Source organism: Antennarius striatus, chromosome 5, assembly GCF_040054535.1.
Source record: "Antennarius striatus isolate MH-2024 chromosome 5, ASM4005453v1, whole genome shotgun sequence".
Taxonomy (NCBI): Eukaryota; Metazoa; Chordata; class Actinopteri; order Lophiiformes; family Antennariidae; genus Antennarius; species Antennarius striatus.
Window position 1 is genome coordinate 15,840,557 of NC_090780.1, and position 55,650 is coordinate 15,896,206.

Here is a 55,650-nt window from a genome sequence, read left to right on the forward strand (position 1 = left end):
GTTGAATGGAGGGGAGGAGATGGGATGTTAGCCTGTGATACAGTGTAATGGGGCCAATGTGTTGTGGTGTATACAATGACATTGGGACGATGACTTGTCTTACAGGGTAAGGATGTACCTTTCCCACCAGGTGGGCCTCCTGCTGTCTATTATTTTATTTACATTATACTCTTTGTACTTCTGTTAGACTGGTGTATGTCCGGTTAGTGTAATAAATGTCCTGTTAGTGTAGTATATGTTCTGTAGTGTTGCATATGTCTTGTGCTATATCCTGTCCTGTGCTGTCAGTATTTCTACTTTTGCCTGGTGTTTATCTATATAGTATTTATTATGTACATTTAATGTCTGAGCAGTGAATATTTGCATTTTCCTCCAGGATTAGTAAACTATATTACAACGAATAAAAGCGGTGAAGGCAGATGAATGAATGGATGAATCTACCTATCCATCATTACAATGTTATACCATGCATTAATTTGTATTTGAGTGCCATAGCAATTGCCAAAGAAAATGGAATCCAAAAGGACTTGATAAATAACTAAATTAAAACATAAGAAACCAATCCTCAGTAACTGTACGACTGAGCATAATCAGTATATACTCCAACCTCGGAACAAATGTTCTGATGCCTCCTGGTCGGAACCTACACTCCTTTTTTGCCTGACCTTACTCCCGGCTTTTAACTCAAACATTGCTGAATGCAAGATGCAAACACAAACAAGTCAGTGAGCTGGTGGCAGTCATTGAGACTTCCATAAAAATACAACGTGGGCATTGTTGTCTATTCCAGAAATTATCTGTAAATTCAGAAAGCCTTCGCAGCTTTTGGACCGTATACCAACATGTTTCCGTCATTTGATAATTTCTTGGGTGAGTCCGCATGCAGGCAGCTTCCCTGGTCCCTACAGTTTCACTGCGCTCAGTCTGTGCTGTGCCATTTAGACATCCCACACCTTGCTTGTTGTCACTCGGTTGTGTAACATGGACGTCCACGTGAACCGCCAGCAAGCCACTGACAGATCGGTGCACTTCGATACTCCTTGTTCCAAACGCAATAACCAATAACACCATCGATACTAAATTAAACTGTCCAATCATCGTGCAGTGGGCGGAGTCTTACTGCAAAGGCCTCACGTTGCACAAATGTGTCAAGCACTCCATAATAGACGAAGACTAACCCGAGTGGCTGTGACATATTTCGAAAGAAAAGTTACAATACCGACAAGTAATTTATGGAATAGGATTTAATGTTGGCATATTGACATCAAAACGCACTTGGAGTCGAGAAGGTAAAATTCATTCTTTTCAATTTAATGCAGAAGATTTGAGCTGTCGGTAGCGAGTTGGGTAAGCTAATGCTAGCTAGCTTACTTTCTCGCCCAGGACAATAACCGGAAAACAATCGTGAATGTAAACAAATGAAACTCAATTGTTGTCATCTGTCTTAGAATTAATGCTTAGTGTTCAGTTTTACTGAGAGGCTATCCTTTTCTATTTAGTTACTTGTAAGCTTGACTGTAAACAGTAACACATAGTGGTGTGTATTGCTAATAAAGTATCTAAGGCTAAAATATATGTCTGCCGTAAATTGTTAGATGGTTGTACTTAACAGTGGTGGTTAGTTAACATCACATTAAAGCCAGTGTTTCTCTGATGCCTGTTTTTTATGTCTAGAAATGTTGTCATATTAGCGAACGCTCGTCATCAGTTCACGTTACTCAGTATCCGCTCGCTACCTTATCTTCTTACAAACCTACTTGTTGTATTAGTGCTGTTAGTTCCAGAATTTACTAATGGTCACATATTGTTTTTTTTTTTAGAAAATATGCCACCAAAAAAGTTTTTCGCAGCTTCCGAAAATTTTGTTTCCACAAATACAATTTTCTAAAAACGTGTGATATAGCTTTTGTGTAGTATTGACGTTTCCTGTCCCTCCCACTAGTCTTTCACTCGTCGGTGGTGACTGGGGGTGATTGAGGTTACTGAGTTCATGTGGGGAGGGGGTTGTGTGTAGTCAGTGGTTGTGTATGGGATTGTGTTACGAGCAGTTGTTGAAACCTGGAAAATCCTTTTTTTTACATGCAAGAGGATGGACGCTTGAAAACGGGTACCAGTGACGATTTTCCCGACCTTTTTCAGATACGATTAATCAGATAATCTTGATCTTTCTGTCGCATTTGTGGTTGTATTTATGTTACTTCAGATCTATTTGTCGTGTGGTCATGAGTCACGCATTCTATTTTTTACTTAGGTCTGATAACGTTCTTTGGTGTTGATAAAAACATCTTCTACATGAATGTTATCAATTGATCTTATGATGTCTTAATCAAATGTTATTTGGATGGAGATGTAAATTTTGCCAGATCTTTACATCTGTTCTTGCTATTTGCATGTATTTGTAAGTATCAGAGATGCGCCTTCTGACAACAAAGGCGACTCATTATTTGTTGTTTGGATACAGTGGGAAAGTGTTCACATAAAAGACATTCAAAAGACTTACAGTAGTTAACTATAGTACACAGTGTATTGGTCATGGCTGTATGACTTTGACTTCACTCACAGTTGCCTAGCATAGATAATTTACCATGCATAAATGAAAAAGTGTCCTTCAAGCTTTATCCCCAATTAGAAGCTCAGTTGCTCAAACAGGTATTTTCTGCTAGGACAGATACCATCTGTCATTACGATGTTGTGTTGACTGCAAATTTTGTGTTGACCTTGACCCAAGGCTTGACTATGCAACCAGGCATTCCGGTGAAACGGCTGTAAATCCCATTTGAGCTGAAGACTTTCAGAAGAGTTACAGTGATTCTAAGACACCATTGTGTGGTTGCAGTTTTGTATTATTTTAGTAATCAATTAATCTATTGATTTATCTGAAAAATATCTTTTTAAAAATTGTTAATAAATAATAAAAAAAACCATAGTGCTTGTGTAAAAAAAATCATTTAAGTGTTAACACTTGGTTTAAAAGAAAAAATTTCTTGACATGCAAAAAAATTCAAATAAAAAAAAAAGAGGTACACACAATGCAAAAGAAAAACAGGTTGAAATGAGTAAAAGTACTGTAATTATTATATCATTATGCTCAAACCTGATGCTTTCCTTGTGTTTTGATGCGTTGTTTCCTAATGAAAGATTACCATGTCTTATGACTAGGCCTAAATAAATATAATGCTTTCAGTTCAAGATTAGCTAATGTAGTTTGATTTACCATATTGATAGGATACCCTACAGATGCTAACCCAGGGCACTGATGTCAGACTTAAATATACCTGCTGTATTGGCATTGTAGGCTCAGAATGCTGATGTCTGCTTTTTGTAAATGTGAAGGTTGTGTTTCTTGAACAGAACATGGCTGTTTTTGGAATGCATTCTACCCACCAGATAGCCACCACACTAATTTACTGTCTTAACCATCCATTAAATAATGCTAAAATTACCTCACCTGCTTTACTATCCTTATTCCCAACCAGGACCTGTATTTATGTTAAATAAAAACACTGTGTACTTAATAATTGTCATGAGTGCCAAGCCAAATTGTTTGTGCTCAATCTAAGAAAAGCCAAGCAAATAAACAAGACCAAAAAAAACAACAACACACAGTTTGAGATTGCATAAGTAGCATCTTGAAAAGAGGTTGAAAGTGCAAAAAAAACAACAGACACCAAATTTTCACAAACCAAATGGACACTGCATTGCAAATAAAACAATCAAATACAAGAACACACTACTCTGCAGGTACGCACAGCAGGACCAAATGAAGAAACCCACTCAAATTTAGACAAGGCAAGCAAATACAGATACTTCCTGCAAATAAAACAGCAGTGGAAGTGTTTCCTGAGGACACATTAATGAGATAAACAAAGTGTGAATAAACGTGTTGCCTTGTGACTCAGACTCACTATTGTCTTTTTATGCTGAGGATTTGTGTCTGCTATTCCAAACATACGCTGAAACTGACTTTTGGGCTTGTCAGGCAAGAGTGAAAGAGGGACAGTTCTGTCATCTCAATGATTATTGAGGAGATGTGGTTAGTCCAGCCAATGGGCAGGTAGCCCCCCAAATGATCAAGGTTACAATCTAAAATCTTTGGTGTCTTGGCCAGGCACCCTCTCTCTGTTGTCATCAGGCTCAGATTAATTGTTTGGGATCATGTATCACAGAATGTTTACTCATCATCATAACATTTTTGTGATTATATGAGTTCATCTATGGCGGACACTTTAAATGAAAATACATGACCCGGCCCCGGAAAAGCAGTTGAAGATGGATGGATGAGTTCATCTGTGATTTTCACTCAAAGTGTCCGCCATTGGGTTCATTGGCTGCCACCATTGTACATTTCTAACTAATCTCGTCTGTCTAGGCCCCCAACCTTCCCCAAGATGTAGGAGACCTTGTTAGTTGATTGATCAGTTAGCAGCAGTGTTTCTCTCTCTTGAACTAAGTTCAGCTCACCTTTGTTCATTCTGGTACTAAGTACATGTGAATCACATAATATTCAAACCTTGTGTTTGTTCTTTCCATTTCAAGACTACCACATACATTTAATAAAAACCACTTCTCTAGTTCAGATCAGGCAATCCATTCCTTACAATCACTCCTTTCCATGTTTTTCTACAGTTGTTCTCACAAGCTTGGAAATATTGAAAGAGCTGAAAATAATGTCAGGATGATACACGGATTATAATTTCAGCTGTTTTCCCGTATTCAGTTACGTTTTGTTTCATTGCATGTCTTCTTATGTTGTAATGCATTGACATCTAAAAGCAGTACATAGCAAGGTGCCCCTCCCACTGTCAGCTCATGGCTGGTCGTGAGGAGGAATCAAACTGCTGATCTTGGATCATTGGTCGACCCGCTCTACCGACTGAGCCACTGCTGCCCCTAAGGATACTGGGGGATACTGTGTTAAGGATACTGTGTTAGTTTTATTTTGACGCTAATTAAAATATTTTGCTTTTTACCTTCAAGTTATAAATAGGCTGAGTGTCCTCAGGGGATTTCAGCTGCCTTTATTTTGAATGAAATATGAGGAAGAATTATGTGTTGGCGTTAGCTATGAGGAGGCAGACTCACATTTTAATTATTTTGTTGATGTGGTATATAAGTTAGTATTTGGTGGTTTGAACTTACAGTAATGAAATGTGAAATGTCATGTGAAATGTGCCCATATGTCTTAATCCGACTTGATGACAGTGAGTCAGTGCAGGATGAGTCAGCTACATGTTCACTCTGTTACATAACAGAGTAGACAGTGGTTTGTTCACATTTCAGAAATATAGAACACTCTTACTTCTCAGATCATTTCATTTGGTTTCATTTATTAATGCTTTTAAATAACGTGAGATAAATGACATGAGCTGGTTAATCTTGACCTGCACCAGATCTACGTAGTTGTTTGTTGTGATTCAGTTTCTTATTATATCCCCTTCTCCCTTTGTCTTTATCCTACAGTGTTCACTGTCAGCATTGAACACTCAATGGACTGTAAGTTTTCAACCCCATATGGAACACATTGGTGAACACATGAAGACCCCTACTGACCACTGTAATTGGAAAAAGTACTATTGATGTGTGACCTAAGTATGGACATGCCTGGAGACAATAGGGGCCCAGATGTGGAAGAGCCTGAATTACTACGATCAGCCATAAGAGAAGATGGAAAGAACGCAATGTCATCAGGGCAGCAGGACAGAGGGGCGCAGTCGGAACACCTCAGGGGGAATGAGAGCGGAGCTTCAGGTTTAGAAGTGGGGCAGGATGATGAGGAGATGACTAGTGGATCACATGACCTCTCGTCCTCAGCCAATCACAGCCCTGGTAGCGCCATAGGATCCACCACAACTTCAACTAAGAGGTATTATCTTCACTGTGTGTAATCTGAATTATTATCACACGTGTATTCCAGTATGTCTGTAAATTCTTCTCAAAATGTGTTTTACAATACACCACAGCATATCACAGATGCATGAATCAGAGCTGAAGTCATTTGTCTGGTGCTGCACTGGTTTAATTTGATATCTCTTTACGTGTACAGCAATGAGAACACAGACAGTGGCAGGGGACACGCCCACAGAGAGTTGATGAGCACCGTGGCTGAGATGAAGAAGAGGCTCCCAACAGAAAAACGCACTCGCAGCAAAGCCAGCACTGTTGAGGCGTTACACTATGCTCTCAACTGTGTCAAACAAGTGCAAGGTAACCTTCCAGCAAAAAATTCTAAATGGACTGGTGTTGTTCGTTTTTTGTTTTTTGTTTTTTAAAAAAATAAGATTGATACCAGGCTCAAGTTTCAAAACAACTTCTGTGTTTGTGTGACCACAGCGAACAGTAAATACTACAAACTGCTGATGCGAAATGGCCAGGAAGAGAGAAGGGACATTAGTGCTTTCACCCTGGAGGAGTTGGAGAGAGTCACCTCAGAGCACACGCTTAAAAACACGGTATACACGTATATACAGTAATTCACTTTAATAAACATTGAGAAAACTGATGCTACTTACAGAGATGTTTGGGAATGCATTTATAAAAATCACTCTGCAGTTGTGACAATAGTTAGTTTACTATTAAGTTCATTTTTGTTTCTGATTCAAGGTCCTGAAGCAAATTAATCTGAATACATACACATACATGTACTTTTGCCTCACACCTGGGTGTGTGTATGAGTGTTTTACAGCTTTTGTGAGTGTGTGACTTGGTTTGCTTGTGTGCTTGTATCTTTCTGTGTGTTTCTCTATGTCTGCGTGTAGGATTCCTTTGTGGTGGTTTTCTCAGTGGCGAGTGGCCAAGTGCTGTATGCATCTGAGCAAGCTCCCAGCATCCTTTGCTGCAAGAGGAAGTTCCTGGAGTCAGCCAAGTTTGTGGAGCTGCTCTATCACCAGGATGTTAATGTCTTCTATTCACACACGGCTCAGCTGCATCTTCCACCCTGGAGCAACTCGCACACAGGTATGTTTTGACAAAATTTATCTTATTTTTTGTAGATTTATTTTTGTCATGTGACATTAGATGGCTTTAGCTGAAGAAACCAGAGGTTTGAGGTGCTTTTTTGAGTGTTTATTCCCAAAATATATCATATTTTAAGGTGATTAATTTTAGGTATTATTTTTTTCTTTACTTGACTTAACCATTTTATTTATAAGTAAGGTTTTCAGCACTCAACTTTTCTCTGTTCTTTGCACCAGGGGCTCTGTTTGATTGTGCCCAAGTCAAGTCTTTCTTCTGCAGAATCAGGTCAGTAATTTATTTTCATTTGCTTTGGCATTTTACCTCTATTAGGCCTCCCACAAATCTGTGGATTGTACACAAAGGAAAAATCTGAAACTGGTCCTCAGATAAAAATAATTCCACAGATTCTTTGCAACTCAACAAGGAGAGACTAATGTGTAACAAAGGGACTGCTTATGTAACTCTAATATGTAAATATGGTTGTGTGCATTCTTAAATTCATACTCAATTTAGCAGTCCTTCAGATTTTAACATTAGTTGTCGAAATGCCGTATGGGTGTTTCTTTGTAGTAGAAATTAAATATTTCAATGTATGTTTTAGGGGTGGGAAGGACCGTGACGGTGAGATGCGTTACAACCCCTTTCGGATAACACCCTACCTGCTAAGGGTGCAGGGAAAAGGACACATTGAGGAAGAGGAAGAGCCGTGTTGCCTGGCTCTGGCTGAACGCATCATCTCTGGCTATGAGGGTAAAAATATCGCTCCCACAAACTTCTCCCAATTCCTACAACCATTCCTAGTGAGTCATTAACATTTCTTTTTATTTACCAGTACGTCAATTTTTTTTCTGGTAGAAAATATCTATCCATTCTTCTGCTTATCTATTCCCTTTCCAGAAATGTCTTAAAGAAATGAAGAAATTAATATAATATCTCTGCCTCTGCTTGACTTAGATTATAATAGATCATCAGTTGTCAGAGGTTTTCTTATACTTAAACATGTCATGAAGGCCTCTCTGAAACATCCCTGACATCATAATTTCGGCTTGTGTAGCGCCTAGAATCCCACTGGACAAGCGCATCTTCACCACCACCCACTCTCCTGGCTGCATATTCCTGGAGGTGGATGACAGGTTAATAAATATGTTGTTTCACATCAGCTTTTTAAATGCTGGTGAGTTGATGAAGCTTTACTAATGGTTACTATCCACAGGGCCGTGCCGTTGCTAGGATATCTTCCTCAGGATCTGATTGGCTCATCACTGCTTACTTGCATTCACCCAGATGACCGTCCCCTTGTGCTGTCAATGCACCGGAAAGGTTGGTGTCAAGAAGGTTCTCTTTGTTTAATCATTAGAATGTGTAAGATGAGACTTCAAAATGAAATTATTGACTGAGATAACCAATGACATAAATATTTAGTCTCAGTCACGCAATAACATCTTGTCATGTTGTGTTTTTTCTTAATGCCTTATAAAGTGCTGAAGTATGCGGGCCAGTCTCCGTTTGAGCATTCTCCAGTACGTCTTCAATGTAAGAATGGAGACCACATTACCTTGGACACAAGCTGGTCTAGTTTCATCAACCCATGGAGCCGCAAGGTGGCTTTCATCATTGGACGACACAAAGTCAGAACGTAAGTAACAACAGAAACTCACACAGACAATAACCAGCAGCAATCCATCCATACTTCCCGTTTTTTTAATGAGTGCTTTAAATGGGCACTAATACATTTAATGTATTAGTGGGAGTAAGTCCCATACATGCAAGTCTCAAGTAAGTCCCAAGTCTTTGCCCTCAAGTCTCAAGTAGAAGGATCAAGTAAGTCAAGTCCAAGCAGAGCTTTAGTCAATCAAGTCATTAGTTTTTTAAAATGTCTGTATTTCACCAAACTTTTTTTTCAGAGTCAATGTCTTTTTTATGTAAGCTGATAAGTTAATGAATCAGCTCAACATGAATGAATTTAAAACAGCTTTTTATTACTTACACCCTCACATTACTGTATTTAAAAAGAAACACTAACAGAATGTGCTTAATTCAACAAAACGCTATGATGTTTGAGATCAGCTGCTGTAACGTACCTATACACACAGGGGGAGAGAAACTACTTAGAGTGGTCACCATGGGAAACAATCGTTATGAAGAACGAGGATAATTTCTAAATTTATATCCACTGTAGAACAGGTGAAGTTGAGACAGTCCTTAGTTTTCTCACAAGTTGTTGAAAATAAAAAGCAGTGATAGATTTTTTAAATTGCATTTATATGTTCTTAACCTATGAATTGTATTTTTAGTTTTGCTTTGTTTAACTGATTCTTGATGCCAATAAAGCAAATTTTAATTTTCAATTTGAGACATATAGAGTGCACAACAGGAAGAACGGACAATGAACAGTAGTTGTGTCTGCATGTTTTAACCCGTTAACTACCAATGACTTTAATAAACTATTCATATCATGTTTCAGATATTTAGATACATACACTTGACTCCATTCTGTATAATATGAAAATCCGTTATCCTGAGTCAGAAAACAACAGTTATTTTTCTGCGTGTGTGTGTGTGTCTGTGTCTGTGTGTGGGAGAGAGACAGAGAAAACAATGTGAGCCTACAGTAACAAAGCATCATGATATCTTAAGTTGTGAGCCATTACAAGTGGCCATTACACTTGCAAAATATTAAACTACTTAAAACCTTTGCACTGAGTTATGACCGATGCGGTCTCATGATCACACCACCGTGGCTAAACACACGCTAAACCGAGGCACTGGATGCAGGGATATGCAACAGTCTTGCCACAACCTTGAAGAGAGAAGGAAGGGTGTGTCTGTTCAGTGTCCTCAACGATTGTTCTTGAAGACGTTTAGTCTCGCATCTAAGAGACTTTTTCAGTTCAGAGGGTTGCTGATCATGTCCCAGTTTATAAACCCTGTGGGGTGTGGTCAGTGCTATTCACATTCCGACGACCATCGTTAAAACCTGCGCTATAGCAGCACTGTTGATAGATAAAACAACATTCTAGTAAGAAAATTACCACTTCATTGTCTTGTTTTGTTTTCAGGAGTCCTTTGAATGAGGATGTATTTGCTGCTCGGTCCATGGATGATATTCCAGTCACCCATGAAGAAATAAAAGATCTGCAAGCAAAGATCTACAAGTTATTCCTACAGGTCATTGTGCTATAATTACTAAAACAAGCCTATTCCTGTATCATCTTTTTAACATGATATTATGAAACCAAACAGGAAGTCACAAACAAAATAAAAATTATATACAGGTATTCTTCAATCTACAAACACAATTTGTAGTTCGGGAACTTGTTCATAAGCTGAATTATTTGTAAATCATAATTTATTAAATTTCAAACTATAATCGTTATTTGAGGTCCTTTCAATTCAATTGCATATGAAACTACTATTGTCTAAGACTAACCAGAAACGATAAAAGGTCATAAAAACAACACATAAAAAAATGAAATACAGTCACAGGTTGTGTCAAGTTAAGTCACTCTCAATTATATGTCGGTTTTCAAAAAACATACACAGAAATATAAAAATCAGGTTAACGTCGTTTCATTCAACCTAACGGCTGTCTGCCACAACTAGTGGACTCTTAAATTATTAGAAAATCGTTAAAAGCACATAATACCACTGTTGAAATACCTAAGAGCTACAGTAGTCAAATATGGGAGCGCGTGGTTGTTCGTCTCTCCAAATGTTAGTAAATCAAATGTTCTTTTCTTGAGGACTACCTGTATGTGCTTCATACACAAACTTACAGAGAGGTCTCTCTTAGAGATTTTGTAATCATTCTACTGTTGTGTCGGTGTGTCTTTAATATCTTCTTTGTGTCTCCACTTTACAGCCAGTCCATAACAATGGTTCCAGTGGTTATGGTAGTTTGGGAAGTAATGGCTCTCATGAGCACTATATCAGCGTAGCCTCTTCAAGTGACAGTAATGGAAACCTGTGGGAGGATTCACACCGGGAACCAGTGAGACATCCCAGTGACATCATAACCAATTCAACTATTTGTCAGTCTGCTGTCAAGACTAATGTTGCTGATGCTTTTTATGCTTGTGATTTCAGATGACCCTGCAGCAGATCTGTGCTGATGTGAATAGAGTCAAGTGTTGGGGCCAGCAGGCTTATCTTAGTTCCTGCCACAAAATTTCTTTTCTTGGCAAACCTACCGGAGGTAAAGCGACACCACTCTTATGAAATCTGTTCAAAAAAGTAATAATAAATTACAGTTACCAATAAAATGACCTTTTGTACTCTCAGTGCGTCTGCCTCCCACAGCCTCCAACCCAGATGTCATAGATCGTGATGAAAGCAGGAAGCAAACACATGTTCCTTCCTATCAGCAGATTAACTGTGTGGACAACATCATCAGGTGTGGTGGTGACGTAAATGTGCTACTGGAGATAAGTTTGGTTTATTTCATATTAAACATGCCATCCTATTTGTTCACACCCTGGTTGTTGTCCATTTTGTCCTCCAGGTATTTAGAGGGCTGTGCAGGTCCAGCTCTGAAGCGGAAGAGTGATGCTCATTCCCTGGCCACCTCATCTTCCTCATCCTCTACCTCAGAAGATGACAAACCTGCTGAAGCCACTGACACAGCTCAGACCAGCTCAGATGGTATGAACCCAGAACAGATTTAGCTGTTTAGTTAGGATTTCGGGTACAGTTTTGTCATATTCTTCGCAACAAAAAAAGTTGTTATCCTAGTTTAAAAATGTAGCGTGTCATCAGTATGTTTTTTCAGCCATTCGTTTGTTTCTTCATTCACCTGCAATCACTTCTTGTCCAAAGCACAAACTATACGTTACACTCACATTAAGTAGATAAATACAGTAGTAGCTGAGGTATGAGTTGATTTCTTTCTGTGACCGAGCTCATAAGCCAAGCTACTTGTAACTCAAACAAATTTTCCCCATTTAAAATTATTAAAACAACTTTTAATCCATTCCAGCATTGTAAAAAAGCCCCAAACCCCCTAAATTATTAAGAAAAAATTATCAGGCAATAGATATGCATAGTCTTCCTGCACTTATAAATTAAATATAAACAATGATAAAATATTAAAAGAAAGGCAGAAGGCACAAACTCACAGAAGCTATGTCTTTACTCCGCGGAAAACATGTGGGAAAAAACGAGACGCGGTTTTGGGTTTGTTCTATCTGTCTGTCAACTAGCGGTGGTGTCTTGATGCACAGCTCTTAACTCAGATTTTTGCTCGTATGTTCGAGAAAAAATGTCAAAAGTACTTCTGTAGTAGTGTTTTTTTCTGTAAATATTGTTTTCATGGAAAGATGATTTTAGGGGGATTCCTGCGGTGAGTTTTCTTTATGTCATATACTCAAAATAAAAATATGTCATACACTGATGCATTTCTTGTGTTTTCAGGGATTGTCATTTCCTCTGATGACTCTTGTTCATCTAATTTCTCCTCATTCTCCTCAGTGGTGCTAGACAGTGGTGTGTCAGTGGCCCCGACGGCAGCAGCAGTTGTTGGAGCGCCTCTGACGGACATCACAATGTCCACCAAGGCCATGAGTGTCGTCTCTGTCACCAGCCAGTGTTCGTACAGCAGCACTATTGTCCATGTGCCTCAGCCCGAATCAGGTACACAAACACACCTTAAAGCAGATCAAAGGAGGCATTCAGTGTGAGTTATATACTGTAATGATGTCAACATTATTAAACTGTTTGAATTATAGTGATAAATGGACGTTAAAAAAAATGTAATTCTCATTTCAAAAAAACTTTTTTTTAATGAAAATGTCCTCAACATTTTTCCGACAGAAGCCACAGCACTGGAGGATGCCCCGATGGGAAGTGAGCCTGCTGATACTGCTCAGACCCCTGCTCATCCTGCCCCAAGCCCCCCTACAGAAGAGCGAAGGTTCATAGGTCTCACCAAGGAGGTGCTGTCAGCTCACACCCAGAAAGAGGAACAAGAGTATGTTGATAGATTCCGACATCGCATCCTCCAGAGTCCCTACAGCTCCTGTCTACAACTGGACAACAGTTCTATGGCTCACTCCTACCACCCAGGTATGTTTTTAATTTTAAAAATTAGACTTATTGAAAAATATATTGAACACGGTCTTCAGCCTGGTTCCATCATGCCGTAGGTGGTCATGCACTTCCATTGAGAGCTGGAGGGTGGAACCGTTCTCACAGAGGAAAGCACAGACACAAGCGCCCTAAAGCCCAAGGTTCCTCAGAGAGTTATGCTTCTCCATCAGGTCCCAAGTCCTCCTGGCCCTCCTCAGAGTCCTCCCAGCCCCAGATGGGGGCACCATATAACCAAACATCCTCCCTCCAGGCACCAATCTTCCCTTTGATGGCGACCCAGCCTTTTCCAGAGCAACCGCCCAGATCACAACAGCTTCCTGGAGCGACCAATGTGGTGTTTCAGCCACCTGAACAAATCCAGTTCATGTACAACTTTGGAAATATGCAGTCTTCTCAGAGCCTGTCAGGCATGATGCCAATGCAGATGGAGTCAATGCAGAATCTGCAGAACATACAGAACCTCCACAACTTGCAGCCCATGGCTCCAGCCCAAAGCATCAATCCATACGTTACTCCGGTCATGGCAGTCATCCTGCCCAACTATCCAACTTTCAGTCCAGGTTTCCCATCATTTTATCCTCCACCTGCTCCTTCCATGCTGCCCCAAGCAACCATCAACATGGCAGGCCTTGTCCCCAACAACATCCCCTTCCCTCAGCCAATGGTCCAAGCCCACCCTGGCCTTCACAATCAGACACCGGTGGGGGATTTGCTCTGCTCACCCCGAGCCAGTTCCTCTGTCGGGGAGGAAGAGGATGCAGCTGGTCCTCCGGCTTTATTCTCCAGCTCACGTTCCAGTTCTCCACTACAGCTGAACTTGTTGCAGGAGGAGCTGCCAAAACCAAATGAATGTCCAAGTGGCACTACCCAAAATCATGCCACAACCCTCCACGAACAACATGCCAGTGAGGTGAATCATCTATTCCTGTAATCCTTCCTAAAACTTCCTTCATCATATTCTTAACATGTACAATCCTTGTTAATCCCTCAGGATATTTTTTCATAAATGTCTGATATGGATTTACAGCCCTTAGCATTCAACAGTTAACATTTAAGCTTTTGCTTTGATAAGGGTGATAACAACATTGATTCTGGGAACCACGATGTCCAGTCTACGTCCAGTGAGCTACTTGACCTGCTGCTGCAGGAGGATGCAAGGTCAGGGACTGGCTCTAATGCCTCAGGGTCTGGGTCAGGGGAGTCAGGAGGCTCCTTAGGATCTGGATCTGGATCCGGATCCAATGGAACCTCAACTTCACACACTGGTAAGAAGGGAAACACACAAGTGATTGTAAAAAGTAGTCTATTGATACAATATTTCCTCTAGAAATAAAGTATTAGTTCCATAAAATACTACACCACTCAATTGTATGACACATTGCAAAGGAGTAAATAAGTTGAATTATGCACTTATAAAAATTATTACTGGGGGCCTTGTGCAACAGAAGAGCTAGTGTTTCCCTTAGAAGTATTCTGAACGGACATGTGATACTCTTTCGCTCACAGGCAGCAGCAACAGCAGCAAATACTTTGCCAGCAATGATTCGTCGGATACATCATGCAAAGCCCGTAAGACCCAGGAGCCACCAGCCGAACACCAACACAACTTTGACACCCGAGTAGAGAACTCGCTGTGGAACATAATTCATCACACACCTGAGCATGTCATGATGACGTACCAGATCCACACCAGGTACGCACCTATCACCACATACTGATTCCATTCCACCCATGGTGATGACAAATAAAATGTGAAACCTATTACAACTTTTTGCTTTGCCATTACATTTTGGAATGTGGCCATAAAAGCTGCATGCTTCAGAATTTAACCACACGCAGAGCCGTGCATCAGTATTCCCTTTTCTTCTTGTCGAATTAAACATTGATTCATCCTTATAGTAATTTGCTTTAGAAATCTGCATTTTTGGATTAAATAAATCTGCTGCAAGTGATAATACGGTATACACTGAATTTATATTGTAATACTGTAATTATTAAATGACCTTGTCAGTATGCTTTTGACACCATGTGAAGAGAATCACCAAATCAAAAAGAACAAATATTCCCTATTAATCATCCTTAATATGTCTTCACATGGTATGTTTTTAATTCAACAAACACTTATCTTTCTTTTTCTTTAAATGTTATTACAGTCTGTTAATCATTCCTGTCGTCTTCTTTCCCCCATCCTGTGTCGATCATCATCTTTGCTGCATATTCAAGTTAAGGAATAAAATCAGGATATGTTTTTATTGAAATTAAGTTATTTTATTAACTCATTGACTGCCAGACACATTCAGAGCGGACAGCTCCCCAGTGCCAGAGATTTTGAGCATTTTCACTGAATTTTGAAGGCCCACCAAATATTCATTTTTTAGGCTACATAAACATTCCACATATCACCCGAAACTTTAGACTGTCTTCTTTCATCAGAAAAAAAAAGTTTGTTTCTAGCATCTATGTGTGTTTAGTTATTGCCCGTAGAACACAGGGTGGTTTCAGCAAAAACGGCTGATTTTGACCAGAAAACGGAGATAATGACGTTTTACTGCAGAGAAGCAAATTCAAGCAAAACTCCAACATCAAACTTCTGAAAATACTTTTACTTATTGAAACAATGCAAACAACATTAGAAAAAACATTTTTGATGAACAAATGATTTTATAACAATTTTGAAAATTAGACAACATAACAAAGTACATTCATTTCACTCTCAACTGTCAGAACCATTTACAGGTGAGTGTGTGTGGGTGAGTGCGAGTGTAATCAATGATATTTATTTTGCGTGTGATACACAGTGAAGCATTCTCCTGCATGCAGGGGAATACGACAGGCCTTGCACCACATCCTGGTCTCACTCCTCCCACCCCTTCTAACACACACCCGACATTTCCTTGAGGGATGTGCCTTCTTTGTGGTGGCCCTCAAACGTTCCAGCTTGTGCCTGGACATCAGGCCATCGAGTCTGCCTTCTGGGTCTCTGTTTCTGAGTGACCTGGTTTGCAGCACGTCTTCGACCTCCATCTCCTCGCCCTCCTCATGTGACACGTACCCCTTTTCAGTGTGGCAGAGCTTCAGGATGTGCCTGTATAAACTGCCGTGCATACAGGTTGTTCTGAGAGGCAATGTGACCCAGCAGCTCGTCAGTCAGAAACAGCTCCATGAAGTCAACCGGCTGGTCTGAATCCAGGTCTGCAGCCGCATTCTGGGGACCAGGGGTTGCCACGAATGGGAACTTAGTGGGTTTCCAGCCATCATGACCCCAAACACCTGCATCCACCTCCAGTGATTGGCGTCTCCTCGCACCTCTCCCTCTTGCAGATGCACGTCCTCTACTCGTGTTAGGGACTGTAAAATATAGAAATATACAATTTTACACTATATATATATGCATGCTTGAAATAAGTAGGATATCATTTTACACAACATATATATATATATATATTATATACACACATGCCTGAAATATGTACCATTCTACAAAACATACACACACACACACACATATTATACATATATACACACACATGCCTGAAATATGTACTATTCTACAAAACATACACACACACACACACATATTATACATGTATACACACACATGCCTGAAATATGTACTATTCTACAAAACATACACACACACATATTATACATATATACACACACTTGCCTGAAATAAGTACCATTTTACACAAAAGAGTAATACATTCATGGATGGGGAACAACTTATGGGAGACGGAGGGCCGACGCGTGTTTTTTACATCATGTAACAAAGTAGCAAAATAGTTACCTTTGCTCCTCAGATCCTCCGTGGGCTCCCACGGGTCTGGGGAGGACTCCCTGCTGCTTTCCGACGGAATCCAGTCAGATGACGAGTCCGGGTCCGGTTCAGAGTCAGAACTGTCGCCGGACAGACGCAGCGGAGAACCCTCCGCAGCGGCGCTCCCGTGTGGGACGCCGCCGAACTGCGGGGGGGCCCCGCTACAACCCGCCACGCTTTCCTCGCCTCCGATCCGGTCTTCAACCTCCTTGGGTGCATCTCCTGCACCCCGATCCTTACCGCTGTCGCTCATTTCCACAGCAGCTACACCGCCAGACAAGCTCTGTGCCAGTGTGAGCTGCTTGAATCTGCCTCCTCCACACGCTTTCGCCTTGCGCTTCGCCATTTTTCTCTCCACTACTGCCCCAACACCGACGCTTCTTTGTCGTTTTATCTGGTGATCTGGGGTGTCAAACACTGCCCCCGACCGGAATACATGGAATACAAGGCTGAAAATCACACAGAATGTGCGAAACGCTTTGATCTAACGTTCCCTATAAAAAACGCCTAAGACGAAATATGACGTCTTTGGCACTCAACGTTTGGATTCTATAAGACGAAATATGACGTCTTTGGCACTCTGTGAGTTAAGTAAAAATACCGATGGAATGGGTGGTAGTTTTGATGAAAAATGAAAACTTATTTTTTCACGTAGTACGTAACACTTTGTTTTTCTTGTCTGCAGGGACCAGAATGAGGTGTTGGCGGAGGACAGGGAGAAGCTGCAGGTACTTCAGCCCCTCCAGCCTTGGTTCAGCCAGGAGCAGAGAGAGGAGCTGTCTCAGGTCCATCCTTGGATCCAACAGCACACTATCCCACAGGAGATCGACACACAGGTGTGGATCTCCAGTCATGATACACAGGTGTTCATTTTCTTGCTCATCTGAGCACAGCTTTATATTCATCTTTATGTTTTACAGGGTTGTGTGAGCTGCACTGCAGCCACAGGGGTCACCCTGTCTCCTCACCCCTCTGCTCCTGAAAGTCTGTCCCCTCTGGATAGCCCCGAGCTGAAGTCCATCGAACCTGAGGTCGACACTTGAAGGACACTGTAGCCAAAAGAACTTCCCAACTTACAAAAAGTCAGCGCTGCCAGAAACCTTTACAAATCCTGCCATGCACTTCTTCTGACCAATCTGGAGGGATGAGCCCTTGTGTTGGCTTGAGGTTTTACACGACTGAAAACGTATCAGTGGCTGGACCATGCCCTAAGAAACGGAGGGAAAGAACAGAGGGCATTTCACAGTCAGTCAGCTTCTAAAGCAAGCTTGATGCGACTGTTTTTACTGGACCATAATTATTATACCTCAGTACTTTTTGTTTATATAGACCCCTGTAGGGGGCAGTTTCTGTTTCAGACAGATGAGATTCTCGGCTGCTTGACTTCAACATACACTATATTGCTAAAAGTATCCGCTCACCTGCCTTGACTCGCATATGAATGTATGTGACATCCCATTCCTAATCCACAGGGTTCAGTATGATGTGGGTCCCCTCTTTGCAGCTATAACAGTTTTAACCCTTCTGTGATGGCTGTCCACAAGGTTTAATTTTTTCAATTTTATTAAATTTTATTAACTGTTTAAATCCTCGAATGGAAATTAAGAATGGAAATTAAGAATCCACTCTACAAGCAGGTTAGTGGGTACATGCATATGTAGTGTGTACAGGCACGTAACACACACACGGACCTGTAGGCATGCAGGTGCACCTCCAGTGAGCAACTTGTAAAGGGGATGGCGCCTCACTCAAGGGTGCCTCAGCAGTGCTTGGGAGGTGAGCTTACACCTCCCCCTGTCAGCTGACACTCCGACGTGACTGGGCTGGAGCGGGAATCAAACTGCTGATCTTGAAACATTGGACGACCCGCTGAGCCACTGCCGCCCCTAAGAGTGTGTTTATGGGAATTTTTGACCATTCTTCCAAAAGCACATTTGTCAGGTCACACGCTAATGTTGGACAAGAAGGCCTGACTCTCTCCACTTTAATTCATCCCATGAGCGAATACGGTTGGAAATAAAGTGTAACAATCGGTCACCTGGTCGGTGCCCCTGAACATAAGCACTAAGCACAGGTCTGTAAGACATGTGTAACTACACAACAACACAATGACAGTGCTGTTCCAGTTTCAGAGTTTGCACCAGAGACAGTGCACGTTGTACAGTGTGTGCACCACATCATCTCATACAACTGCATCGTAGCGTACCATCGTTGAAACATGATAGATTGTTTTCATGGACGCTGAGACAACAACACATTTGCTGCTCACTGTTTATAATGTTCAGATTTTAATCTTGTAAATTTTTTGTTGTTGGACTATGTTCTGGACTATTCTTTAGGCTGGATTTATCTTCACCAGAACCTCAGTTTTTCATTATTTGATTCACAGACGACAGCAAACATACCGACCCTTTCAAACTGAGTATACTGTATTTGTACAACAGGAGTCCACCCTGATGCCTAAAATGTCCTTTAGCAACACCCAGCATCCTGCGAGTTTGTTATCCTACAGTACCTGTAGTTTACCTCTAATTATAAACAGACATATCCCCAAAGAACTTTGCTCCTACGTTTATTTACTCAATGAATTCACTCCCTGACTCTGTAGCTGTCTGTTCGACTGTATGTGTGGATGTTTGTTTGTGTGTGCACTGACCGAGAGCTTCTTTCTCTGGTCAACAGAGCAAGACAGACCAGGGTTTTCTATGGTTTTTAGATTAACCTATATTACAGTACTGTGTATTGTATAGAAAAAAGTATGAAACTTGTATAAAAAGCCATTTGTCTTGAATTCAGGTACTATTTGTGACACAAAGGAATGAATAAATGACCTATGAATTATTGTGTACGTTGGTGTGACTCTTAAACTCATTACACAATAAGTCACTAAGTTTCAAGTTTATTCTTATATAGCCCAGATTCACAAAGAATGTCTCAAAGGGCTTTACAATCTGCACATGAACGATATCCCTCTGACCTTTGTGTACTGCGAGCAGTATGACCCTCACATTGGATAAGGAACAACTCCCCCCAAAACCCTTTTAACGGGGAAAAAATGGATGGGAGAAACCTCAGGAAGACTGCAGAGGAGGGACCCCTCCTCCAGGAGTGGACAGACGAAGTTATTAAGCTTGTAGTTAATAGCTACGCGACAGTTCTGTAATCCAGTACACAGTGGCTGTATGTGTCTTTATGTGGTATTTTGCATCTGATGATCTGTTCCAGTGACATCAATGTGATGAGAAGTTTATATTCTTACGGTAGATTTTTTTAAGTGTTTAAAGGCTCCATATGCTTTTAAAATGTGGGCTGATGGGTTAAATAAAACCACGCCAAACAATATACTTTTTATTTACATTTATTTAAAAATGACAAATTTGTACCAGAAACCATATATGTATTGACAGAAATATCATATACAGGTACTCAATGTATGGTAGAGATTTATATCCAAATCCCATATGAGGTAAATTATTGAATATAATGTGTTTATGCTGCTTTCTGTTGAGGGGGAAGTAGCGAATAGTGACATCATATATCTGTTTTTATTTATGTCTTGTTTGAGGCCTTGGATGTTATATTTAGTGGAGATAAACCACGAGAGGCTTTGTGAGATTAAAAACACATTATGTTGACCCACTTTCACAGTGGAGATTAACGGTGTGCTTGATAAGAAATCTATAGCTATTCCTTCCATGACAAGTTGAAATTTCTTCTGCAACAAAAAAACATCTGTACATACTGTATAATAGAGTAATTTGAAAAGAAGTGATAAACCAGTCATTTTAAATCACTTTGTTTTCAGCATTCAACTTTATTACGTGTTAAAACGAAGAAATATTCAACAAAAGCTACAATCACGTTATTCATAGCCTACAAGGAGCCATATTGATTAGAGCACGGTAGACTGTTAAGCCAAAATGGTATGAGAGTAAATAATAGAAAAATAGAAAAATCTTGGAAAAGGATCAAAGCTGATAACTAATAATGTTGATAATTCTGTTTTAAATCAACTTTATTCAACTTTTGCATCCACTCCTCTGGGTGGATCTGTGATGCTGTGAAAGATGATTCAACATTTCTATGTTCAACAAAAACAGTGAATGCAAAAAGGACATCTTTTTCATAGAGAGTTTGCAAACTTAAATCCTCAGTGTGGGATGGTTTTTAATGGTTTCTCAGCCTTTCACTAGATTTTGTCTTCTGCCTGGACAGAGGGTAGCATTCAGTCTGGAGTGCAGAATCTGGACCAGCCAGAGGTTTAGTTTTTAATTTATGTCTCATGTCCTCGCTTAGAAAATATCTGCATTTCTGTAAAAAAGGAAAAATTACGTGAAACAAGGAGGAAAATGACGACCTTAACGATGACTGACTCCGTAGATGTGTATTACCTCTGTCGAGATCAACAAATTTAGGTTGAACATCAGTGTGTGTCTTCTCTTTTAGGATGTTGTTCTTGTAGTCTGTGTCAAAATGGTAGAAAGTCAAGATACACGCACGTTTGTAACACATATCTACTTACACTGCACACATTCTACCAACCCACCAAATCTCCTGTTCTCCCCGCTGCACACAGTCACCTGAGAAACGTCCATCTCATGGTCCTCTGAGCTGCTGAGACTTCTGCTGGACCTATCGCCGTAAGAAAGATGCACCAGGGTTTTGCGTGTGTGTGTGTGTGTGTGTGTAGATATATCTTGGTGTTCTTGCTCACCTCGTGTATGCCCATTGATCAAACTCTGAAAACACAAGACAGACTATTACATGAAAATCAGGAATTCCAATCTGTGCCAATAGCTTCAGTTCGCCTGATGTTTTGCGGGTTGTACCTCTGTTTCTGCGCCTGCGGGCGATGAGGATGATGAGAAGGACGATGAATGCCAGAAGCAGGAGGGCGGTGAGGATGTAGCCCAGTGGCATGAGAAAGTGATGCCTCTGCTCAGGCAGAATCACATTGATGACACGCGGGGATTCATTCTTAGCAGTTTCTGATTAGGACAGAGATCACATCAGTCAGTATTTAATGCTCCTCTGTCCACAGACAATGCTGGTCATCCTTAGACGCCGATATGCTTAGGGGATTTCATCACACAACCATGATTTTTGAACATGTATTTCTCAACCAAATTCAATATTTACACAGACAGTACGTCTACTAGTACGACCTGTAGATGTCGTCCTGTGGGATGGAGACTCATTGTTCAGTCAGAGCTGCCTGGGTTTACAATCGTCTTGTCACACCGCTTGTCTGATAGTTTGTTTCGTTGTCGTATCACTAACTTTTGTGTCATTCCAGATCATGTCTCATCAGCAACCAGTTCTTTCACGTCACCTGCCTTCTCTCCACACACCAGTGTTCGCCCTGACCATCCAGCCGTTGAATCCTGCCTGTTGTTCTGGTTTTTTGTGATTGACTCAGCCAGTTTCCTGGACCCTGCCTTTCGTCAACCCCACCTCGGATTTGTCTGACTGGTTGGGTTCCCCCTGCCAGTCGAGTTCGAGCCTTGACAGTCTATTGTCACAAAAACACCCCAGGTTTTCGGTGGGGCTTATCAGTGGTCACATGTCGTGACTCTCCTCTATGGCCTGGTGATGACTTCCTGACAGCCAGTACAAGGTTGTCATGTCTCAGATTGTTTCTTATTGTTTTACCATTTGCAAAAAACATCACAAGGCCAATCTTTATCAGTCAGTCAGTCAGTCATCTTCCAACCAGCTTAATCTGCTAACGCAGGTCGCGGGGGAGCCGGTGCTTATCCCAGCAGTCTCAGGGCGTGAGGCGGGGGACACTCCGGGCATGACGCCAGTGTACCGCGGAGCCACATAGAAACAAACAACCATTCACACACACACACACACTCCTACGGTCAATTTGGGAACGGCCAATCAACCTGAAGCGCATGCTTTTGGAGGTGGGAGGAAGCCGGAGAACCCGGAGAGAACCCACGCAGACACGGGGAGAGCATGCGAACTCCGCACAGAGCGGGACGCGAACCCGGTTCTGCCGTGTCATGAGGCGGACCGTGCCGCCATCTTTATCAGTACATACTATATACAGTATATCACTACAGACTTGTGTCCAACATTCACGATGCCTTGGTGATTACATACAGTAAATCCTCCGTGCAATCATGGAGTTGGTATTTGTGAGGTTGTATGTAGTTTTGAAATTTATGTGATGGATTGCGTAAAAGCTATAATGCATACCTAAAATCCTTTCATCCATTATGACAATTTTTTTTCAAAATATGAATAACTGTAAAACAGTCAAGCTCAGGTGAATATGATGATGAGTGTTTGGATGCTCACGCATTAAGCTGAGATTCAAAAACACCACTATGGGTTCTAAATGATTCTTCAGTAAACAAGGAAAAAATTAAGGGAAATAATGTTTTATCTTTCATTTAATTTTATTTCTCATATACAGTACCTAGATGCATCTAATTTCTACTAAATTTAATTCTGTCTTAAATCCTGGAGTATCAAGTGATTTGTGATTGAAGGTCATTCATTTATTTAGTACTTGTAAACTACTAGGTATATTGTCTGAGAAATTTTCACCCGTAGAAAATATAAAAAAAATTCTATGTGACTGCACAGATTCAATAATTTTCATTGCATCAGTGTAAGTTTTGTTGTTGTTGGGTTTTTTTTACATGGGATGACATATCCCAGCTAAAGAAACAGTTTCAATGTATTTCCTGTGCAGCAAGAAATAATTTGTTGGTGAGCATTAAGAGATACTGTTCAAGTATGTGAGTGTCGAGACGCTGAATGGGCGTGACCACCTGGTTTCATTTTGCTTCATTGAAAAAAAAGTGAGGAAAAAAGCAGCTATGGATATCAAACTCAACATTTTTGCAGCAATATGAGATCCAGACAGAACGTCGTGCTGTGATTTACTTTTCCTGGCAGTAAAACACAGAGAAGTAAAGAAAAGAAGAGAAGGAAGGAGAAAGTGAAATGGATCAGTGGAGCTGAGGAAGAGGAAGAGCACGGAAAGGTTTTCCTCCTAAAATGAAGCTAAAGACTTTCCTCAGGGGTTCCAAAAATTAAAACAGGTTCATTGACATTACAAATCCTCTGATTTTAGTTTAGGACTTATTTTATCAGTCATGTCCAGAATGGAATTCATGACTTGGTGCCCAAGCCTCTCCTTCCTCAACAGAACAGAGAAATAACTCTAATAGGAAGGAGAGGTGACCAACATCTCCTTTGCCCTTTTCTAACAACACAAGTCTTGCCCAGCCGTCCTTCCATCTTTATGTCCCTCTATCTCAAAAACCTCATCACCTTTCTCTTCTGTTTGTCAGTGTTTCCAGCTGTAGCGCAGATGAAGCAAACATCTCAGTCCTGGCTGTAAATCTTGAGAAAAATGTTCTTTGTTTAAAAAAGAGAAAAGAAGAGCACATGACAGTAATACGATTGAAAGTAAATAAACCAGAGCCTTAAAGGTGGGGGGACAGAGAGTTGGAGAGAGGGCATGATGAACGGAGCGGATGGTGGGCTGAAGAATGTGAGGACACAGCCAAAGTCAACAGGGCAGCAGACAGTCGAGAGGGCAAAACCAGAGCAGATAAGACTGGATACCATCTGTCTGAGCTCAGAGGAGAAATAACTGCATCCCTAACTGGTAAAACTCCCATGGTGCAATGCTTCTTTATTATTACAGCTTGGGGAGTGAAAGATCATTGTGTGGGCAGAGAGAGATTCCACTGAAATGAAATCTGACTTTGCACACTGCTTCACACACACACACACACACACACACACACACACACACACACACACACACACACACACACACACACACACACACACAAACCGCTACCAGCATTTGCCATTTCTAGACCTCTGAAAGATTTTCCCCTAATAAGTTCTGCTTAGTTACACAGACACGCTCGCATTCTCAGGAAACTGAGGTAGGCAGCTCTCATCTGTCTGCTACTTCTTCTTTATCTTCCGCCTGACACACCCTAACACGAGGGGATTGTTTTGGAGCCAAAAACATATGAGCAAAGCTCTTTTGAGAAGATAATCAGAAGAGGAATACACAGATAATAAAGACACAGACATTTACAGCAACAGAGTTACCAAGGGACTCCTTAGTAGCACTATTATGGTGGGTTGAAAAGAAGGTGAACAAGGATGAGGGAGTGTTTTGGAAGTGCGTTCTGTTTTCAGGCCTCTGGCATCAGACAAGCTGACAGTGCAAGAAATCTCTCACCAAGCAAGAAGAAAGAATTCTTCTTCCTCTCCTTTCTTCTTTTTCAACCTTCAGAGGGTTTTAATGCAAAGACCAACCAAACACACGATAGTCCAAGATCCCTTAAGCCATAAAACCTCTTCTCTGCTGTGGGAATTAAAAAGACCTGAACAGGAAGAGAGAGCTGTGTTGACGTTGTGCGGCTGGCTGTGTTACCTTTGTCTTTACTGGGCAGAGCTTTGGCTGACAGGGTGGTCAGAATCACCGGCGGTTCCACTGTGACCCAAAATACTCGTCTCTCGTGTAGGCCACAATAGTGATGGTGAAGGTGGCAGGAATACATCCCTTGGTCTGTGAGCTGTGTGTTGCATGCAGACACATACAGTCACACCTCTGAAGAAATATGTTGTGTTTCTAGAGGTTTAGAACGCAGATTTGTGCTTTTGCTAAACTCATTTTCCAAAGGGAACAATAGAGTATGACTTGACAAGAGCTGTGCGGCTAATGAAACTCACATGTGTTCTATAGAACACTATCCAGACTGCATGAGGGCAAACATTTAGAGCAGTCAGAAGCGTACCTATCATCATATATTTTTAGTATTTTGCCAGTCTTGTGTGGTCAGTTGTTCTGTTTTGTTTTTATTTGCTTTTTGTTAGTTTGTTTTTGTATGTTGACAGTATTACTGTAACTAAGATCAATGAAAATATAATTTATAACTTAGTTGGAACAACCTGGAATTACACCACAGTGATATAATTCTAGTTTGCGTCTCCATGGAATGATTTAAAAGTGTTAAATGATTTAGTGTAATCAACACTAAGACATTTATGACTTTCAACACAGTTTTAGTAAACTAATCCAATTCTTTAATATGAAACAGTTCCGTCTGTTCTACTCAAAACAAATAATTTCAAAGGTTTGAATTATTTAAGTAACTATAATTTTAATTACTTGAAGCATTCTGTTGATATGCACTAACTTCTTAGGTTTTGCAGTTTGATATGAAAACATGATAAATCTTTTACGCAGTAAATACATAACAACATTATTATAAAATCTAATAACATGGCCAATATGATCTAGCCTTGATATCAAGGGAACAAAGATCAGATGAAGAATGCCTAGTTTGAAAAGATGTTCAGCAAACTGAACCACATTACTGATAACACATAAATGGTATTTAACCCAAATATCTGAAAGACAAAATGTTTTAGAGAAGAGGTTACAGATTAAATTCCCTTCTGGTGACAAACTCCCAACATTTTAGATGTAGACAGCCTGTCTCTGAGGCCTGTTTGCTGTCCTTGTTTTGCACCGTATTACCGTTGAATGTGCGAGCGCTAGTCCTCCCTACTATTGCTCTTCGGTGCAATGACATAATGGGGCTCCTGAGCGGCCTTTACTGGGGGGTCTGCACTCTCTTAGTGCAATGACGTTACAATACAGCTCACTCTTGTGGTGTTTTCTGCAGAGTTCCACGAATTCCACACACACACCTGTAAATCAGATATTGCCAGCGAAAAGTCTCCCTCTGAGAATGCTCGGCTGCTGATGTTCATCTTCCTCTGAAGGAACAGCGGTCCATAGCTGCGCTGCTCTCCAGAGGCGTACAGGTCCACCAACCGGTCGGCCCGGTCATGATGGACCCCTGGAGACTGGCGGTCCCAGTGGACCACCTAAGAGCAACCGAGGTGGAGAATGGAGTTACAGTTTTCAGCTTAACATGTGTAATTGCTTCAAAGTGGAACTAAACCTCAACTGATTTTGTGAATAGGATCAACAAACATAAGTAACATAAATAAGCACACACCTGCTGGTCCTCCTCCTCTCTACTCCAGTCTGTCCATATGTTCCGTCTGTTGATGCACGGCAGCACCACGGTGCTACCGAGCAGAATAACATAGACCGCCTTCTGTCCATCCCAGAAGCGCTGCTGTTTACGGCCTTTGTGGTACATAAAGATATAATGGCATAATATGCAAATGTAAAAAATAATGTTGAGGATGTTGGTTTAGGAACTGTGTGATACGTACGTGACTTAGTAATATTGAGCTGTATCCTGACTGTTTCATACAGGTGGCAGTAGAGATGATGGAGGTTACAAGAGTACAGACCTCTGTCATTCATGGTCACGTCTGTCACCACATGAAACAAAAAGGAAGCCATGTGGATGGGAAATAGAGAGAGTAGGACTAGAGAGTAGGACTTTATTCATCCCTTCAGGACGGTCCATCAGGGAAATTAGTTAATAGTTCAAATAAATTAGTTAAAATAAATGAGAACACAATTTCACCTCTGTCACTTTTTTGTCAAAATGTCATCATTGCCACAAACGTTTGAATATACTGTATAATCAAAAAAAACATTTTGTCAATTTAGGTTAATCACAACAACTTTTAATTTTCTGAACTTTTATTAAGTGTGTGAATATTAAAGTTTCCCACACCCAACAAATGCCACTGTTGCTGACCTCCCTCCTTTTGCTAGAATGTTATTGAGTAGGAAATAATATATCTTTATTGAATAAAATATTAAATGACGACAGATGTGTCGCTGGTTAATATTGTAACTTCAGAAAACAAATTAATAATTGAAGAAAGACATTTTTAAGATGACTGATAACATGTGTGATGCATTTTTTTTCTGACTCAACTCGCTCTGGTATGACTCAAACTTAATTACTGGCTGGAGGGTTGAAAGACAGATAATAATCTGATCAAAACATTTGAAAATGCTCTTTGTCACCAGCTTTGAAAGGGTCTAAAGGAAGAGCAGCAATGGAATGAACACAAGAGATCAATTTGTCAAACAGCTAAAGACATTATTGAGACCTTTGATAACCATGGAGAAGTTTCCATCCCTGAAAGCTGTTGGGTTGAGCCCAACCCTGCCCAGGTTGTAGGAGTTGTAGATCCTCTGTTCCCCTGCAGAGAACATGTCCAACACCCTCTCCATGCTGTACTCTGGATGGTCTCGGTACACGTCCCAGTGGACCACTCTCTGTCTGTCCCTCACACTGTCCCTTGTCCACACCATGCGGCCGCTAACACACTGCAGCATGACCTTCGACCCAGCAGGAGCACTCACATTGTGCCCTGCCACCACCACACTGCTGCTGCTACCAGGCTGACCTGACGCTGGAGGACAGGGTGGACAGGAAGGGTGGACAGTTTTGCAAGAACAAAATGCAAGAACAAAATGCAAAGCTATAACTAACAATTGCACATGTACACACACACACACACACACACACACACACACGCACGCACACACATACGCACACACACACAATGAAACATACCTGCAGTGAAAAGCCAAGCCACAGGAACTGAAACAGAAACAGCTGGTAAAGTGAACTGGATAATGTCTAGAACAGACCTATCAGAGCAGCATAGATCCTGTGGGAGGCAAAGCTTCTCTTAAGTCATATAAAATACAAACACATCATTTTCAGTCACTGTATTCATTCAAGGATACACAAAGCACACAAATAAAAATGTACCGTCAGAAAACTAAATAGATCTGAACGAAAACAGTAATGGAAAAACTTGGACTGCTTTTTAATCATGGGCAGTTAAGTTATTGATTTTCATTGTCCAACTCAATATAATACATGTGACAGCAAAGTGTTTGTGTGTTAGTCTGAATGTTGAGGCAAAGCATGGAGTTAGTCCTCCAAATGTTTATTTTATGTGGAGTTTTAATAAGTTAAATTGTTTAAAGCTGATATATAGGCAGATAGACAGACAGACAGACAGACAGACAGACAGACAGACAGACAGACAGACAGACAGACAGACAGACAGACAGACAGACAGACAGACAGACAGACAGACAGACAGACAGACAGACAGACAGACAGACAAAAGCTGACTTACTGTGGATAAAGAGAAGGGCTTGAGTCATGATGTTCTTCATCTTCATGTTCTGATATTAGTTTAGGGAGACTTGTCACAGGTGTCCCCCTAAAAGGCCCCAAAAAACCAACACACATAAGATGCATCCATTCACAACAGCTGCAGCGGGACTTTATTTGGTGAGATTTCAGAGTTGAAGACAAGCAGTGCCGCAACGGCACTTCAGTGCAGAACCAAAGTTGATCCCACCCGGGAAATGAAACCCGACACCACCAGTTGCATGTGCTTCCCCTCTCCCAAAAAATCTTTTCGTTTATAACTGTACACACCGTCAAGAGAGTGGTGCTTTCAAGTGGTTCAATTATTATTATTTTTTACATTTAAATGTTTGTTAGACAGACAGAGAGACAGACCTATTATTATTATGACATCCGTCCTTCGAAGTGGTGATGTATTGTGATCAGTGTTCATGTGTTCGTCCGTCCGTCAGTTAGTCCACCAAATATCTTCGCAACTGTTGCAGATAGAAAGATGAAACAAAAAGCACGTTACTCGAGCAGCAAAGGGGATGAAAATGAGATGATGACCTTTACCTTGAGAAAACTAGGTCAAGGTCAAGTTTCAACTTTTGTAGTCAGGAACCGGATAAAATAGAAAGACGAGGGAGAAGGCCAGTGTGAGTAAGACTAGCTCAGGGTAAAATTTTGAATTCAGGGGTGTTGCGAGATGTTGCAGTCTGTGACTAACTTGTTATTATTATTACTTATTATTACTTATTGTCACGGCAGTGCTGGTGTGTGGTAGGGAGATGGGCCAGGCTTGTGGGTGGAGCCACGGCTCCACACCCGATACTCATCCTCACACCTGAACATCCTTGGTATACTCATCATGAGGCTTTTTAAGCCAGGTTGGATGAGAACTCGGTGTTAAAACATCACTAAAAGATGTTTTATGTTGCCCCAAACTCCACCATGCCTTTAGTGAACATTCCTTTGCATTTTTCTCGGTCATTTTGCCCTCAGCTCGGACTTCAGGGGATAATTCTGCGCAAAAGATCTGTGCTTTGTTTCATAGTGGCGCTTCATGTGACCACTTTTAATTCATGCTACATGTTCAGACCATATGAGGTAAAATGGTTTTGAACTGCTTGACGTAGAACAAACATAAATTTCGTCCACTCATTGTTAACCAGCGGGTCCATATCCTGCCATTCGTGACAACTTATCAGTGTTAATTTATTATTGTAAATTAAAACTGTAAATTGTAAAATGTATATTGGCTGATTTCCTCTTCCCAACAGCAACATTATTCAAGATCACAGTGATTAATGATGCTTAGTTTTATAATTTATTTGATTTCATAAATTAATACAAGCGCATTTCATAAAAGTAATTCAAAGTAGAAGATGAATGTATTTAGAATAATTAGTTTTGTTCATAGAAGACAACAACTGTCTTTTTCCAATGATTGTTTAAGTGTATTATCGCGCTCGTCATTTGCAATTGCGTCCCATAAAGCGGTGATGTATTGTAATTGTCAGTGTTTGTGTCCGTCCGTCCACCAAATGTCGTCACAATGTTGCAGATAGATTAAACAAAAAGCACATTACTCGGGCGGCAAAGGGGATGAAAACGAGATGACCTTGAGAAAATTAGGTCAAAGTCAAATTTTCACTTTTATACCTTTTGAGGTACACATCTCTGAAACCTGATGAGCTTTAATCACAAAACAAAAAGCAACAGGTATAAAAGAGGTTAAAAAAATGTGATGATGACCTTCACCTTTGGAAAACTAGGTCAATGTCATACTTGATAGTACAATATAGAATTCATTGCTGCGACCATAATGAAAGTAGGTCAAGGTAAAATTTTGAATTCAGGGGTGATGCGGGATGTTGCGGTCTCTGGCTACCGTGTTTTCGTATTGTGATTTTAAAAATGTTGAGTGGTTTGCCCTTTCTTTACAATAATGTTGCAATGATCTGTTAATGTGAAAACGATATATTTTTTAATTTGTGTGTTGTATGACCTAAAACACCTCATGTCAATATTTAAATTTCTGTCTTGTACGACCCAAAACATATGTTCCCATACCGGGAGTCGAACCCGGGCCGCCTGGGTGAAAACCAGGAATCCTAACCGCTAGACCATATGGGACTCACTGTCATGAGCAAGGCATTGTAAAATTATGTCTCTGTATCGATGCGTACAGCTGTGCGATCTGATTTTTCTGTGTGATAAGTAGTACATATATATCACACCCAGAAGTATTGTTTCTTTTCCGCGACTGGGATCCCTACTTAAGATGATTTTAACATAACAGTCGGAACTCGGTTTCTGTTGCTGAAAATTTGCTATTTTTCCGCAGACATCGGGATAATCTTTGGTTGAAAAATTAAAATTATTAATCATCTGATCATAATAACATTAAAAGTAAATTATAATTTGTTTCAATTCACAATCGACTTATTTAAAAGCATAAAATGACCACACAAAAAAATCACATTAAACGCATCGAACATCCGGAACTTTGTTTCCAATTTGTTGACAACCGGCACACTTAGATGTTACTCCACAGACGGTCCTGAAACAAGCGAACTCATTCAAGCGTTTGTGGCTGGAGGTAAATGAGTCTTACAAGTGAATTTATTGACAAGAATAATGTGGAATTTATTCTATATTTACTCCTAAATATATTTAATAACTACTAATATTGCTGTTAGTCTTCTGTTAGCATTTCAAGTTATGTTATCTTTTATTGATTGACTGCGACAGTTAGCTAGCATGGCTGGTGGATAACGCAGCTAACCCTAGTTAGCTAATCACACTGTCACGGCTAAACAAAAAAAAATCGCCTACACACTTAAAAATTGCTTCCATTGTAGCTCCACGATTCTTAACTAAACCAGTCGTTTTGTTTTGCAGGTCCTGCGTTCAACGATTAAAGATGTTTCTGACAAGATCGGAATATGACAGGTAGACATAACATAAAGTACTTTTGTCATTTGTCGAGCGATTTCGAGTGGCAATTAGATCACAGCAAAATTTTCTGTATTGGCGGTTTTTGAGTTCTGTTTAACTATAGATTAGTGAATCTACTTTTGCTTCCAATCCTTGTAACTTTGTAGGTGTTGCTAAAAGTCAGTAAGCATCGATGCTCTTTCACTTTCGATATCAGTGTGTTTTAGCCTTGTTTCCGGAATTAAAAGCATTTGATATTGCATCCCTTTGACAGGGTTGTATCCAAACTAGAGTAGATTAAACACTAGTCTCAAAGTGTGCACTTTGTTTTGGCGAGTCTAATCAGCTACAAATAAACAGACATCAAACCAGAGTTAATGTCAATAGTATATGTTTTGGCGGTTGAAACCTTTTCGCAATGTTAAGTTTGTAGTAATCACTAAAATTAATTATTATTCATATTGTATCTTAGAGGCGTGAACACATTCTCTCCTGAGGGAAGATTGTTCCAGGTTGAATATGCAATAGAGGCTATAAAAGTGAGTATTGTTGAATCACCATTGTTGACTAATGTGCACTGTTTTATGCTTTCTCTGACAACAATGCTCACATGTTTGTTTTGTTTTATGTTCTTTTTTTGTTTGGTTTTGTTTTTGGTCATTTCACCTTGATAATGCAGTTGGGCTCCACAGCCATCGGTATCCAGACATCAGAGGGGGTGTGCCTGGCAGTAGAGAAGAGGATTACCTCTCCGTTGATGGAGCCCAACAGCATTGAAAAAATTGTGGAGATTGACAGTCATATTGGTAAGCATTAAGACAGATTAAATGTCAAATACTGTATGCACATTAACTGAATCCCAGATACCGTTGAGAAAGAGAATTTCCTTTGACAATTAACACACACACATACCATTTCAGGGCTCGAAATTAACTTTTTTTCGTGGTAGCACTGGTGCTCCCAAATTTAGAAGTTAGTAGCACCAGCAAAGACTTTAGGAGCACCTACCCAAAAGCAAGGCAGTGACGGAGCGATTGAGACCGCTCCGTCCATCTCCGTTCTGTGTGCCTCTCTCCCTCGGCCAGGAGAGCATCCGCAGTTGCGCTCTCAATGTTTCCTGGCAGGACCGCGGTCTTGCTCAGACTGTTTGGCGCACATTCTCTGGCAGGTCCACACTCATGTGTCCGCATCAAACAAACTGTAGCGGTAGTGCGTTCGAGGGTGCACACTCGGCGCCTATGCGTTTTCCCCACATCCACACAAAACTGTATGACAGACGCTCACCTGAGGATGCTGCGTTGGTCCGCCACCGGGTCAGGGGCCAAACCGAGGCACTACCTGGGTGTGGCTTAAATAGCGCATTGTGGCGCGCTGTCAGGCCAGCCTGGTACCTGGACTGAACCATTTTGGTTATTATTGGATTGTATGTATTTTAAAACATCACTAAAAGATGTTTTATGTTGCCCCAAACTTCACCATGCCTTTGGTGAACATTCGTTTGCATTTTTCTTGGTCATTTTGCCCTCAGCTCGGACTTCAGGGGATAATTCTGTGCAAAAGATCTGTGCTTTGTTTCATAGTGGTGCCTCATATTACCACTTTTAATTCATGCTATATGTTCAGACCATGTGAGGTAAAATGGTTTGGAACTGCCTGACGTAGAACAAATATAAATTTCGTCCACTCATTGTTAACCAGCGGTTTCCCTCGTTAACCTCCCTTCGTTTGGAGCTATGCAGTCTCCCTTCTTCTGTGCTCCGCTGTAGTGGTAAACTCACAGCAGTCGCGAGCTGTCTCACTTCGTGGTGCATTGAAGGCGCAGGGGAGACAAACGATCTGATTGGCTGAACTGAGTGGCGCTATTACCGTATGAACTGGAGGAGCAGTGCCCGCCGTCTGTAGCCACGAACTTCAAGTAAAAATGCGCCAAGAAATTCTAGTCTCGTGAATTTAACATGGAGTGGTCACGGGTCCCGACAGAACCATTTGGTGACCCCTGCTCTATAGAGAGAGAGAAAGAGCGAGAGAGGAAAAAAAAGGCGCACCAGATTTTTTCCCTAGTCCCACCAGTGCTCCCAAATATATTTAATAGCTGCACTGATAAAAATTTGGGCGCATATGCGACCAAAATGGTCACAATTTTGAGCCCTGCATTTGGCCTGTATACACACAATAAAGACCTACAGTATATGTGTGCAGTGGATAGTGTTGGTGGGATGAAATCAAGGACAGAATATCATTCACTGCTGTCTGTAAATGTAAAGTTGATAACCCATCTATCAGTACTTCCCTTGTCAGAACCTTAGCTCGGTTAAATATTTATTCACCATATAAAAGAATGTTTTTTGAAAATGAAGCTAAAATTTAATGGTCAACAATAACTATTTTTAATGTGAAGCAACAATATGCTAATTCAAGTGTGGAGATGAGAATAATTAAAAAGTCAATATGCCTATGCATTACTCCAGGCAAAGCTTTGCATTCAGGTTAAAATGTCAAAGTTGCCAAAGATTTGATTTGCAATTGTTGCACGTACGTGTATCAGAGGCATTGCTTACTCTTATACAGTACATGTAAAGATAGATTTTTTTTTCACGTTTCCTATATTCAATAAATTTTGAAAAAATTTGTTCCCAAATATAGAACTAAAAAAAACTGACGATACTCTTTCATGTTGTGTGATAATACTCCCACAAGTATCATAGAATAAGATTTCTTATTTCCTAAGTTTAAGCATCTTGATTGTTACTTTACTTTCAGAGTTAGCAGGGCTTGCAGTTCCTTAATTTTTTTTGTGTATCTACCTCAAAGGTTGTGCCATGAGTGGCTTGATAGCTGATGCCAAGACTCTTATTGACAAAGCAAGGGTGGAAACACAGGTATAGTTGGTGAACATGTTGTAATCAGCAGTTTTCTGACCTTAAGTTTTTCCTGCAATTAACCTGTAAATATATTCCTCCTCAGAACCACTGGTTCACTTACAATGAGACAATGACTGTTGAGAGTGTGACGCAGGCGGTGTCCAACCTTGCACTGCAGTTTGGAGAGGAAGATGCAGATCCTGGTGCCATGGTTAGTCTAAGCTGTTTTTATAAGCATTCAAATCCCAAGCTTTAATTTTTCTTTTTCTCAAGGCATAATATTTAAGGGTGTCTGATTAAGATGGCATAACCTGCATTGTATCTGTGCTTTGTTTCTCTGCACCTCTATAGAGCCGACCATTTGGCGTTGCACTTTTGTTTGGGGGAGTTGATGAGAAAGGACCCCAGCTGTATGTAAAAATAACTACTTGAGTGGTTCTAAAGACTTGAAATTTAAATAAGGATCATGTTCATCCTTAAATCCAACTTCACAGTGAGTGAAATGTTAACTGTTTGTTAATGCAGGTACCACATGGACCCATCAGGAACCTTTGTACAGTGTGATGCTCGGGCCATCGGCTCTGCATCTGAAGGAGCCCAAAGTTCACTACAAGAGGTCTACCACAAGGTGCATATTTATATTCAATAGAGACTATAGCTAATCAACTGTGACTTTTAATGGCTGCTGGTTTGAGAGCAAGTTAGTAATTTTTAAAAATCTCAACCAATGTAATGCATACATTAAAACATCTCAATTTAAGCAAAGAAATACAAATCACCAGGATTGACTTTGTCCTGTCTCCCTGCGTCACTGACAGTCCATGACATTAAAAGATGCCATAAAGTCATCTCTCACCATTCTGAAGCAAGTCATGGAGGAGAAGCTCAACGCCACCAATATTGAGGTTGGTTTTCATTTCTAACTGTTACTGAATATGTATGGCACATTAGTTGAGGATGCCTGAAGCCTAGATTTGTTTGTGAAAATGTTTTGTTTTTTTCAAATTGCGCCAGTAGAAATATCTAAAGCAAACCACATCAGCAGTTTTAAATTTGTATGGGAAAATTAAAAATTCCAGTGTTTCTTGAATGTTTTCTGTGTGTCTATCCTATGTAGCTGGCAACAGTGGAACCCGGAAAAACCTTCCATATGTTTACCAAAGAGGAGCTGGAGGATGTAATTAAGGACATCTAACTGAAGAAAGACTGAAAAGTCTTTGAGTTCTGGGCAGGAGACAATGTGGAAGTTCACCTAGGCTGAATGTCAACAACTTTCCATGAGCATCCTCATTCCTCTCCTCACAGCATTTAGAAATTTCCTTGATTGCGTAAGAGGTTCTTTGTAATGTGTGCTGATCTCTCAATGGCTGCACAACTCTGCAGAAATCATAACAGCACATACACCTGAGCTGTAGAAATACGATGGGGAAGGGGGGGTGGGTTTTTTTGTTACAGATCAGAACTACAATTAAACTTGTATTCAAAAAGTTCTCACCATTTTTTGTGTTTCTTTGTTTCCAATGTGTGAAGGTTAAAAGTTGAAGATGAGACAATATATTCAACAGTTACGCATTGTACACACCATCCATCCATCTTCCGCTTATCTGGGGTCGGGTCGCGGGGGCAGCAGCTTAAGCAGGGAAACCCAGACTTCCTTCTCAAAGCCCCTTTGTCCAACTCCTCCGGGAGAATCTCAAGGCGTTCCCAGGCCAGTCGGGAGACAGTCTCTCTAGCGTGTCCTGGGGCATCCCCGGGGCCTCCTCCCGGTAGGACGTGCCCAGAACACCACCAGGGAGGTGTCCAGGAGGTATCCTAACCAGATGCCCGAGCCACCTCATCTGGCTCCTCTCGATGCGGAGGAGCAGTGGCTCGACTTGAGTCCCTCCCGGATGACCGAACTTCTCACCCTATCTCTAAGGGGGAGCCCGGACACCCTTCAGAGGAAACTCATTTCGGCCGCTTGTATCCGGGATCTCGTTCTTTCGGTCACGACCCACAGCTCGTGACCATAGGTGACGGCAGGAACGTAGATTGACCGGTAAATCGAGAGCTTTGCCTTTTGGCTCGGTTCCTTCTTCACCACGATGGACCGATACACAGTCCGCATCACTGCAGACGCTGCACCGATCCGCCTGTCGATCTCCCGTTCCATTGTACCCTCACTTGTGAATGAGACCCCGAGATACTTGAACTCCTCCACTTGGGGCAGGATCGCATCCCCAACCCGGAAAGGGCACTCCACCCTTTTCCGACTGAGGACCATGGTCTCATATTTGGAGGTGCTGATTCTCATCCCAACTGCTTCACACTCGGCTGTGAACCACTCCAGTGAGAGTTGGGAGATCACGGCTTGATGAAGCCAACAGTACCAAGTCATCTGCAAAAAGCAATACTGAGGCCACCAAACCGAACACCCTCAACGCCTTGGCTGCGCCTAGAAATTCTGTCCATAAAAGTTATGAACAGAATCGGCGACAAAGGGCAGCCATGGCGGAGTCCAACCATCACTGGAAATGAATCTGATTTACTGCCGGCAATGCGGACCAAACTCTGACATTGGTCGTACAGGGACCGAACAGCCCTTATCAAGGGGTCCGGTACCCCATACTCCCGAAACACCCCCCACAGAACCTCCCGAGGAACACGGTCAAACTCATTCTCCAAGTCCACAAAACACATGTACACTGGTTGGGCGAACTCCCATGCTCCCTCAAGGACCCTGCTGAGGGTGTAGAGCTGGTCCACTGTTCCATTGCCAGAACGAAAACCACACTGCTCCTCCTGAATCTGAGATTCGACTTCCCGACGGACCCTCCTCTCCAGAACCCCTGAATAGACCTTGCCAGGGAGGCTGAGGAGTGTGATCCCCTGTAGTTGGAATACACCCTCCGGTCCCCCTTCTTAAAAAGGGGGACCACCACCCCAGTATGCCAATTCAGCGGCACTGTCCCCAAAGTCCACACGATGCTGCAGAGGCGTGTCAACCAGGACAGCCCCACAACATCCAGAGCCTTTAGGAACTCCGGGCGGATCTCATCCACCCCTGGGGCCCTGCCACCGAGGAGCTTTTTAACAACCTCGGTGACCTCAACCCCAGAGATAGGAGAGCCCGTCTCAGAGAACTCAGGCTCTGCTTCCTCACGGGAAGGCGTGTCGGCAGAATTAAGGAGGTCTTCGAAGTATTCTCCCCACCGAGTCACAACATCCCTAGTTGAGGTCAGCAACGCCCCATCCCCACTATACACAGTGTTGATGCTGCACTGCTTCCCCCTCCTGAGACGTTTGATGTTGGACCAGAATTTCCTCGAAGTCGTCTGGAAGTCGTCCTCCAAGACCTCACTGAACTCCTCCTACGCCCAAGTTTATGCCTCAGCAACCACCAAAGCTACATTGTGCTTGGCCAGCCGGTACCCATCAGCTACCTCAGGAGTCCAAAAGCCAAAAAGGCCCGATAGGACTCCTTCTTCAGCTTGACGGCATCCCTTACCACTGATGTCCACCAACGGGTTCTGGGGTTCCCGCCACGACAGGCACCGACCACCTTACGGCCACACCTGCAGTCGGTCGCCTCGACAATGGAGGCACGGGACATGGTCCACTCAGACCCAATGTCCCCCGCCTCCCCCGGGACGTGGGTGAAGTTCTGCTGGAGGTGGGAGTTGAAACTCCTTCTGACAGTGGATTCCGCCAGGCGTTCCCAGCAGACCCTCACAATACGTTTGGGTCTGCCAGGTCGGACTGGTATCCCCCACCATTGGAGCCAACACACCACCAGGTGGTAATCGGTTGACAGCTCCGCCCCTCTCTTCACCCGAGTGTCCAAGACATGCGGCTGCAAGTCCGATGACACGACCACAAAGTCGATCATCGAACTGCGGCCTAGGGTGTCCTGGTGCCAAGTGCACATATGGACACACTTATGTCTGAACATGGTGTTCGTTATGGACAGTCCGTGATGAGCACAGAAGTCCAATAACAACACTACTCAGGTTCTGATCGGGGGGGCCGTTCCTCCCAATCACGCCCTTCCAGGTCTCACTGTCATTGCCCACGTGAGCATTGAAGTACCCCAGCAGAACGATGGAGTCCCCAATGTGAGCGCTCTCCAGCACCCCCTCCAAGGACTCCAAAAAGGGTGGGTACTCTGAACTGCTGTTTGGTGCATAAGCACAAACAACAGTCAGGACCCGTCCCCCCACCTGAAGATGGAGGGAGACTACCCTCTCGTCCACCGGGGTGAAGCCAAATGTACAGGCGCCAAGCCGGGGGGCCATAAGTATAGCCACACCTGCTTGGCGTCTCTCACCATGGGCAACTCCAGAGTGGAAGAGAGTCCAACCCCTCTCGAGAGGACTGGTACCAGAGCCCAAGTACTGTGTGGAGGTGAGCCCGACTATATCTAGTCGGAACTTCTTGACCTCACACACCAGCCCGGGCTCCTTCCCTGCCAGAGAGGTGACATTCCACGTCCCAAGAGCCAGCGTCTGTAGCTGGGGATCGGATTGCCAAGGTCCCCGCCTTCGGCCACCGCCCAGCTCACAATGCACCAGACCCCTATGGCCCCTCCAACAGGTAGTGAGCCCGTGGGAAGGCATCGTACACACATTACAGTGATTATTACATTCCGCTTCAAAGTGATGATGTGCATAGCTTTGAGAGGTCAAAGCTATGCACTTGTCAGGTACTACTTTAAGGGTACCCTGGCCCAAGTTGCGGGATGTTGCAGTCTCTGACTGCCTTGTGCTTGTTCTTAATGTGACAGTTCAAAGACAGTTCAAAACATTAATATGTTTTAGCTGACTGAATTGGAATATCAATGTATATGGCTGCATCTTTCGTAATCTTTTTTCCACACATGATCATACAAGCCATCTTTAATATTTTCTTGTCTGATGAACTTTTTCTGCCTTTAATCTATAATGACGTATTGTTGAAATTTGTTCAACATTGTCAGATTCAGAAATATTTCATTCATCTCTGAAGGGAAACTATTTTGTTTGCCCACATGTTATAAGGGGTAGAGAGGGACTGAAGTATAAAAATAGTCAATAATATTCAGTAAAATAATATTGGTTATGCAAAGGAAATACAGTAAACCTACAGCTTTGCCACTATATGGAATGGGAAGATTTAAGTAAATATGTGGAAGAAATGTAAAGATTTTATTATTTCAAGTATTGCACATTTATGCCGAAATGTTACAGCAATGGACAATTTTTATACATGCAGTGAACACTAGATATATCAGGGTTTGTTTGTTTCGCTTAATAGGAGTTCTCGATCAAAAATGACCTAATGTTGGAAAATACCTTTTTTCTTTCCATGGTAAACAGTTTCTAATGAAAAAAATTTCCTGTGTAAACTACACCTGATTCCAGTTGATCGAATCCACCGCCACATCGTTTCATTTGTATGTACAGCGTTCTCACAGACATCACAACTCGATATACAAATGGTATTAATTCAGGTCGTGGAGGCCAACAGGCTGTAACGGAAAGTAGAACTTGAAAACTTGTAATGTTCAAAATAAATTAGTTTTATAATCTGACAGAACTGAACGGTAATTCATGACCGGGAATATTACATTACTTAACAAGAATCGACGTCAGCAGCTAAATGTAAGCATCAATAAAGACTCCGCAATACCTAGCAGGATTGAGGTCCTATCCTGGTTCCAGCAGGGGGCGGTGTAGCACAACTAATCACTTGACAACTTAAATGAGGAGGATTCTTGCCGTCCAATGAGGTTTGAGGATGTTCTGGTGCTGACCAATCATCAGCTGCGGTGAATGGTACGTCATTGAAGATGCATTTAGAGTCCGGGGGGTAGAGGAGGCGATGTGGGTCTAACTGTTTTGGACAGGAGAGTTCGCGAAGTTGTAAGTTTGGCAGTGCTCTTGTAAACATGATTTCAGTGTCGTGGATTTTAGCGCTCGGGTTGTTTTCGTGTGCGCTGGCCACAGACTCCATGAGGCTGCGGAGGGAGTTGGGCAGTGATGAAGAGCGACATCGTTTAAAGAACTCCGAGCTGTCGAAACGCAGCGCAGACCTGAATGAACAGACATGCACAGCTCTGTCTGGAGCAGAGACAACCCTGAAAAACAACACCCATTCTGTAAGTGACCTGTTCGGGCTTTCTTTCTCCCGCCACCGATCTACCCAAGTCTCCGAAGAGGAGAACTTAGTTTTTCCAGAATGCTGCACCAAACGCACTCACCAGGTCCTCCGGTCTCAGCACATGGTGCTGCTCGCTCTGCGCGCACTGAACAAATCACACACTTCACAGATGAACTCATTATTCTACAACCGTACTTCATTAAAATAAAACAAACAAACAAAAAGGAACCCATCATTGGTTAAGGTTCTAAGAAGTTTCAGTAATTTTGGAAATGGCTATTGATGAGCTACATGAGGAAATTGTATAAAAACGGACTAATTGACAACACAAATGATTGTATTGTCAATTTGCTGCACAACTACTGATGTGCACCAAACTTTGTGAGGGTGCAAAAAATAGTGATCAGTGAATTTATTAACCTTTCACGCGAATCTCTGAAATGCTTGGGTTTTTTTTGTAAAGTTTGGAAGAAGAGAGCGATAATCAGAGGTGTGTAAATTGATGGTTAAAGACGAATAGCTTTTCAAGGCTGCAACCTACAAGTGTTTTCTTGTATCAGTGGAAAGAAAATATGGATCAGACTTGCTGACTGGATTATCATTCTGAAAACATTTGGGGATGTTTTAGTCCAGGAATAAGACAGATTCGTCATCTGAAGTATTGAGTTAAATCATCCTTCACAGACTCTTGTTGTTTCTCTTGCTTTTTTTGTTTGCAAATCAAAGGAAGCATTTTTAACCAAATGACACCTCCTGTTTTCTTTAAAATATTTTCTAATAGAAGGCTCAACTAGAACAACCCAGATGTCAAGAGGAATGTTCTAGAATAACAACTTGTTCAAAAACTTTTGTGCATTAAAAACAATTCGGTGTGCTCATAGAGATCAGACTCCTCCCATCTCCTTTGGGCTTTTCTTTTTCACAAACATTCCCGAAGTTTTTTGTTTTGTTTTGTTTCCTCCTGGACCAGATCTGAACACTAGTGTGGATGTAAATCTGAGTTTTCAGCTGCAGGGATATAACGAAGAAAGCAGTCAGTCTTAACATCACATGCATGCCTTCTAAATTAACAAATCTTTCTCACCTACTCTTTTTATATTCGGCAGATGAAGTACACTACAGTCATTGTCATCCAGCTCAAGCTTTGCATATTTTTTTGTATCTTTTTGTAAAGTTCATTTTGCTGACTGTCTGGTTTACGGGCTACTTTGCTGAGTGGTTTTTTTTCTCTCCCTTTAACTCCATCCCATCCTGTATGCCCTCTGGCCAAAAAACAGAGAAAACACATGTTCTCTTTCCAGGGTGAAGGTCACAGTCAGCTGTTGCTGCACCAAGCCAAACAGCACAGTTTTTTTCCAAATGTAGGTACACATAAATATATAGAGTATATATACTTTAATTTCTTCCTGTAGTTTCCACCTGGACTGGCGGGAGCTACAGAAGTCTCAATCCTCTCATGCCCCTTTTTGCTAATGTTACCCTGTTTGGATCGACACGTCTACCACAGCTGCCTTCTTCTGTTCTTTGCCAGCCTCCGTGTGTGTTTGGTTGGGTAGCCAGCGGCTGCTTGTTGCTCTGGAACCTGAAGTCCTCTAGGATGTTTGCTCCATTGGTCTTGGCATCTTCAATCGGGACTTGGAGTCTCCCTAATCCGTGCTTTCCACAGATGTTTCTGTATACGATCTGAACTGCTTGGTTATGCTTTTCAATGTCAGCTGTCCCAGTGTGGATCCTCCCACCTGTTCATACTTATTTGACCGTCTCGGGGGCAATTCACTAACACAAATTTGATTACTTTCCTTTATCTGCTGCTGATGGATCCAATGGAGGGACTTGGTCTTTGACAATACTTCCACATCTTTTTCATCAGTGTCTGTTTCCTGATGCATTTTTTAGAAGTTTATCCTGTGTGATGTTCTTCCCCAGTAAACATTCAGGCCTACTGGTGTGTCACCTTTAGTGTATGAACATTTAACCAAAATAAATTAAATCCCAACTGATTTCTGTTCTTGCTGAAATGGACATAAATATGACCCTGCTGGCATCTCTGCACACTTGGCATCAGAGTTCTGTTCTACTTGTTTTCATGTGCTGGATCAGAGTTTTTGATCTCCTCCTCTGTGGTTTTATGTGTGCAAACATGACTGAAGCAGGAAGGTTAGAACCCGGAGCAAAGAGAATAAGGGGCTCATTGTATTAGCTTCAGACCTCTGAGAGAGGACTTCCCTGTTCTCCCACCCACTAGCATTGCATATTACCAAGTCTACACTAATATGTGTTGGATTTTGTGTCTGTGCAGTGTGAGTATGAATGCCACTCACTTATGCAACATTTAAGTTGAATGGAATCAAGCACCTTGATTTCCAGAGTTTTGTGCATTATGGACCAACAGTAGAGGCGGCCTTCTGAAGACAATGCCAAACTTGAACATGTGATGAGGTCATGTCTGGTCTGTGAGACCTCATCCAGGAGGGTCAGGCATATGTCTTCAGTGCTTTTCTGACTTCTTTCTTCACCAGTTCTTTTTCACCTTTCTTCCCAATCAAAAAACAAAATAGTGTAATGGCACATGACCGTGATCTACCCTTCTCCAGTTAGATATGGAAGCAATATTATTCAGCCTCCGGTGTCTTTAAAAAACTTTAGGTCTTTGCAGTAACTACATCCATGAAGAAGTTTTAAAAATCTCAGGACAACCTACAACCCAAACTCTTCCCTCACTGTCTTCTGAAGTCTTTGGTGGGAACACTTTTGCTGCATTGACCTGCTGAAAATGTGACTCACAACTAGACACCAGCTTCTAACAGCATTCCTAAGGAATTACAGCCCATTTCTCAAAGGTAAAAACCTCAGATTTGTGAGATAAGAAAGATTCAGAGCGATACATAGGGATGTCACGCATCTGTGAAAGAAGAAATTATACCCCCATTGAAAAATAAATCTAATCTACCTGTGGAAAATTCCATTTACGTTGAAGACTGAAATCATAAATGGTCATTGTGCTATTCTGAATACTAGAAGTAGACTGCCAGGGTCAAGGAATCAGGTGGGGTTACTGAATTTGGCATTTGGCTGATTTGTGTTAAAGGCAGTGTGTGGGTTGCAATGAGAAAACAATGATCTTCTGACACATTATGGGTAGTGTGTACTAGTCAAACCATTTTCTCATCTGAGGGGCCTGAATGCTGGTGGAAATCGCTGAATCATCTTGGATGACAATCCTACCAAACTTCTTCAGTGAGTTATATGGTATCAATAACATCAATATTGTTTTTTGACATAATGAACACCCTAAAAAAAAGGCCAGTCCCAACCTTATAGATAAATAACTTACATAATGATGAAGATTAGCATTACACCAGGATATTGTTTAAATAATAATTGAAAGGTTTTTTCTATCCCATTAAGTCTGGCAGTAATTGTAAAACCTCTGAGATTTTAATTGTCCATTCATCCATCCATCCATTCTCTTCCGCTTATCCGGGGTCGGGTCGCGGGGGCTTAAGCAGGGAAGCCCAGACTTCCCTTTCCCTAACCACTTCGTCCAGCTCCTCCGGGAGAATCCCAAGGCTACAATGTTCTTTATTTGTGCAGAACCTTTCATTTTTCACACCATAGTTTAAAGCTAGTGCGTAGGTAGATCAAAGCACTAGCTTTGATCTATGGTCTTACACTGGCCTTTAACCTCATCTTTCTTATCCGGTTCATGAGTGTACAAAAGTTTAAATTTGACCTTGACCTACTTTTCTCAAGGTCAGCATCTCATTTTCATCCCCTTGCCGCCTGAGTAATGTGCTTTTTGTTTCATCTTTCTATCTGCAACGGTTGCGAAGATATTTGTTGGAAAAACGGACGGATGAACACACATACTGACAATTACTGTACAATACATCACGGCTTTGAAGCGGGGTGTAATAAAATGCAACAACCCCTAATCATAACATAAACACTAACAATAAAACAGATAAGTCATGTTAACAATAAAGATATTAATGATAGATTTGAAGCCAAAAAACTCCAAGATGGTAGGACTGCTGGGACAAAGCGTACTTAATCCGATTAGGACTGTTATCAAACAACTGCAAAGAGAGGGGGACTTTGTTAGGCATTGATGTGATGAAGATGAAAGAAAAGGTGGATCCATAAGAGTGTGATGGAAGTATTAATGAAGATGAGGTATGGAAAGTTATGTTTACGTGCTAGGATTCCCGGGACATGCCACTTTCCACTGGGTCTGTTTACAAAGAGTTTCCAGTGAGCTCCCTTCTGGGACTTAATAGAGCTGTATGTAGAGCCTGTCAGAGCTCACCTTGTAAACATCTTTGAGAGGAGGGGTGGGCTCCATTCTCAGACCCCAAAGAGTGGAAAAAACACAGCTGAAATAATGACATGTTTGAATGTCACTTGGTAAATACACTGGAATGTTATTTTCTATTGGTGGTATAAAAGTTGACTATTTTTTCCTCTCACTTTCTCTAATATTGTACTGTATAAAACAGTTTGGTGGAGGATATTGGAGTGGTTTCCTTCCAAGGTGTGTGTGTGTGTGTGTGTGTGTGTGTGTGCGCGCACGCACGCATACGTGAGTGAGAGAGACTTAAATCATTTGAAGATTGGCATGGAGTTATGGGTTTTAAAAAAAGGGTGATCTCAAAAGGCTTTAGACTACACAGTGAGACTGAGGACAGTGTTTATTTTGTACTGTTGACAATGGAGTTAAAATGACTTCAGAAGAAATCACATTTAATGCTGTTCGGACCAGAGGTGGCTTCTCACTTTCATCATTTCACTTAATTTATGCATGTCTTTCTTTACTAATGCGTGCACATGAGAAACAAGCATCATGTATTTATGATGGTATTGATGGTGTGTCCTTTTAAAAAGTCTGATCATGCAAAAGAATAATGTAGACGTTATTATGCAGATGACATTCAGACATACATATTACTCACACTGCGTCATTAGGCTTCACTGAATCTCTGCTTCGCTGTAATGATGATATCAGTAAAACAGGCTGACATAATTGTAATTGGGGCATGGAAAGAAAAGACCCATGTCAGTCTTGAGTTTGAATCTCTCTCCATTTATAACTAATGCTGCATTTTTTCCCACATCATTTCACACAAATGCAGAGTAATTATGTGGAAAAAATGTTGAAAGCTACTAATCGGGTGATACTGATGAAGCAAGATTAGCTCAATTTTTGTGTCCATGCAACACAAGAGTCAACAACTCATTTACATTTCCACATTCCCATAAAATCAATAAGTTCATTCCTACATTTGGAGAAAAAAAATCCCATTGTTATTGTTTCCAGCAGATCAGATGTCTGCAGTGGTTCACTGGGTTTTCAAAGTGAACTATTCCTCAACTTGAACATGTTCAGAATGAGGAAAACCAGGAAATATGACCACATTACTTCAAAATCCTTACACAGAGGGAATTGATTTCAGGGAATTGATATCAAAGTCTTGCTGCTGGTGCATAAATCACCCTGCGGCTTGGCGCCAGAGTAAATTTCTTGTAGGCTCATAACATATGAACCTTCTAGGAATCTGAGGACATCTGTGATTGGTCTAGCGGCCATTTCTTCCTCTAAAAGAAAACATGATGAAGCAGCATTTTGCTACCTCAAATCACCTTCTAGAAGATGTTGGAACATTTTTAAGTCAAACCTCTCTATTTTTCTGTTGCCTACTGTTCTCTGAAATGACTACAAACTTATTTTCAGACTCAATTCAAAACAAGTATTTGACTGAATTTCAGTATGTAATAAATATCGAAGTAGAAAGAGGTTTTGGGGTTTTTTTTTATCTACACCACCTTTATGTTGTGGGACTGTATGTGCTCTCAGACCAGCAGTAATTGTTCAGTTCTCCAACCTCGGCTTTCCCAATGACAAAGGAATGTAGGTCACACTCACAGAGTGCATCCAAATGACTGAGTTCATCTGGACAGTAAGGGCAGTTCATTCTGCCCTGCATGGTGTATGAACACACCAAATCTTGAGGGTCTTTTTCACATGTTATACTAAATCTGGACTCTTTGGTTACCTAACAAAATAACATAAGGGGTATTTCAGATGATTTCCCTAAATGGAGCAACGTTGATTTTTAAAAATAAGCATCCATTGCAGAAGCTACTGTTGGAAGTGTTGCGACTGTCCTGATCTGTTTGAAACATGATGATGTGAAATTCAGGTAACGTAATGCAAATGAACATAATATTTGCACCCGAGCAACCTTTTTGTGTTGAATAACTTTTCGATATACGTCTATGACACTGCTTCAAAAACCATTGTCTTTTGGTATTTATAATATTTAAAATCTTTCAGGAGAAAACATTTAGCTTTTTTGAGTGGAGCATTTGTCCAGAGTGTGATGTAATGCATTTTCATATGTCTAACTGTTAAAAAAAAGTCTTTGTTGCTTTTTCAGTTTACGTTCCGAGTGAAGTCCATGGGCTCCCTGTCACTGGCCTGGGTGGGAGATGCATCAGGGGTGAGGTTGTTTCTCTGTGTGAATGTGTTTTGAAAACAAAAACATGAAAAATATAATAAGGAGTTATCCCGTCTGTCTTCTCTAGGTGCTGCTGGTCTTAACAACATTTCAGGTGCCACTGTTCATGATGCGCTTTGGCCAGTCAAACCTCTACAGGAGGTGAGAAATGAGTAGATCGGTGGGAAACTATTTGTTTGAGCTAGAGACGTGGATCTGAGGATCTAACTGCAGCATTGTCACTGTGTCAGTGAAGACTATGGGAAGACGTTCCAGGATGTGACTCAACTGATCAACCACACCTTCATACAGACCGAGTTTGGCATCGCAGTCAGCCCTGACCACTCCGGGAAAGTGAGCTGTTGGCGATTTGTGTGTTTTACTGTTGGTATCTAAGGATACCATGAAACTTCCTCTTCCCCTGTAATTCATGTTTGTGTTTTTCAGGTAATGCTCACTGGTGATGTGTCCGAGGTTGGCAAGTTCAGACTGTTTCGCTCGCAGGACTTTGGCATGTCCTTTGTCTCAAACGACCTTCCATTTGAGCCCCTCATTCAAATGCTCTACAACCCTGGAGACTGCAACATACTTCTGACACTCAGTCTCACGGTAAAAGCATTCGCACGCTTTACAAAATCAAACTTGCATTTTATTCCAGGCATCTAAACTCTTGACTAAATCCTTTTTTCACTGTTTCCCTCCAGTTGGACCTGTGGCTGTCTGACAACTTTGGTGCCACCTGGAGGAAGATCCACGACAGGGTTTGTTTGGTCAGATGGTGAGCGTCATTCTCTTCATCAATGCGATGGGGATATGGTTCTTGTGGGTACTTGATATGTGATGGGTGGTAAAGTGAAAACCAGAATAATATTTAGCCCTCTGACAACCCGAATTATAATATTTATAGGCTGAATATGGAAATGATGCCTTACTTTTGAAAAAAACTAACATAATCAAGCATATTCAAGATGACAAAATTATTGTAATCCAACAGTGTGTTTATTCAACTTTCCTGCTCTGTATTTTTGCAAGAGAAACAACATTTATATAATGTAATTTCACTCCTCCCTGACACTCCATATTGGTTCTTGAGCTTCTACTGTTGTATTTTCTGGCCTTACATCACATGCATGAATACAGCTGTCCATGTATGGGAAGGATAAGGTGTGATGTTGATGAATGATGGTGGTGGATAAGTTATATCCACTCCAAACTCGTTGGGCTGCTAATTCATGTAAAATTCCATTTCTTGCATACCTGAGCTCAAACTTTTTGCATTTAACTGCACTGAAGTTTAGTCATAATACATGATAAATAACATTAGGGTCAATGCAGTTGACGAGTGTAAAAATGGTAAGCTACTTGTTTTTAACTGCAAAGAGCCAAATCATCTGTTTCTTAAGCCAAATATTAGTCTAATAAACTTCAGCAGGTTGTCAGTAATTGTTCTTTCTAATCTTGCTACATAAGAAGAAAGTAAAATTCATCTAGAAAAATTATAGCCAAAATTAATCTGACTTAACCCCGTCTCTTCCTTCTCCTCCCTCTGTGAACCCATCAATACCTTTATAATCTTAACACAGTCCCTCCAGATTTTCAGTGGCTTTGTTCCTGCATCATCAACATTTGTCTTTGTTTTTGGTGTTTGTGTGTGTGTTTTATTCAGTGCTGTTGTTATTCCAGCTGTCTGGAAAACCAGAATAATAGTTTAGGGTTGATCTCAACTAATTATCACAAATGATCAACAAATGAGTTAGAAATACTTAGTAATTCATGAAACCAGGCCAAAGCCAAATACGTGTTATCTGGATTCTGATGAGATACTAGTTCTACCAAATGTTTGTGTTGATCCTTTCTTGCTATGTGCATTTGTTTACCGATGGAAGTGTTGATCATGGGGTCCTCAGCTGTTATATGATTCACTTTTATATGATAAAAGTGATTCAGATTTCCTGAATCTGATTCACTTTTGGGAAACGGAGTTCACACAAAGTTGTTGTGTCAACCTGTGGTTCTCAGCGCTGCATGTGGGAACACCATAACATATCTGTGTGACCACAGCTGTCATTTGGGCCCCAACCTGAGCTAACTGCCTAGGGAGCAAGTTGAAGCTGCTGTCAGAGCAAATCAAGACTCAGCAGCAACATTGTTATGCAGCCCACAGCCCTTGATCCAGAAGGATCTTTGCGATATGAAAACCCTTTGTCCCCTTTGGCAGTGATCGATCTAAAGGGGGGGTTGTAGTGCACCCCAGGGATTGATGTGTGGCTCGCTCACGTAGCCACACTTGAAGGAACCACAGCCATGATCTGGGACATACATAAATTCCAAAAGTGGGTCTACTTTTGAACTAAAAGCTTTTAACAATTTTATCTTTTACCAGTTTCCTTCATTTTTTCCCTTTTTTTCTTTATGCAGGGGTCCAAAGAACAGCATCTACTTTACAATAAACAACAATGGATCATGTAGTAAGTTAAAATGATGTAGACTAACTCATCTTTAAACCTCAGCAGGATGTCATTGAACTTTGTGTTTCTTTTAGATGATCGAGGTATGTTGGAGTTAATAAAGACTGAGGATTATGGTCGAAGTTTCAAGACCATCGCAACAAGAGTTTACTCCTTTGTGCTGGGAGGACGCTTTGTTTTTGCTTCCATCATGACTGGAAAGGTATGTGTATCCGTACAGATTGTCACAGGTGAATGCACTTGGTATGTTTTGCTCATCACAACGCATCCCAAGTCTTGTTGGTATGTTTAACCGCTGAATCCCAGGTAAATCAAACGGGAAGACAAAGGAATATATACAGACACTTTAAAACTGTTATAATTTTTATGATTAGCGTTGACAAAATGAATCATCAGACCTATCACATATTTAGATGAATTTTATGATTAAAAAGCCATGATACACATGCTGTTAGATGCTAAGCATAAAGTCTTCAAGAAATACACACCCAAAGCACCAGAGTTAACTAGATTCTTCAAGATGGGTCTCCTCATGCCGAAATAATTACTGTTAACGCATGCACAGTTCCAGTCAGGTGTTCCCTGATCTTCAGCCAACATTCATAGTTATAAAAATATTGAAAATCAGTCTGCAGTAAAAAGAATTGGAAGTGAACAAGATGTAGTCTAGCATGGATTGATACTTTACCCATGAATCTCTGAAAACCAATATCTTCAGTGCTTCAGAGAGACCATTTTGTGAATGTGTTTTGCACTATTTTTGCAATACATTCCATTATCTTTTTAGTCACAGTACATATGAAGCCAGTTGTAGTTTTGTGTAAATGTGATTTCCATATGTCCTGAAAGCTTATTTACCTCAGATAATATCCAACCAGTCAAATCATTAGTGCCTATGTAGACCTGGCGTCAGCGTGTGATTAGCATCTGGGTACCCTCTCAAGAATAGGGAGAAACACATGTTAATGTGACTGTAAATACATACAGTAAGCATTGTGATATGAGTGCTATCAGATTAGGCTTCATTTGTAGGTGGTCTGGTTTGTACTGCAATCAGATGTCAGCCAGGTATGAAAGCAACCCGTACAGTTGGCCACGTTCTAGTTAAAACCACTGCAATAAGATACCAGCATAGAGCTGAACTTATCTATGTTAAGTCTACCCATGTCCATGACTCTGAGAATGTGAAGCCTGTGTACATGGCATTGCTTTCCAAGAAGTAAAGTTGAGCCTTTTTTCTTGACATGTCTGCAAGTCCCATTGATGTACTGTAGATTGAGATGTTTTGGGAAGAATCCAGATAACAAAGTGTTATATCAGATTTAAATGCAAAGAACCCTGAGGATCAGATTGTTCTCCAAATATTTTACATCACATAAAAGAAGTTGTAAATATTTAGACGTTTATCTCTCCAGAGAATATCATAATTTTCTACAGTCATCTCATTATGATGCATGTGAAGGGTGATTTTCGTGTCATTATCTAATTTAGGTGCGAAGACCCTTTAACCTCCAGCTGTTTTAGATATGATTGGACTAAATACTATATATAATCAAAAAAAGGCTTTTTGATGATTTCTTTTCCCTTTAATTATGTTCTTATGCGTTAGGGCACAGAGCGTATGATCCATGTGTCGGTGGACGGCGGTGAGGTGTGGAACATGGCCCAACTTCCTACAGTCAACCACGAGCAGTTCTACTCCATCCTGACAGCCAATCAGGACATGATATTCATGCATGTGGACGACCCTGGAGGTCAGAACCAGTAACATCTGATTTAGATGATGATGAAGAAGCTGATAATGCCGGTTATTACAGATGATGATATTGAAGCATCTTTGGAAAAGGCCCCAAAGTTGCAAAGTTCTGTGTTTTCTTCTTACTCGGTGTGCTTGCTTGTTTGTGTGTTTACTGGTGTGGATCAGATTCTGGTGTTGGAACCATCTATGTGTCAGATGACAGAGGCACTGTGTTCTCCAAGTCTCTGGAGCATCATCTTTACATGATCACAGGAAGCGACACAGACTTCACCGTCATTTCCTCACTCAGAGGCGTTTACATGACCAGTGTGCTCACAGAAGGTGGGTGTTATGTCTATCTTCAATTTTTTTTTTTTCAGAACTTTTTTAGATGTATATAATATTCAAAATGCAAAAAATTTGATTTTTGCAGAGGGAGTGGTGGAGACTGTGATCACCTTTGACCAGGGGGCTAAATGGCAGACGCTGCGCCGACCACAGAACGACCACTGTGATACTAAGACCTCCACTAACAGGCCTAACAGAGTGAGACACACACTTAGTATTTGATATTTAGTATTCTATTTAATCTCTTTCAGTGTATCATTGGTGAGTGTGCTTATTTGAATTGTGCAGGTGACTTGGTCTCAGCGATACTGTAATTATTGTGTCTTTACAGTGCAGACTTCACATCCATGGTTCTTACAGTACTACAATGAAGATGAACGTCCCCATGCTGCCTCTTTCACAACCCAACGCTGTCGGGCTCATTCTGGCCCATGGTAAAAAAAATATTTAAAAAAAGCACAAAAACGATCATCATCCACAATCTTTGAATTCATGATTAAATATCTCACGATGCCCTCAGGTAGTGTTGGAGATGGAGAATCTGTGCTCTCCCCTGATGTGTATGTGTCTGATGACGGTGGCTATTCCTGGATATTTGCGCTGAAGGGCCCTCATCATTATGCTATACTGGACTCTGGAGGACTACTAGTAGCGGTGGAGCACAGCAACTCGCCCGTCAATCAGATCAGGTAACTATTAGTGCTGCCAGGCGATTAAGAAAATTAATCTATTTAATTACAGGATTTGTAATTAATCTCATTTTAATCTTATACCTGATAATAAAGAATTTGAATTCTAGGACATTACAAAATTGTAGTGCATGACTAATCAATAGAATACACCAAGAAGAGAAGATCTGAAATCCACATTTTTATTGGTTAAGTGTGCTTTATAAATGAAATTCAAAAGAAAAAAGGTCAAGCACATCAGCAAACCAATTAGGCCAGGTCCATCTGTCAAAAATGCAATACAAATACCGTTAAATAAAATTCAGAAATAAAATAAAGCTGAGTCTCAAATAGGCACATAAGCAGACTCAAAATGAATCAAATCAAAATGAATACTAAAGCTGACTCAATACAGCAATTCAAAATGAATAGTATAACGTGCCTCTAAATCAGGCAACATCAATAGCAAGATGCCAACAGGCATTTAAAAGGGTAAGCTAACGTTACAGGAACTGACAACAGACAACTCTGTATCCTTGACATGTTTTGCATTTAAATGATACGTTAGGCTGGAGCTGCTGCGGTGATATGAAAATTCTCTTTTACAAAATGTACAAATCACTGCGTTTTTGTTGATAGTCCCGTCTTTGTTCTTTTTATAAATAAACTTTCCGCTCAAAGGTCCGAGTGACATCACTGCAGCCTACGGGTCCCTCAATGGGCCAAATTTAAAATCCTTGCGCATTGACTTGCCACTCATGATTAATTGCGTTAATTTTTATAGCGCGTTAATTTGCAGCGTAATTTTTTAATCTAACACATTAAGCTGACAGCCCTAGTAACTATACAAGCTACTTTGTTTCTTTGATTTGTTTTGTTTTTTGGGTTTTTTTAGCGTCATTCTTTTATTTGTCCCTATTCTTTGCCTTGAATTTTTTCAGCTTTTCAACAGATGAGGGGCAGTGCTGGCATACATATAACTTCACTAACGACCCGATTCACTTCAGCGGGATGGACAGTGAGCCCGGCTCACGCTCCATGAACGTCAGCCTGTGGGGCTACAGAAATGACTTCAGTAAATGGGTGGTGATCACCATAGACTTCAGGAAGCTCCTCACCAGAGACTGTAAGCATAAGTGACCTTATGGTTGTTGATTTTTGCTGCAACTGGAAGTACTGAGTGAGTGTGTGTGTGTGTGTGTGTGTGTGTGTGTGTGTGTGTGTGTGTGTGTGTGTGTGTGTGTGTGTGTGTGTGTGTGTGTGTGTGTGTGTGTGTGTGTGTGTGTGTGTGTGTGTGTGTGTGTAGGTACAGAAGGCGACTATGTGCAGTGGCTGGCTCACTCGGCAGACTCCAGTGGGTCTCATGATGGCTGTGTGCTGGGTTACAAAGAGACATTCTTACGCCTGAGAAAAGACTCCGTCTGCTGGAACGGAAGGGACTACTCTCTCACAAAGAAACTGTCCCCTTGTTTGTGTACGCTGAATGATTATCACTGGTATGTTAATGAGAAATACCACAGCAATGTCTTTTCACCCTGCAATACTGTTTTATTGACATTTTTTAAGGATTATTACTCTTTTTAAAACGGGTAAGAGGGAGGTGGGTTTGGAGTTATGACCTGCAACACACTAGAGGTTATCATGTGGCGTTTAGATACAGGTAGTCCTCCAGATACGAACGTCCAATTTACAAATATTTGGAGATACAAACAACCACGCCCACATTGTCTGACTGCTGTAGTTCCCCTCTTCCACAACCCTCACCAAGTAGGGTAACATTAACATCCCATAAATTAAGATTGCACTTCAAGTCAAAGTAACCCGTGCTCAATGTATGTTTGTGCATGGACACATTCACGAACATCGAGACTGTCGACAGTTCGGGTGAAGTTGAAAGTTAGAGCCAGCAATGCAGACTATAATACAATTTCCTCTGGGATTAATAAAGTATCTATCTATCTATCTATCTATCTATCTATCTATCTATCTATCTATCTATCTATCTATCTATCTATCTATCTATCTATCTATCTATCTATCTATCTATCTATCTATCTATCTATCTATCTATCTATCTATCTATCTATCTATCTGCTTCCTGTAAGAACACTCACAAGCGCACAGTGGTTGTTTTGTTATTTTCTTTTTAAGTACTACTGGGGTTTTCCCCTGTAGGAGCTAAATGATGTAGCTCCTACAGGGGAAACTATTGGGGTGAGATTTTTTCCTGGATGCATCTCAGAACCAAGTGTGTTTTTAGGTTGAGGACTACCTGTATTCTAATTTAAAGGAAGGAGTTTTTAGTTTTAATGAACACATTTTAATAGTTTGAGCCTCTTGTTTGGTCTCACAGTGACTTTGGATATTACCGACCAGAGAACAGCTCAGAGTGTGTGGAGCAGGAGGAGATGAAGGGCCATCCTCTGGAGTTCTGTTTAAATGGGACCACCGAACAGCTGCAGACGAGTGGGTGAGGATGTGATCTTAGTCTCTGGTTGCCGTGGCAGGAGACAAGAATTTAAGGCCTTCTCCAATATTTCACTTGGAGAAGGGCAAATAAGGCACATCATGATTACAGAGATGTTGAGTCAATTTAAGCTTTGTAGCCTTTTTCATTTTAGATTGTTTCCCCTTTTTGCAGCTTTTATGCTCCCTCACCCTGCCTCAGCTATAAAATCTCATTTTTAGTTCTGATTTTTTAATGTCTTCTTTTGCTCCTTGAATTCTCTTTTTCTTTTCTTTTTCTTTTTTTATGTCCATGTTTTTTTCCTTGTATTTAAGCTACCGGAAGATTCCCGGCAACCAGTGTGAGGGAGGATTCCAGCCAGACAGGGAGGAGACGGCGCTAAAAAGGATGTGCACCAGCAACGCACTTTATCCAAATTCTCTGGTTAGTTGAGGTCATTATGTCAGAGGCTGGACTTGCTACAGGTGGAACTTGACCTTTACCATTATGTGGATGTTAGGACATCTCTACGATCAATGTGACATTTAGTGCAGTCAGTTTGGCACAGAAAGTGTGTTGGCTGGTTTCAGTGTAATGTTAACTGAAGTTTGAGGTTTCACACTCAA

At 41.2% G+C, this 55,650-nt stretch overlaps 5 protein-coding genes and 1 non-coding gene across 8 annotated transcripts in view; 3 read left to right on the forward strand and 3 right to left on the reverse strand.

Annotated features, from left to right (window-relative positions):
- The first annotated feature begins 1,150 nt into the window (after positions 1 to 1,150).
- Positions 1,151 to 19,701, forward strand: per3 (period circadian clock 3). The gene is made up of 22 exons (XM_068314336.1): positions 1,151 to 1,289; positions 5,461 to 5,863; positions 6,044 to 6,204; positions 6,331 to 6,449; positions 6,756 to 6,954; positions 7,191 to 7,239; positions 7,556 to 7,704; positions 8,009 to 8,087; positions 8,168 to 8,274; positions 8,434 to 8,590; positions 10,014 to 10,122; positions 10,817 to 10,945; positions 11,041 to 11,149; positions 11,236 to 11,347; positions 11,456 to 11,595; positions 12,421 to 12,582; positions 12,763 to 13,014; positions 13,095 to 13,948; positions 14,111 to 14,303; positions 14,545 to 14,731; positions 17,541 to 17,691; positions 17,776 to 19,701. Exons 2-22 carry the CDS (start codon positions 5,577 to 5,579, stop codon positions 17,896 to 17,898), a joined length of 3,828 nt encoding a protein of 1,275 aa, XP_068170437.1. The 5' UTR covers positions 1,151 to 1,289; positions 5,461 to 5,576; the 3' UTR covers positions 17,899 to 19,701.
- Positions 14,738 to 17,523, reverse strand: LOC137594808 (uncharacterized). Its single transcript, XM_068314338.1, has 2 exons — positions 16,826 to 17,523; positions 14,738 to 16,386 (listed from the first exon to the last, which is right to left on the reverse strand). Exons 1-2 carry the CDS (start codon positions 17,199 to 17,201, stop codon positions 16,097 to 16,099), a joined length of 666 nt encoding a protein of 221 aa, XP_068170439.1. The 5' UTR covers positions 17,202 to 17,523; the 3' UTR covers positions 14,738 to 16,096.
- A 532-nt stretch (positions 19,702 to 20,233) lies between the features above and the next one.
- LOC137594807 (matrix remodeling-associated protein 8-like) lies at positions 20,234 to 29,142 on the reverse strand. Its single transcript, XM_068314337.1, has 12 exons — positions 28,943 to 29,142; positions 28,366 to 28,392; positions 27,896 to 28,201; positions 27,098 to 27,199; positions 26,875 to 27,008; positions 26,561 to 26,740; positions 25,278 to 25,419; positions 21,685 to 21,843; positions 21,570 to 21,594; positions 21,402 to 21,487; positions 21,247 to 21,318; positions 20,234 to 21,166 (listed from the first exon to the last, which is right to left on the reverse strand). The coding sequence occupies exons 1-12, from the start codon at positions 28,986 to 28,988 to the stop codon at positions 21,129 to 21,131; spliced, it is 1,317 nt and encodes a 438-aa protein (XP_068170438.1). The 5' UTR covers positions 28,989 to 29,142; the 3' UTR covers positions 20,234 to 21,128.
- Positions 29,143 to 31,005: 1,863 nt separating this feature from the next.
- trnae-uuc (transfer RNA glutamic acid (anticodon UUC)) lies at positions 31,006 to 31,077 on the reverse strand. The gene has a single exon. It is a non-coding gene; the product is annotated as a tRNA-Glu (tRNA).
- Positions 31,078 to 31,479: 402 nt separating this feature from the next.
- On the forward strand, positions 31,480 to 36,173 carry psma5 (proteasome 20S subunit alpha 5). The gene is made up of 10 exons (XM_068315627.1): positions 31,480 to 31,543; positions 31,846 to 31,896; positions 32,354 to 32,420; positions 32,561 to 32,687; positions 34,693 to 34,760; positions 34,846 to 34,953; positions 35,094 to 35,152; positions 35,268 to 35,370; positions 35,561 to 35,647; positions 35,860 to 36,173. The coding sequence occupies exons 2-10, from the start codon at positions 31,868 to 31,870 to the stop codon at positions 35,935 to 35,937; spliced, it is 726 nt and encodes a 241-aa protein (XP_068171728.1). The 5' UTR covers positions 31,480 to 31,543; positions 31,846 to 31,867; the 3' UTR covers positions 35,938 to 36,173.
- A 4,406-nt stretch (positions 36,174 to 40,579) lies between these two features.
- The window catches only part of LOC137595167 (sortilin-like), a 17,885-nt gene continuing 2,814 nt past the window's right edge, over positions 40,580 to 55,650 (forward strand). For all 3 annotated transcript variants that reach the window (XM_068315058.1, XM_068315059.1, XM_068315057.1), the window contains exons 1-17: positions 40,580 to 40,857; positions 47,297 to 47,359; positions 47,445 to 47,518; positions 47,608 to 47,710; positions 47,804 to 47,965; positions 48,061 to 48,134; positions 49,775 to 49,824; positions 49,899 to 50,026; positions 51,434 to 51,578; positions 51,749 to 51,904; positions 51,996 to 52,108; positions 52,242 to 52,344; positions 52,431 to 52,599; positions 53,520 to 53,704; positions 53,885 to 54,074; positions 54,932 to 55,048; positions 55,360 to 55,468. In XM_068315058.1, coding sequence (XP_068171159.1) covers positions 40,648 to 40,857; positions 47,297 to 47,359; positions 47,445 to 47,518; positions 47,608 to 47,710; positions 47,804 to 47,965; positions 48,061 to 48,134; positions 49,775 to 49,824; positions 49,899 to 50,026; positions 51,434 to 51,578; positions 51,749 to 51,904; positions 51,996 to 52,108; positions 52,242 to 52,344; positions 52,431 to 52,599; positions 53,520 to 53,704; positions 53,885 to 54,074; positions 54,932 to 55,048; positions 55,360 to 55,468 — 2,151 coding nt within the window. In that variant the 5' untranslated portion in view covers positions 40,580 to 40,647. The remainder of the gene's footprint in view (positions 40,858 to 47,296; positions 47,360 to 47,444; positions 47,519 to 47,607; positions 47,711 to 47,803; positions 47,966 to 48,060; positions 48,135 to 49,774; positions 49,825 to 49,898; positions 50,027 to 51,433; positions 51,579 to 51,748; positions 51,905 to 51,995; positions 52,109 to 52,241; positions 52,345 to 52,430; positions 52,600 to 53,519; positions 53,705 to 53,884; positions 54,075 to 54,931; positions 55,049 to 55,359; positions 55,469 to 55,650) is intronic.

Excerpts from the sequence above, each read along its gene's own strand:
- LOC137594808 (XM_068314338.1), bottom strand. The coding sequence starts at position 17,201 with ATGGCGAAGCGCAAGGCGAAAGCGTGTGGAGGAGGCAGATTCAAGCAG. Across the intron at positions 16,387-16,825 it reads GGAGGATCTGAGGAGCAAAG|TCCCTAACACGAGTAGAGGA; the intron begins GTAACTATTTTG and ends TATATTTTACAG.
- LOC137594807 (XM_068314337.1), bottom strand. The coding sequence starts at position 28,988 with ATGAAGATGAAGAACATCATGACTCAAGCCCTTCTCTTTATCCACA. Across the intron at positions 27,200-27,895 it reads CTTCTCCATGGTTATCAAAG|ACGTGACCATGAATGACAGA; the intron begins GTCTCAATAATG and ends ATGTGGTGACAG. Across the intron at positions 27,009-27,097 it reads GCTCAATATTACTAAGTCAC|GCCGTAAACAGCAGCGCTTC; the intron begins GTACGTATCACA and ends TGTACCACAAAG.
- per3 (XM_068314336.1), top strand. The coding sequence starts at position 5,577 with ATGTGTGACCTAAGTATGGACATGCCTGGAGACAATAGGGGCCCAGAT. Across the intron at positions 10,123-10,816 it reads TCTACAAGTTATTCCTACAG|CCAGTCCATAACAATGGTTC; the intron begins GTCATTGTGCTA and ends TCCACTTTACAG. Across the intron at positions 10,946-11,040 it reads AGGATTCACACCGGGAACCA|ATGACCCTGCAGCAGATCTG; the intron begins GTGAGACATCCC and ends TTGTGATTTCAG.
- psma5 (XM_068315627.1), top strand. The coding sequence starts at position 31,868 with ATGTTTCTGACAAGATCGGAATATGACAG. Across the intron at positions 32,421-32,560 it reads ATGCAATAGAGGCTATAAAA|TTGGGCTCCACAGCCATCGG; the intron begins GTGAGTATTGTT and ends TTGATAATGCAG. Across the intron at positions 34,954-35,093 it reads ATGCAGATCCTGGTGCCATG|AGCCGACCATTTGGCGTTGC; the intron begins GTTAGTCTAAGC and ends GCACCTCTATAG.